Genomic DNA, 72,089 nt, shown 5'->3' on the forward strand with positions numbered 1-72,089 from the left:
AAAGCTAAAGCAAGAAACGAGAGAAATCAAAGAGTCCATTCTTAAAAGAAATACACCAACATCTCATTTCATCTATACAGAGAGATAAAGAGAGCTCACGCAAACCTGATAACCAACCTGCACGAAACGACTAACGGAAGAAAGAGACCTCGAGACACAGAAGTGGAGAAAGCTGGGCAGCGTTCAGATTAGCAATATTTGCGCGAAAATAAAAGAAATTCAGATTGAATAGAGTAAAAGCGATTTCTTGAAAGAAGCGACAAAGATCTAAAATTTTAAAAAAAGAAAAAAAGGAAATCCAACAGACGCAGAGATATAAATCTATCGGAGATACCAAAACCATCCTGTCTCCTAAAAACTTCTTGAAATTGGAAAAAAAAAAAAAAGGCCAAAAAATGCGGGAAAAATCAATCAAAATGAAAAAGCGACGCCAAGAACTATCCACGTCCACTCACGCAGAGAAATCTTACATGGAAAGAAAATGCAAGAAAAACCGATAAAAATTCCAGCGATTTCAGGAACCATCTAGCTATACAGAGCAGAAAATATCACCTCCTCTCGGACGAAAGCTGGAAAACCGCCGGAAACAGGAATTACCCGCCGGAAAATGCGTCACGGCCGACAGAAACCAACGCGCGGCGCCGATCGTCGGAATGCCGACCGATAAGACGAGAAAGCGCGGCCGAGTCTCAATGGAGAAAGAGAGAGATCTCCCCGCCGGATCCCCTCTCGCCGGGGAGCGCGTCGACGATGGGCAGTTGCTTCCACTGGAAGGAGAACAAGAAAAAGTGTCAAAATGGACCGACCGGGGGGTGGGGGCGGAGATCCGGGCGCTTTTAAATGCAAGAAAGATGAGTCCGGACTCCAAATAAATTAAACCGGGTTTATTCCAACGGACAAATCCGGGCGGATCGCTCGTACACCGTACCGGGGCCGAACTCCCATTTCCTAAACGATGTGAGTCCACGATTCGAAACGAGCTTGTATCGTTCATCTTGACCGTCCAATCGTTGGGTCACCCACCGATTCCACGGTCCAGATCTGGTGAACGTTGGAGGCGGAGAAGAACCCTCCGGTTTATCATATATCTACGCGTGTTTGGGATTTTCGCCGCCTTTTTCCCGGAAAAGGGAAGGAATTTGAAGTTGCGGTGAGAGGAGAGAGTGCGGGAGAGGAAACTTCCGTGCTGACCGGGTCAACCGAGTCAACACTAAAATCAACGGCTATGATTAGTGGACCCAGTGCGAGTAGATGGAGAGAGATTATGGGATGAATCAGAATTATTGGCTGATAATAAAAATAATCTGGAAATATACTACATCGTGTGTCGTGGCTGGGAGAGATGAACCAGGTCGTGTTTTCAAATGTATTCAATTATGTTTGAAGAAATTTTTGTTTGGATTTTCTAGGAGAACAACATCAAAGATAATGCATGATTTGAACAGAATAATTATTGCATTTTTATGATTCTTTATTTTTTGGTGTGTAAACTATCTCCCCCTCTCTTCTTGACCGTGCTTATTTAATTTTCACAAAAATTATCTATTATATTTAAGGATTTTACAAGTTATAATATTTATGGTGCCAATAAACGCAGATGTGGTGACATTCATGACTTTTCCATGATAATTAGCACTATAAAATTAAAATAATTTCTGATTTTTATGTTTATTAAAAGTCGTATAACTAAGTATTGCCATGTGTATAGATGCATGGATGTTAGAATCTCACTATGCATCTTAAAGAAATCTTTGCACCTTTTTTTCGAGCATTAAAAATTATTTCTAGCAAAATAAAAAAAAAATCCTGCTTTTTGTCAGTTTGACATTAAAATCTTATGCACTACAGCATATATAAAAATATTTTTTTTCAATGAATATATTTTTTTGTTATAAACTAATTAATTAGTTATTTCTATCTTATCAATTAATTATGTAACTCATTTTCTTGAAAATATTGTATTAAGCAAACATTTATAATTCCTTGGCTAACTCATTTTTAGTTTGTTCACATTTTTCTCCTTATGTTGTGATATTTGTGTGTGTGTGTGCAGGTTGTTTTCATAAAAATAAGAGAAAAATACCATATATTCAACTACATTATTTCATAAACAATTAGTATATAATCCATGTCATTTTTGCTTTTAAAAAAAATGATGTGGTTTGTAAGACTGTTATGACTATTATTAAGCTCCTTTTTATATATCAAATAATATGATGGGTTTCTAAGAATATTGCACAAGCAATTTTGCACGGAACACAATCCTTTTTACTCTCCAATTTTCAGATGAATTGTGGTAGTATAGTTTATTACCACCCCTTTGCAACAAGTATAATGTATCTAGAAAGCATCTAAAACTTTAAAAACATCCTATATAATATTAGGTAACTCACAAAAACTCTATTTTTATATAAAAAATGCAATAGATTTCTCGAGCACAATAAAAATAAATACCTTTGCCAAACTAAAGCTTTATATTCTACATGCAATAAAATAAATGTTTTTATAAAACTAAAACTTTATATTCTTTTTTATATCTTCACTATCTACAACATTCATTTATCCATACATATTTAAGAAAAGAATATATTTCTTTCATAAGGAATTCAGTTAGACTTTATCAATTGATTAGTATAAATCATACCATAAGACATACGTACTGTTCAAAAGAAAGCAAACCATCAATTTTCTAATAATTTATTCTATCATTAACATAGATCTTCCTAATTATTATCACACCTTTGTAATATATAATAGATACACTAAAAGCCTTCGCATAAGAGAAATAAATAAATAAATTTAAACCAAAATATTTTTTTGATTGCATGGATCTTTAGATAGGTACTTCATGGCTGCAAATATATTTTTTTATATAGGAAGGCTCACAAACATAGTTTAACATCATTATAGACATGCTCTTTTTACGTGCTTGGCTCTCAAGAAAAGAACGTAAGAATCCAAGCACGATTTTCTACCTGAAAATAATTGTTCATTTCTTTCTTTGGCAAGGTCCAAGTAATAGATTATGCATGATGCACATGGATGATAAACGTAGATATTTGAAGCGCCTCACGGTCACATTCTAGAATCCAAATTTTGTTAAATATAGGAATAAATTAGTATCTTTTAAATATCCACAACATAAAATCTAGGAATATTTTTTATTCTCAATAAATTAATATCATTTAAAATTCTAGAATTTAGAGCAATTAAACATATGCATGGATTTTTCATGATGCAAAATTTACACCATAGAGTACTATGCTATAATGGATTGGATCCAACAATTCTGATAATAACAATCACTTCCATGCCTCCGATGATATCAACTCAGCCCAATTTCATCCAGAATGCCTCTCCTCTTCCTCTTTTCATTACCAATAGTTTCAAAAACTAATTAGATCATATCCATCTCAATAAAATTCCGTATATTACTCTTCTTACCTCATCTCGCTGAGGTAGACATGATCCAATCAATTAACAAAATCATTGATAACAAAAAGAGGAAGAGAAGTACTGCTTGGACTCGAAAAGGAGGAGAGGAGAGGCATTGTGGATGAAACCATGTTAAGATGACATTGTTAGGAGCTTGGAAGTGATTGTTATTATCCGAGTTATTGGATTCAATTGGTTATATCTGGATCCAACCGGTTATAGCACAATACTCTATCTGCAGTGCACATTCTGCACTATAGAAGATCCACTCCTGTTAAGCACTGCTTATTTGCAAAATCTTATCCGGCAAAACCAATATCTGGATCACAAGCACCTATTGATTTTAGATTCTCTAAATCTCAAATTTAAGACAATGGCACATATAAATTGAATCGCATCCTTACTTGAAAATATATAATATCCGTTCTCTCTCCAAGATAGATAAATTCAGGTGGCTGTATATGCCTTTGCTAAACTTGAATAATTGCCTGATGCTTTCAAAAAAAAAATTCATAATTCATAAAGAAGAATATTTAGATCCACAGCTATCGTGTTCAATGAAGATCGTTTATGTGACAAAAGCACAGTCTTTTCAATGAAGATTGATTTAGATAACCATTGGTAATCATGAGACAAAAGGACAGTTTTTTCAGGTGCACAGGAGAGAAAAGGAGGAAAAATTGCAGACCCATGGTACAAATCTGTCAATAACCTTTTGTTTTCTCTTTCCTTTTCTTTCTTTCTTTCTTTCTTTCTTTCTTTAAAAAAAAACATGGTTTACTTTTTCAACAGTCCTTGCGTTTTTTTATATTCCTTAACATCTATGTCACCACGTTTTAAATTTGTAATAAAACAAATTTATATAGTTAGTGTCGTTCATTTCACCAAATATGAAGAATGTGAATGTTAGTCAATTGAAGACATGTTGGATCTAACTTATTGTATCTCTCTACAATCTTATATTTTTTTTTAAGAAAAACTAAGAAACTTGAACTGTCCTAATGCTTAATGAAGCTATATAGCTCCTCTAGAGAGAGAGAAAAAAAAGTTTGAACACTACTTAATTAACACATGTACTAACTGTACAAGTTGATGAATTAATTTTAGTTAACCTAGTCCATCTCGTCCTAGTTTCGAGATCAAGTAATTATTGCAGTTTGGAGTTAGGCTGATAATGTAAGGCTAAGTTCATGTTGGGTTGGAGCTCAAATCAAAGCCCAGTCTGAGGGACAGCGTTACTGCATTATGTACTGCACAACAAAATATGAGGTAATGGGTACAAGGCTACACTTACACTTGCGTAATTGTCTCTCTATTCTTACAGGATCTTTAGTGTGTTGTAGTCATCCACATAGCCTAGATAAGTGGGAACTAAGAGAACTACATGGAATAATTGGTCAACTCATTTATCAAACCAGGAGCTAAGATAGGGATAGGAAGAAGTACTTGCACTAAAGTTGGAGCTGCTGTGAGATACATGGTCATGTGTGATTAGGCATGATGATGCATCTAAAGGCACGATCAGATTATTACCATACCTAACCAAGTCCCATTAATTTATTTCATTGGTTAGATATCGATTAACATTGTAGGCCTGATGCCATGCTGCATGGATACATGAGGTAGCCATGTTACAAGCCAAAGTTAGTTTGTCTGGCCAAGCTGGGAGAAATTGTGCTATACACCGAATGCACAGTATGGGCGCCGTGTGTGTGTGTATATATATAATATTAGAGTGCTGTCAATTTAATTTTTTAAATAAATTTTATGGTACCATTTAGAAAGAACATTTCAATTTAATTTTTTAAATAAATTTTATTGTACCATTTAAAAAAATATTTCTTCACATCAAATTATGTTATTAATTTATAATATTATTATATTTTTATAATTAAAATATATTTATATAAGTAGTTGAGAATATGAAGTGATTCTAAAAATTTAAATAAATATTATTTTATTATTTATATATAATTTTTTTTAAAATTGATCATATTTAAAAGAAAAATTATTTCGTACATCAAATCCCGTGCAACGTGCAGATCTTTGGCTAGTTTATTCTTATATACTCCATTCATCAAAAACTTACCTTAATGCATCATTATAAAAATGAGCGGCTATGATTTTCAGTATGCATGATCATATTATGCATACTTGTTGATAGACTAGAGCTCAAATCTTCTATCTTGCACTGCATGATGCGATGCACAGTGCATATGACCATACATATAGTGAGCTGTATAATATATATTGTGTATAGCCATTCATCGTATGATGAATGATGTGCATGATGCACTATGCTGTATGGTGCATGCTCGTACACCAGCATCATATGGTACATCGTGTGTGCAGTAGAGGATACGCACCCAGTGGACAAAAGCTAAGTGGTGGAGTTGCCATTGTTTTACGAACGGCAAACAGGCTACTTGGCCAACTAGCACCCATCACGTATATGGTAAAAAGGCAAACCCCACAAGAAATTACAGGGAAACGTATGCTTTAACATGCAAGCAAAATAAAGACGATATCATGATATGGACGTGAAAGATTTTTTTTTTTTTTTTTTTTTAAAAAACTCGACCTACTTCAGTAACATTACTAAAGTTGTGATGACTTGGAACATAAAGGGATATCAGCTTGTCGCAAAGTAGCATGCCTAGTTATTACAATCCACTTCTGAGAAATTGCATAAAAAGTATCAAAAAGTCTCCCTGAAATTAAAGCAGCACATGAGAGAGAGAGAGAGAGAGAGAGACTCCTGGACCTAACCATGGTATTGGAGAAGGGTCAGAGGAGGTGGGACCCAAGAGACCAAAAATATCTCCCCAGGGTCCATTGGATTGGGAAAACTGAACTTTCCTAAGGGTGGAGGGAACGCCACAGCCATATGCGGAGTTCAGCCGAAGTTAGGGGCAGGAGGTAGAGCTACGTGCCAAAAACAAACACTAGCCCTCCTCAAAACCTGCCTTCGCTGGGGCCAAAACTCTCCTCAGAGCCTGGCCTCATGAATGTACGTACACACAAAACTATTAGCAAAGAAGAGTGTTGGTTAAGTCATCTTACCTTTCCCTAGGTAAGGTGAGTGGTTGGTTACACTTAATTTTAATATGATTGTTAGGTGAAGTTGGTGAAGTGACACACGGTGGGTGATAGCAACTCAGTAGAGTCATCAGGTTTCTGTTAGTTAGCCCATGCAAGGGCTAAGATTAGAACAAGGTGCAGGGCTTGCCTTTGCCCTTGGATTTGGCCAAATTACCTCTAAATGTGGAGGTACTTGGCAGAGGTTAAGGGAAGATATATATATATAAGCCAACCTAAGGCTAATACTAGAAGAGACTTGACCATCAGTTTTTAAAAATCACCATCTTGAAGTCCAAGTTAGGTTTGTTTTGGCTCAAGCCCGGCTTGGGCTATGGAGTTAGTGTGCTTGGCTCATGGGGAGCCAAGATTGGTTACCCTTTGTCCTTGAAGATGCCACCCCACCTTGGGGAGAAGATGCTTTAAGCTGAAGCCCATCCCAGGGCTAAAGCTTAATGAACTGCCCAAATAGCACCACATGTGTCTGTGGGACTTGGAGCATTCTTCCAAGCTTGAAATTTGTTTTTTTTTTTAGCCTCTGTGGACCAAAAAAACTTGGAGCCTTAAAGACGCAAACTTGGGCATGTGTTAGCAATGGAAAGATGGACAGAGACACATGAAAGGAGAACAACGAGAGAGAAAGATGGAAGGAAGAAAACCATGGTTAAGCCAAGGGTTGCTCCGGCGACATCGATGCAGTGAAAGGAGTAGGGATGAGTCTGTAGTGATGGGTTGTTGGAGTTGGCAGAGTTGGAGCTGTGAGAGCCATAGTCATGCCTGTTTCAGAGCAAAAGACACTGTTAAAGATATTAGTACCACAGTTAAGGATATAATCAGCTTCAAGAAAAATCAATAGAAGAAACTATATAAGTACAATATCTCTCTGACCCACATATAATTTTGAATAACAGCAAATTTTATGATGAATATCATGATATTCCTAGCATCAACAATCGCACAATTGGTCAATCCGGTACACGTCGAAGACCATTATTCTTCAAATAGTTATCTACCATTATATAGAACAAGTATGATTCAGTTTGGAATATCTTTGCATTGCTTCAGGTAATTTATATAGATAGTTGTGTTGGATGTGTGAAAAATTGTTCCATGAAGTGGGAAAAAGAATAAGAAACAGTGCTCTCAAGCAGCATGAAATTGTGACTAACCTGCTTGAGCTGGGGGACTTGGAGCAAGGGACAAGGGCCCTCCATAATGCTGTGCCAGGAATCCAGCTGTGGTCATTGCAGAGTACTGAAACATCTGAGGGTACTGCACACCATAGCCCTGGCCATGAGGATAAGGGGCGGCGCCTCCTCCCTGACCGAGCTGGAAGTAGGGATAGAATGCAGTGGTTCCAGTCACCAGCCCAGTTGTTGCCCCTCCATAAAATGGATACTGAGCAGCTCCCCCTCCATACACATTGTAATAGCTCTGGTAGCCACAGTAGAATATTGTTAGGATCGATAAGACCTTGTTATATTGCAATCATGAAGGTAGCATGGGACAAGTTACAGGGGTTTGGGGAACAAACCTTACATTGGGAACCTAACAAAGGTGGACAAGTTTGTAAGGGCATTCAATTATATTTGACATAATGACTGATCTAGAAGTAGTGCATTTAGGAGAACTGATCTGTGCACAGGAGCTCTATTCATGAGCAATAATGGAGGACAAAAAAAGACAGGTGAGCTACAAATGGTACGTAGATCATTACAACACACCAAATGTCCAACTAAAGTTGTTTCATATATAACTGAGGCATGTTCAACATGCTTGCAAGGTATGGAACAAGAAACATATCACATGGCAAAAGTTAAAAGCAACTTCTGTGGTACATACACCAAAATTCTACACAGTGACGTTTTTGTTTTTTTTTTTCAAAGTAGAGTCATTTCTTTGGGAGACATATATTTCTCTATGATTATTTGGTGGCGGGTTCCACTGCAGTGTGGAAAGAAAGGTTCCACCTAACGTGAACACAACTTGAGAATTAAGGTCCATAGAGGTTGCTAAGGTTATTAGATAACTTTTATTGTCTCTTGTTTTGTTATCATGGGTGTTTAGAAACGAAATACTAAAGAATAAATATATATTTGGAGCAGGAAGAGTGATCCAGCCAAATCCTCCATCTCCTTGGGTGGCCAACTCTTCCTTCTTATTAGAAAAAAAAAAAAAAATGTAGGATTTTTTTTTGAGAGAGAGAGAGAGGATATTAATTTTTTATTATAGATTTCCTAACAACTAGAAAAATTTTTGTTCCCAAAAGCTTTTTCCTCCTTCGATTAGTTAGATAAAAATAGTGCTAAATAAATATGTTCAACAGAAAGTGGCAGGCTAACGCCCTCCACTCACTGATACATATATATAAATATATTGTTTGAGTGTTTACTTATCCTACAAGAAAATGTTCAAAAGAACAGAAGCTTCATGAAGGGAAGAGGGGAAGAGACATTGCTTGGTCTCACATCTGAAAGTTACCTGGGAATTGGGTGTACGTGTTTCTTGCTGGGAGAGTAAAAAACAAAACCATAGCAGAGTCTAAAAAGGATATATATATATATATATATATATATATAATAGATGCGAAGCTTCTCTGTATCTATACATCTGATAATAAAGAATATTTATATGAGTGCAGAAATGAACAAGTGGAACACACCGTTGGATAAGTATACTCTGGGGAATACGAAGAGTACCTGAAATTTTGCAGGAAAAGAAAAGGGAGATCAGAAACACTTATCCTCGGCAGTTGATGATGTGCATGGCATCAACTGCATACATGCATATGCATATGAATGCGAGGGGACAAAATAAAGAGGATCCACATTCATGTACCATGGGCGTGAAATCGTATGCGTGCGAGAGTGTGTGTGCGTGTGTGTGAGAGAGAGAGAGAGAGAGAGGTAATGGATTGATAGGAGGATGGCAAAAAGAAGCATGTAGAGCGAACAATATTATTATCCATGCCATAACACCTTGTGTTTGACGCAGTGCATCCATCCATGCGTTATCAATGCCATGCTCGGTGTGTGCGCGCGTGCGTGCGTGCGCGCGTGAGTATGTGTGTGTGAGTGAGTGGGTGTGCGTGTGTGAGCGAGAGAGAGAGAGAGAGATGTAACGACGAAAGTGAGAAAAAAAGAGGCATAAGAGCCAATCGGATGCCCGAGTGTACATTCACGTGTCAGCTTCAGCAAGACAATGAAAAAGAGGAGCATGTGGAGTGAATTAGATGACACCTATAATCCCATGATGCATCCATCCCTTGACCTATATGGCATCAAATATATCATGCATGACCCATGTGTGTGTAGTATGAGAGAGAGAGAGAGAGAGAGAGAGAGAGAGAGAGATGCACCATGATCACATGTCATGGGGCTACATGTTAATGTGCATATTTAAGTGCTGGTGCACGTGCTTTGCATCTGACACCTACTATATATGTAACCTCCTTTACAGCTGCCCTTACCCATAGACATTATAAGGAATCCCTTGTTGGATGGCATAATGAGGGAAGGTGGCAGGCGACGGAAAAGCTGTTCCCAACCCACCTTGAAGCCCTGCTTGAAAAGATTTCATTACCCTAAAGTTTCTGCTTCCACCTGCAAAATGATATAATAATAGTTACGATTACCAACTCCCAATTTTCTAACACAAACATAGTAATTACCATGGTAACATAGTAAAAGACGACAAACAGTGTCATGGCGACAAGCCTGGTACCTCGACCAGCTAAAGAAGTGGTGCGAGTACACCATTAAGCAGAAAGAAAAATACGTTAAGTTATATTCTACTAACCAAAGTGAGCGACTTCCTAGGTTAACTAACATGCTTGTTTTCCCACCTTTTTTCTCAAAAGGAATGGTATTCTTTTGAGACCATTGTTCCATAATCATATTATCCTAGTCTTGTCTTCTGATGATGCTTCCTTAAGTTACTAACTTTTACACCCTGTATGTTTCAGAGAGAGAGAGAGAGAGAGAGAGATTTGTTAGATCAACATAAAATTTTATGAAAGCACATTATATCCTTAGAACCATGGGCGAAGGCTAGCATGGAGTAGTATGTGAAGAATGAAACAAAAGATGAGGCTTTCATGAATAGATGGCTTGACTTCATAGTAATTATCGAGGAAAAAGAAACATCTTTTTTCGGTTTTTTTTTTTTTTTTTTTTTTTCTTTTGATGAAATATGGGGGAAATGAGAAACTTCCCCGATGCTTTATTAAGAAAGATAACAGAAGTTACAAAAGAGATCTTTTCACTGTTGTTAAAGATGATAAATTCTGTTCCCAGCACCATGGGATTCCAACCAGGCTATAAACTATTCTTCGGAATCACCACTAAATATAGAAAATAACGTAGAATATACATGAATGCCACAGATGAGAACTTGACAGGTTGAATGACATGAAAAATGAGAGTAGAACAAAAATATAAAAAGAGAGCATCCGTCAATAGTAACTATTTACCATGAAGAGGTGTTGTTGGTCTAGATCTCTGAATCCCAAGAGAAGCAAGGTTACAATTAGCCCTTCTTCCGTCGATCACCGGTGAAGGATCTACACAAGCGCGCATCGCCGCCTCTGGCTCTCGAAATGTGACCTAATTTATAAGATGATTAAAATAGAGAAAGAAAGAGTAAGTTAAAGCGCTTCCTCTCTTAATAGCTCTAACCTAGGAATAAAAGGGAGAAATAATTATGTTTTACAGAAAAGTTAGGACTGTTGTTCATGGATAATCACAAATCCTGATTCCATGGTGCACAAACCCCACATAGATCTTGCTTTGATTCATATATATGTATGTATACACCTTGATCTTGTGTTAAAGACAAGAGGCCAGGTACATCAGCATAGTAGAATCATAACCCAATTAAGGCAATAAACCAAAGAAGAATGAAATATGCGCATAGAATGAAGCTAGACAAGAAACATACACCTAGGGGAAAATGAGAGGAAGATAAGAACTCACAAATCCATAGCCTTTGGATCTTCCAGTGTTCTTATCAGTGATGACCACCGCCTCTAGGATCTCTCCAAACTGCTCAAAGTATTTCCTCATGGTCTCCCTTTGGGTCTCCCAAGCCAAACCGCCTACAAACACCTTGGTGTAAGTGGTGTCTCCAAATTGGCCTGCCATGTTAGGTGGAGTCATCTTCCCCTCCCAAGATCCTTCTCTCCCTTCTCTTCCTCTATCTCCCCCACCACCCTCTCCCTTCTCCAATCCCAGCACCAAAGTTAACAGCTCTTTGGTCAGGAGGCCTAGGCAACAACTGATCTAGATGTGATGACAGGAAAAAAAGCCAACCAAATATTGAGAGAGTTTGTCAAAACTTTAGCTAGGGATTGAGAGAGAGAGAGAGAGGAGAAGAGAAGAGAGTAGAGAAGAGAGAGGAGAGAAGCAGATGGAGGGAAGAAAAGCTAAAGGTGGGAAAGGGAAAGACTACAGGTAGGAGGACCTATTGCATTATATACCACTCCCCACCCCCCTTTTTTTCCTTTGTAGAAATATACCACACTCTCCTTAAAACACTGCCGGTCTTAATGTGTTATTCATCATCTTTGTCCTATGGTCCGACCTTGTCGACAAAATATAATACAGCAATGGCTGTGGGTGAATCGACCAATATGCCCTCGTCACGTCAAAGAATTTACATTATTGCCGAAGGGCATGAGTTAAGGTTATCCATGGTGGGGTGCAAAAAACGGAACAGGAACTTTGAACTGGAATGTGGAGGCAAGAGGCACTTGTTTTAAGGCGAGACTTGAGAGGATGGTTGAATGTTATCTATATATCCAAGCTAAAGTTTTGAAACAAATCTAAGAAATGGACCTTAATTAATTCTTGTTAGGTAAAAGATGCACCAGTTTTTTTTTTTTTTTTCATCATGCGTTAACATCTTGTCATTGTTTGGTAAGTTTTCCAATAGATTGTATAGGATTCCAGCTGTGAGGTCTTGTCGATCACAATACTGTTGATCTACAATTTTATTATGAACGAATTTGGCCCTTCAATGGTTTTGCTTGATGGGGAGAGATAGGTGAAGACAGATAGGATCTCATATAATACACGAATAATGAAGAAACATGATGAAGATGATTCCTTTTATTCTACATGAAGTCATGTCATCATCTTAATTTCATACCAATATAGAAGTCTGATAGTCCATCTGATCATGCATGCAATAAATCAACACCAGAATTACTAGATTGGATCTAATTTTTACTTAAGTAAAACCATGGTAGAAAGTCACAAGCTAGATTCCAATAAAAGAGAAAACTATATATATATGCCTAACTTTGGTGCCTCTTAAATGTTTTAATTTGCATCCAGAGTATAATTTGAATGGTAGTTAATTTGTACTCTTCTGATACATCCTAATATGGTTATTTTGCTGGATAAGGGTGCAGCTCATAGTGTCACTCCTATACAACCATTGGTCTTATAGTTCACACGTTACAACTTATGCTTTTAGTGGGAGTAGCCGGCCATGGCTCGTCAGCCAAATCTTGAAAGTCGTATAAGCATGACTTAAGGACCTTCTTTATTGTTGTCTATTTCCAACACCTTTATCTTCACACTAAAAGGCCACGAAAACAACACCTTACAAAGCTTAATTAATCAAGTGAATGATACCAATATGTAATAACACTAGAAACTCTATAATATATTACTGTTCTTTACCCAATTAAGCTTTGAAACTCTATTTATTAACTCAGTAAAATAGAGTTTAATCTAATTTTTCCCTTCCGCAAAGACCTAAGTTGGATTACCATTTTCTTTTCTAACTAGCTCGCAAACATGGAAATGAGAGGACCTTAAAATTTATAAATGACAAACTTACATTCATATTTATTTTTTTAAGGTCTAAAGCAAAGGAGACTAGATTCTTATATTATACTATTCATACAGATAAGCTGAAAACATTCCTAAAAACAAAATGCTCTATTGCTCCAAAATACAGACTAGACACCTCCAATCCCAACCAAACTACGATGAGAGAGTCATACAAGGCAAACTGACCATTTGAGAACTCAAGACTTTTCTGAGCCGACAAGAAAGAAGAAATGGGTCGGCGAGCTCTGTCCATTAATTAATAAAATTCCAAATCCAACTACTAGAATCTAGAGTCACCTAACTTATGAGTTATCACCAAATTTAACTTATATTTGTACTCTATTATTCCTTAACCCATGAAGAATCGTACTTTTGGATAATTTAATATTCTCTAATTTTGTATTTTTATACCTAAGCTATTTATTTAATATTTAACATTAAATTGGTTTGGACATTGATTGGTTTGACGGCGGATTCTCCCGTTAGTTAGGTAAGGTCATGATGAGAAAATTGTCGTTTAGCGAAGTTAGCCGGCTTCAGGCTTTAGCCGCTCTTGGTCTCGATTGATGGGCGGATGGAGTTTAATCTGACGAGGAAAGTGACCTCCGAGCCAGCGGATCGGCTTGGCGTAGCCGTTAATGCTTGTGTCCCTCCACTCATCAAGACCGTCAAATTGGTGGAATCGCTCGAGATGGAGTGCAAACTTGATCCATAAGTCCGATTAGCCAAAGGATGGTAGTTTCAGCCAGATTTGGCCATTTGGGTCAAGAATTTTCCAATCTAAGTTTAGAGGACCTAAATTGTGGATAGGTTAAAGTCTTGATTTGGCTTGGATCATGTGGGAAGAGTTTTATTTGGATCTCGCTGGATCAACGACCATGAACGTGATATAAATTTTTTTAGTAATATAATTTTTCCCCCTTATTTGCTATAATGATTCACCATTAGGTCAGTTTAGAATGGATTGAGCTAGGTCAAGTTAAATTGAATTAAGCATGGAGAGCACTAGTGATTCAATTGGGTGGGGACATCTTAAGCCCTAACTAGGAATCATGTTGAGACCAATGTTGCATGTCATTGCTTAAGTTCGATGTCGCCAAAACTATACTAACCAATCTAACTGATTGCCAACTTAGTTGATTGATGTTGGTAAAGTTTGCCCATATTGATCACCACTCAATACACAACTTCTTTTTATCTTTTAGTAGCCAAGGACTGATGCCCCAAATATAGGTGGGGATTGATACCCACCAACTCTCATTTAGATCAGTAAATTGAGCAAGCTTAAAAGTCTATATATATATATATATATATAAATATAAAGGAGGGAGAAGGAGTTGCTTGGATTATTTTTACATGTTGATTTTTTTTATATTTAAAAAACTATAAAAACTACTTTTAGAAAATGGGAGTGGTAATGAGGGTCTTGAAATTTCTTTTTATTTTTTAAAAAATATTTTATAATTTAAAAAAAAAATTATTTTCAATATTTTTAAAAATAAAACTTTATATTTTTTACCGCTACTAATAATATCATCTCCACCATCACTATTGCCTCCATCATATTATCTTCACCACTATTGATGCACCATCACTAGTATCATCACCGTCCATCATATAGTCAGCACTCTACATTGCAGCCATTATCGTTATTATTTTCATCGTACCATCGCACTATTATATATCATTGTAGCTCCCATCACATCACTATAGCATTGTTGTCACCATTATCATCACCATCTATACCATATTACAACTGCTTCCGATACTTCCATTGTCTCGGTCTCTACATGCTACCATTACTTTCACAACCATTAATATATATATATATATATATAATAATTAACTATATCAATCATATTTATTTAAAAAAATAAAATAAAATAATTTTTTAAAAAATAAAAAAAATTTTTTTTTTTTGGGACGCAAATCTGATCTGGCCGCAACTCATCCTACAATGACTGATCCACAATGCACCCAACCTTTGTACTCTGGCTGACATGTGAAAGCCATGAAATTGGGACACGTTTTCAGTTAAAATTTATGGTCTTCAAATGTTTTGAAAGGTGGCACCTTCTACTCCTAAACGTTCAAAAGGAGGATAAAAATTTGACGTCTGATGATAAGGATATGTCTATGACTATCAGCCAGAAGATCGCATGGATTAGCCGCCAAAAGAACAACAAGCATGGTGCAGTGAGTACTTTTAACAGCAGCATTTGTGGACTCCTCCATTAGACGCCATCCTTGCTAAAGGAAATTAATTAATTAAGAACCGCAACCATGTATTTGGCATCAAAGTTCTCATTTATTATATGCATCTGAGCTCCAAATTTATTCTCAGTCATGCGGCTTCTCAAGTGGGAAGGTAGGTTGAACACCACATTAATCGACAACATAAAATATTGGTTGAAGGTTGTGTATAATTAAGGGCATTATAGGTGGTATTTTTGGCATCGACATGAAAAATTTTCATGTACAATGCTGCATGCAAGATGGGAGAATGCTTGTAGATTTGGGCACAAGTTCACTGACATGGAAATTTAATAGAGAGGATGGAGAATTTTGCTTGCCCAAAGGAAAAAGCCATCTTATATATGTTAAAACATTTAAAATATTGTGAAGTATACACTTCCTCAAAGAAATTATTGAAGTGTTTAAATTAATCATAGATCTCATAAGTATTGCACCAACAAAACTCTGGTCCTAAATTTACAATCTATTTAGATCCAGCTAAGGGAAAAAAAGAGATTTTTTTGTCATGTACATTACTGAACATTTCGTGTCACCTTTTAACTCTTTCTTGCAGAGTCTATTTAATCATTTTAGTTTGACAAAGCATTTCGAGAAGGTAAAATATTATATGATAACCATCATGTCTTATCAAAAAAATTATTGCAAACTATGTAAATCTTTCCTCCCTTTAACGTCTAATCCAAATTATTCTTGCAAACCATGTAATTAAATCACTACTTTTCACCATACACCATTCCTGGTGCAAGATTCTCTATCAGTGGTGCTTTTCTCAAGTGCTTAACTTGGAAGAATATAATCTTCAGAGGAGGAAGAAAAAAACTAAAAGTAATGCGTCACCCTCAGCAACCCTCTCGCTTTCATGCTCCTTTTGACTCGATTCCAAATCTTTATCCATTAATCCAAGGACTTTGCTATATCCTTGTGCGTCTGGTGCGACCTTTATTTGTCTCCCATTTTGCTGCACAACTGCTACGTTTACTTATCAGCTCTTCTATCCTCTTCTTTTTTTCCTTTCCATCCAGCTCAAGTGTCTTGAGCCCTTCTTTTCGCCCCACATATCCTAATTTATCAAGCTTTAATGTTGGTAAGCTTCTTGAGAAACTTGAGAAATTTTTATGATTTTTTTTTTCTTTTTCTTTTTCTTTTTTGTCTTTGAGTAAGAGGAGATGATTCCCATCTGTTCTACCATGTATATATCTGTCCCTTACTCCAAACTATAGTCGAATCCTTGCTCCCTTGCCTAAGGTGGCAAGAGCTGATCCATGTGAGCAACTAACCTTTGGATGGTATATGAAGTTAAGATGTCACTATATTGACAATATTAATCTATAACTAATATTTAAATCAATGATGATTTAAAAAGAATATCAGATTTGATATGGGCAATCTTGGTCACTATAAATAAAGTTGGACAAAATTTAGTAACAAGAACCACCACATCGAACTTGGCCATACACCATCCATTGAGATAATCTTTTTTTTTTACGAATTGATTATTTTTCAAACTCTACGATGTAACACACTGAGTAATCATGCCTCATCAATTTCAATATTTTGCCTAAAAAATGATCCATTAAATAATTTTTTTTTAAAAAAATATTTGACTAGATGTATTTTCTAATCTAGGAAGAATTAGATGGTATATTCAATAAAAAGTTGAAATAAAAGTCAATATCTATATCCATGATTTACTTCCTATGAGATTTTAGTTTTTCATATTTAATTTTACTTATAATGTCTATTTTGAAAAAATTATGTTCTATTTAAAGTGAAAAAAATTGAATCAAATTATGCAAAAGCAGACATCACTAGCATAAATAAAAATTATTTATTTCAAGTTATTATTCATCAATAAAAATTTATATTCTATTTTTATTAAATTATATATATATATATATATTTGAAAAAAAAATTGAGTAAGTTGAGAGAATTCTTGTTTCTCGAAGATAAGGTCTACGAAAATTATGCTAATTTTAGCAAAAGAGAATATAAAGAAACTCTGTAAATATCAAGTTATTTAATTATCTTAATTAATATATAAGAACAAGGTATTGCACTCTCGTTGATGCAGTATAATGAAAATAAAGCATTATTTTTAGGGTCTATATGATTGTTATTTCTTGTATAATTCATTTAAAGTAGGAGATGGAAAACTGAAAAATCCTTTCAGATGCATTGGCATCTTATTCACTGATATCTCCATAACTGATTTATGTTGGCATCCTAAGAAGGCTTAAAATTTTAAATATATCATATGAGTGGATCCCATATCAAGAGAATTGTATTTTAGCTGAGAAAATTTTTATTTTGAAAACTTGCACAAGCGAAAGCGAAAACGCATCAAATAAGAACAAAATCAAACTATCCGCATTGTGGAAAAGTTAAAATGATATCAAGTTATAATAACCAAGTAAAAAATATTACGCAAAGTTAACATAATTTTTGTATTATTTATGACATGCATCAACATCATTTATCCAAGCTTTTCACAATCAAATAATTTGGATTATTTGATTTAAACAACATATAAATCAGCGCTAATCAACTCTGTACATCGTGTTACTAGGAATACTTGCTTGTCCTTTATTTCATTTTTGTACCATATTTGAGATTAATAGCAATATTTATTTATTTATTTATTTTTTGAAAAATGATAGTTTTTTTTTAATATATATAATGAGGAATTCCCAAAAGTTTTATTGCTTCATAGAAAGGATGGAAACCACGAAAAGCTTGCTTATGTCAGTACAGCCACAAGGAATCAGAATCAAATCAATGCTCGGTAACCAAAAATCAAATCACGACCGTCCATTTATGGAATGCCAACACCTTTAGCAAAAACTAACCGTATGATTCACCCTCAACGGCGGATATCAGTGTTTCCGTGAGGCTATTGGAATCTGGGATCCCAAAAAGTACCGGAGTTCGTACTTTGAAAAAAAAAAAAAAAAGAAGCAAGTGGAGTACACGGACTCGCGCGCAACGGTGTACCCAAGGTGGGTTCCACTTGCGAACACTGGTCCCGCAGAACGTGGACTGTCCCCTCACATGTCTCCTCCTCGTAATTGCCGTCCGATCTCCATCCAACGCCGAAAATTGATTGGTCGTCCGCACTCTAGGTGTACGCGCACCAGCAGGATAAGTGGAGAATTATTTTTACTAATAATTCTTGTCGGTGATGGAGACGTGCACGGATCTCAAAGCAAGTGGGAAGATATGCTGCAGGGTCTTCTTTGAAGTGGCTGCCGATTTAGTCAAAGATCCCTGGACATTTAGACAGCGTACCGAGTCCGTACGCTTCTCACCCATCTCAATAAATAAATAAATAAATAAAATATTATTTTGAGATATAAATATAAAGAGGGATTATATCCGTGATACATCAAAATAAATATTTTATAAATAAAAAATATTTAAATAAATAGCTACGATTGATGATATACATAAATATATGATGCATGTTGTACATAATATAATTTTTTTAATTTTGAAGGCTAAAAAACATAAGCATCCTCACTTCTAAAGAATTTTTTTTTTCTACATTTCAAATCCATAATATCTGGATCATAATACGGCAATCCTGTAGTTATATAAAAAATTACTCTCTAAATAATAAAAAATAAATAAAAAAAATTGAATAATATTTTTTAACTAAAATTTTACCATATGCAATATATTTTACTTTAAGATTGAACTAAGTTAATCCAAAAGTTAACGAAGGATCATCCAAAAATTTTTTTTGAGATAAAAAAATCTTAATGCAGCCATCTATTCTATAAAATATATGTGATAAGTCCTAATAGATTATAAACTATTCTGTAATATATGAATAATTTGTTATTTATAAATTAGCCTTGCCAAATCAGTCGTAAATTAGAGAGGAGTTGGACACAGTATTTATCACTATAATTTTTTTTCTAATTAAAAATTTATCATATTATTTATATAAATTATAAAATATGTTATGATTTTTTTTTTTTTTTTGGATGGGGGTGGGGGGAGGGTTAAAAAATGAATGAAGCAGGAGGGGAGTAGATATAGAATGTGTGAATAATCTAGCTGCTAATGCTGCTATGATTTTTAAATTCATATCCTATCTATTCTAATAATGTACACATTTTATTTTAGTAAAGTTAAAATTTGGCAGCCTTGGGTGGCTACATGCAAAGATTATCATGTCACCTGGATGTTATAAGAGTCCTTCGAGTGGACTCAAACTTTGCAACCTTTCATGGAGAGCAAATACTTGATAGATCCATCTACAATATAATATAAATATTTTTTAAAATCATGTATAAAAAATATCTTCATTGTGTTTTGTAATCATTTTTTTTTTTTTTTTTTTTTATAGGCATGGCTGAAGCTGTTACGAATCCTAGGATGTCCAAAAATCGCCATTCAATGCGCAGATCCATCACATGTGCTCCAGCCAGCAATTCTTACATGAAAATGTATAACAGTGCAGCAAACATACAAAAATTATGAGTTCGTGTTGGACTAAAAACTCATAAATTTTGTGAATTCTGTTTCACAAAGATAGACAGCGCCGACATAGAAAAATTAAAAAAAATATTGAATGGTAAGAAATTTTTTTTTTTAAATAAAAAAACTTTGTGAGCATGAGAATAAAATGCTAGCGGCTACTCTGAGAAACTTGTCTCAGGGCCCTACATTACTCAATCTTTGACCATCATGCTTCATGGAGCCATTTTTGGTTCCAGCCTACTTTGTTAACATCCAATGTTGAACCTCCCGGCAGACAAGTGAGGCACACATGAAACATGATCAGTGGTAATTATTGCAACACGTACTTTTGTCATTTAAATTTCTTCACTCTTTCTAACATATGTCTGAGGATCAGTGGTAACTAAATTATTACTTTTTTTTTTTCTTTTTTTTGGCATCACACATAACCCTCCCCTTCCTCATTTCCAACCCATGACAGGAACAATTTAATATATCTCATTGCAAACAGCAAAAGTGGCAATGGCAAGGGAGGGCATACTTGGGATTCCACCCAAGACCTGAGTCCATTCTGGAAAAGAACATAGAAACCCTTAAGATAGGTTCGACCTAAAGATGATTTAAGGTCTCTTTTTTAATCTATTGGTAATCTCTTTTTTTCTGTAAAATCTTATTTTGCACAGCTGTCTCCAACCTCCATTTTGACCATAAAGCTGACAGCATCTGTGGAGTGCGAGAGCAACATGGGCTCTGAAACGATGGGCCCCACACCACTGCAGAGAGCCAGCTTAAAACTCCAACCAGGCTTGGCTCTCACCCTTCTCGGCTCAGCCGAAGAAAGAGTGCCAGCTTCTCTTTTTTGGGTGAAGCAGGACACTTTCATACCGTAGCTCTTGGAAGCTCCGGATTCTCTCACCATCCTCCTAAGCCTAGAGATCAACTAGAAATAGTAACTACCAGTGTCTGAACTGGAAGGCAATCTAAGGCCTTGTTTTGGTGCAGTGTTCAGGAAATGATAGCTCCAAATCATTGCCATATGCATGCACCATAGGTTTTCTCGTGACGCTTTGTTTATTTAAGTTTATTCCAATATATGCAGTAAGAGGTGTGAAAAAATGGCTAACCCAAGTGCTGTTGCCAACAGAATAAACTAGAGAATTTGGTGATAAAATAAATCAAGCTGCCCAAGGGTGGTATGAGATATGAACTTGGCTTGGTAGATGAATCTCTAGAGCTCATAATAGAAGTCTAAATCTAAACAGTCCTTGGAGACAAGATTACACCATGCTGGTATTTTAGTACACTCATGACTCACCAAACGTGTGAGGCTCAGATCTTGGTCGAATCAGTTGCTTGCAATGCACACCAAGGCTGATTGCTACACAAGCAACTAGAAGTACATGCAGAATATTTTGGCGAGGTAGAAACGGTGCAATGGATGGATAATATTTTGGCGAGGTAGAAACGGTGCAATGGATAGGCTGATCCATGGTGTGTTTATACTACTGCCCCTTCCGTGAAATAATGTGATTTGCGGAAACTTTTGGAACTCCATTCCATCGCCATCATGCGAAGTACGTCCTTGAGTACGTGCATGCCCCGCATGCCAAGATCTAGATCTTGAAATAGAAATTTTTAAGGTCCAAAATTCCTCTCACTGACAAGACTCAAAAGCCCTCTTTCTTTTTAATGCTTAATTTAGTATAGCAAATGAAAGAATTGAGTCCATTGCCAATCAAATTTGTCCGAAAAATTACAATGGAATGAGCAATATCAACAGAGTTGGAGGCATGGCTTCCTTTATATCTTTCTATGCATGTGGGGAGTTGAAACCACAACACAAGAAGCAGCTTTTTTTGGTTTTCTTTGATTAGACATCTAATATCAGACAACTAAATGCAAAGTTATTCCACGGACCCATCGGTCTCCGTCCTCGCATAAAACCAACCATACCGTCAGTTGGACAACACAGTATGTGTCAGAAAACATAATCTAACATAATTGTGACCATTTTGCATCACTCCAAAATATTAAGACTTAGGGAAAGATTTCCAGGGTAAAAAGTAAGGATGGAAAAACTAAGAAACAGAATCAAATTTCCAACCTGCCCATACCAAAAGAACAACCTAATCATCAGAGTTTATACATCGAAGCATGAGTAATTAAATGACCACTAAAACGGATAAATATTGTTATTTACATAGCAAGGCCACAAAGTGATGAGGGTGCATTCAGCATAAGGAATAAACAACTCACAATATATATATATATATATAGAGAAATGGAAAAACATCACCAACCCAACCACCTTTATGCAGTGTCATCCAAATAATAAACAACTGGAAACATAGACTTCGAGATCACGTTAATGTCTGACTCCAACCTGGACATGACGAATATGATTTGAACCATGAACGACATCTCCATAAGGCCAAGTTACAACACAACAAACCTGAGTTGCCTTGAAGGAATAAAACACCAGCATCTAACCATGCCAACATATTGGTTGAATTTTAAGCTACTGATTTGTTTAATTACATTCAAAGCAATGTTTATGAACTCTAGAGTATATCCAACCCATACGTCAAGATACTGTTCATAGTGCGCATAGGACTGCAACATCAAATGGTCGGTGTTGGCGGCCTTATCATTCATCCAGCTTGGCCATAAAATTTTGCCATGTGGCAGAGATGACCAACCCAAGATGGGGGGCTAACTTATATCCAACAGCGAAGGAACTGAAACCGTTTTTAAACTGGCCATGCCATGGCACCTACTGCGATATGAATCTTCAAGCTCAATTGGTCTTCTTGTTGTCATCAGTACTGGCATCACCATCCTGAGCTGCCGTCACATCATTGGCAACCAAGCTTTGATTGCTCTGGTCTTCATCTTCACCTCCAAAGCCGAACTCATTAACACGTTTCCTATCTACTGGATATATCCATCTCTGGTACAAATATATTAAGAAAATAACATCTGCAACCCACAGAATAAATTAAGAGAGTAAGAAAATTAAGTCGAATATATTTATCAGGAGAAAGAATTTTTAAAAATGGCATCTCAGAGATGCTTTAAGGCGACAGATCCCCCACTAAAAACCAAAGTTGGGAAACCTGCCCAAAAAGTCGAGGGTGGAGTAGGAAGAGATGCAAACTGGAACAGTAGATACTCTAGATCCAAAATTAGATGTTACAGTAACACTCTAAATCAGAGTTATCAGAAAATTGTAATTAAACAGTTCTTGTGCAGGATTAAATATACAATCTTATAGCACACATACCATCTCGGAAAACAGATAAACGATGCAGCATTGGCATTTTGATGACAAACGCGAAGAGGTCATCAATGATAGTGTTGAGAAATTTGTAGGTCATCTGTCTCCAGGGTAAATGAGTTACAGACTTAAGTTTGTAATTTATGAAGAGCTGTGGGCACATCATGATAAAACCTGCAGACAATACAGAAAAAAGGAATTAATTATACAAGAGACAAATTGCCAATCAACGAGCTCAATGGTAAATAATAGATCTCCAAAGAGAAAATTGTTTGAAGTACTCCAAATACTGAAAGTATTAAAAACATTGAAACTGAATTATAATTCAAGTATGCTCAAAATTTTTAGTTATGGATTAAAACAACTCCCCTTCCAGCATTGTTATCAAGTAAGGATCATATCTGAGTTGTAGTCACAGAGAACTTAACAAAGAAGATGAATAAGAGAACTATATTGAAAAGTTTACGGAGACAATAACTGGTTGAGACATAGAATGCCTGGGCTTAACAAGATTTCAAACATGGTTTAAACTAGGCTGATATATGACAAGTGATTAGAACTGTATATTGTGATCATTTAAATAAGAAAATCGACATGGTTTACATTTACAACCAATCACAGCTTATATGCTTGCTATAAGACCTCAATATTGTCCTAGAATGAGAGATCTTACTATGGTTCATTATCCCACTGTAAACATTTCCCCTTTCTAAACTTTGTTATTTCCTTTTGGTTTTTCAGTTTTTGACTATTTCCTCCCCCTTATTCTGCTATATCTTTCAAAAAATATATTTTCCATTTTCTTTTCATAGATATCTTCCATCAGATAAATTATATTTTTGATTTTCTTCTAATATCTCTAATTGGTCTTCCTTAATGGAAAATAAAATGGGAGGAAAATATCCTTGCTTTTAAAGCATTATTTCCATTATTATATTCAATATGTCCCTTAAATTTGTATGTCTTTTTTACATTTTAAGTCACAACAAGCTTATACCAAGGATTAGGAGTAAGCCTATACCTTTTTACGGTAATGACAAACAAAATACTCATATTAGAAAAGGCTTTATACACCAGATAGCTGATATGGGGTATTGTACCCATAGGGAACCAGTACCTGCCACAACCCCAAATACCAAGAATAGGTAACCAAAGATGTACCATACTGACAGGTCGTACAAGGTTGCACCAGCTGGTTACTGGTATAGTTACAAATCCAATAACTCAAAATTAATTCAGATAAATGTAACATGGCGTTTGTTATTTGTGGATAATATTGTGTTAATTGATGAGAAAGGACAAAACTAAATGAACAAGATCATAAATGAGAAGGCAAAGAGCAATGGTTTTAAGAATCATTCCTCAGAAAATATAGTAGATCTCTCTCAAGTACCAAGTAGCAAGCATAAGCATCAAGGCAAGCCCCTCTCTTCCCTAAATCGGCCTTGACCAGAAATTAAATATTAATTTTCTATAAGGTCGATTTTAATCAGATAGCTGGTCAGAATATTTGCCCAACCATTCCATGGAACCCTCACTTAGAGCCATGCAAGGGAGGTCTATCATGTAAGAGAGATAAGATAATTCTAGGTAAGAGCTTGTGTTGATGGAGAATTAGACTTTGATAGAAGTGGACGGAGAAGGATTAGTTGCGGCACTTTGAAGGGCTGGAAGCAGGTTTGTTGTATATAGTTACGGATCACGAGACATACCTATTTATCATCTCCGTTGCACTTATATAAAATACTTGTAATGCATTGAACAAGCTTTGGTTTATTCTCCTTCACTAGCTACAAACCAACCCTCTTAATATGTGAATCATAAAGATTTGTTTAACAAAGCAATGGCAATTTTACAATCAAAGAAATTATTCTCCAATTACATTAGATATGCTCATTGCTTTACATACTTCATTTTAAATAATAACAATTTTACTTGCATTATTTTTGTACTATATGTGCTGTATAATATCCTTTACCAATTCTAAAATAACACGTCTTTCACAGTTAAGCATATAGTACTATTTAATTGGCTTCTCCAACACTTGCAGACTCAATAATTTCTCTTTTCAATTTCTTTGATAGACTAAAACTAGCCTGGATCAAGACAGTGGCTTCTGTTTTCCTACAACCTCACTTTTTTTGAATGATAGCACATTCTCCAATCTCATACTTCATATGTTTATTGTGCCTCCAACTTACAACAAGAAAAATTCTTGATGAAATATCTGAAGGTGGTGTTAAAAATCAAAATATATATCCTAGAACATAATTATTTTTATGATCTTGATTTGCCTATACAAAAAAATGGGAAAGATGAGAACATGGCCAAAAAAATATTTGACATTCACATTTGCCACATATTTGGCACATGCTAGTAAGAAAAGATACTTGTGAATCAGGCATATACAAGTAAGAAAAGACCAAATGAGATACAAGTAAGGCCCCAAAATTTGATTGGTCAACATATTTGGCACATTCACATTGAAGTGGAAAAAAGTTCAAAATGTGACACAGATGACAAGAATGATGTAGATTTGTAATAGAATTACAACAGACAAAAGTTGGAAACATGTTAACTAACAGAGGACAAAATTTTATGAAGGATTTCATGGTTACAGATGGATCAATAAAAAGAAAACACAGGTGATGCTTAAGGTTCTGAAAAATGGAGTGGGCAACTCAAGAAATTATGGATAGTCATACATGAGCACAGGCATGCTCAGGTTCAAGAGATATAGAAAAGATGTAGCCAACCCAAAATAGATAGTACAACTTTCAAAAGTATATAATGCACTCCAAAATAATAAGCAAATATACAAGTTATATTAACATTATGAATTAATGTTTTTTTTTTTGATGGAAACATAATGAGTAATGTCAAAACTGGAAAGTAGAGACATTGACACACTACCAACTTAATGTCATTTTCATCTATATATTAACCAAGATGATAGGCCATATACGACAATGTGAAATAGAAATGGTGCTCTTAGGAAAATGATCTACATGTCTAATACTGACAAAACCAGGCCGCAAAGCAAAATGCTTTCTTTAGGAAATTCGTGTCTCATACCGATGATGGAAATTTATGTCATCATCAACAAACCGCCGTAACATAGGTGCTAGAACATTCTCATGCCATACATCCACTGCACTAGTTTCTTACTTGCATAGAAGGGAGAAAACACTTACCAAACATGTAGACGCAGCTGGTGAGAGAAGAGAGTATCCAAGAATACCAGCTTTTATGCTGCTCGTATATGAGAGAATAGACAGAGGAGCAAGCCACAAGAAAAAAAAGAACATATGATAGATACTTCATTGCAAGATCATCATACTCCTTAGTTTTGTTCTTTGTATATGATTCACGGTCTCGAAATTTCAACATTGGAATCCTTCTGCTTCTGTCAATCTGATGTAAAAGTTTAATGAAAATTAAAATGAAATCTCATGCACAAGCATTAGTCTTAGAAAAAGAGCTGAAAGTTTGGCTGAGTTGGATGTTAAGAAGGTCTGAAACCAGAAGGATCTAGAAACTAGTACATCAAACATTCAAAAAAGCTGACCAAAAAAATATCAAACTTTGAAGAAAAAGGCAGCAGCAATCAGTAAGATAAAGGACTGAGGAAAAATATCTAAAACTACTAGTCAAAAAATATCAAAGTAAATCAGAAAATAATGATGTTGACAAACTATATGAATAAGAAAAAAAATATTTAAAAAATATTTGCTATGTATCACTGACAGGCATCCTGATCAACAAATTCTTCCCCATGGTCCCAGAACAATATAGTGGATCAAATATCAAAAAAAATATTGGAGAACTGATAACTTGGCCAAGTTGTCTCAATTTGGCACTTTACTGAATATTTTGCACCAAGTACACATTTACTTAATCTTTAAAAGAATTGGAATTTTTATGTAATTCAACCAAATTGAACTTATAGACTGAATGAGTTTCAAAATGAAAATCGATTTTCAAGTTACTTGAATATTGATAAAGCCGAACAGAGAGTAAGGTTACAAAGTTCCTTTAAAATCTCAAAGTCAACTTTAGATTTGCCTTTCTTCAACATAACATATACAGAACTTACTTCAATATGCATCGCTTTCCCAATTTTCCAAAACTCGATGCAGACACCAATTCCAGAACTAGCCAGAATCATCCATGAGGTATCATTATCAAGGAGGTAAAGGAAAACAATCAGCTGGCAGATAAAGCTCACCACCACTGATTTTGCAGATAATCCTTCCATAGACTTGTTTTTATTCCAAAACTGAATATCTGCAAAGAACAAATATAATGAGCAATGCTGCATTCAAACATGCTAATATTTAAGGATAACTTAAGTCTAAACTGAATAGTTATCTTAATGTACCATTCTTGAAAGCCAAGAAATCAAACACAGAATGTAGTACAGATACAACCATCGTTACCACCAGCAGGTATGGATTTCCTTCCAAGAACACCCTCTATGGAAAAAGGTAAAAAAAAAACAAAAGAGTGAAGTTAACATCAGCAATCGAACACCTAAGTAGATGTACCCCACCAAAAAAAAGGAAAACGAGTAGATCATACAAAAATATATAGATATTAAAAGAGCCAACACAGAGTTCTAGAATTAAAAGAAAAACAGATAGTCAACAGGTATTAAAAGATCAGGATGGAATGTGCTGCAAAATAGTTGTGACTTCAGGAAAATGAACATACACTAATCAAATAAATAATTTTAATCAAATGGAATATTAAGAAAAGATATTAACAAACCTATGGCAATGAATATCAACCAATAAAATTTTCCAAATTCATATTTGCCTTATGTCTATACTTGCCTTATTACTCTGTACAAGCTAAACCTGCACCCTCTGTTTTTCCCACCCAGCTTAGACAGCAGTAGTTCTAGAATTTGTGCTAGGAACATAATCTGGGATATTATTTGAGCGATTCATGTACCATATTAGTCATCGATCATTTGCTATATAAGCCTCATAATCATCAACAACCAAGTGATCCAAGTAAACTATAGCTAGGAAGAAACTTGGTTAAGAATATACTGCAGTATGAGAACGGAGAAAAAAGGTGAAGGGACCTTAGTTTTACAGATGCATACAACAGAATTTGATAGTCTCAAAGATGATCTTGTTTCGTTTTGCAAGATAAAGCTCCTTATCAATGCAAATATGGGGTATCAGAAATTCTTACAGTCAATCAGTTTAGTGCATGGTACATCAATTGCTCAACCAACTACCAGGCAGGGAAAGTAAAATAGGAAAAAAGGCTATGAAGTCATTGCAATTTTGAATGACCAAACATTCTCCCAAAATAAACAATTGCAGGATCAATCTATCTTTAGATCCACATTTTAAAAATTTAAAATATCACAAAAGTTTGGCTTTTAAATTTGCAATTTCAATGTCATAAACTTTTACCTTGAGTTCATCAGCCTCGCCTTCAAGCATACTTCCATAATTACGGTGAATCTGGAATGACTGCTCAATCTGTAAAAACAACTGCCACTTGGTCATGCTAATTGGACCCAATTCCAGATTAACGGGCAACTCCTTCGCAGTATCATTGAGTGGTATCAGTTTATCCCTCAACAGCCAGAATTCATTGAAGAAGATTGTGGGGTAGTAGTTCCCAGTAGAAGGTTCTATATTCAGATCTGCGAAACCCATGTCAAGGAATAGAATTTTACCATTCATGATATATGTGCATCTGTTGGCCTCCATTTTAATTCATTTTATAACTTCTTTCAGTCAAAGGACATTTCCACAAATTCATCTTTCAGAAAACATAAGGAAATAACTTTATTTGGAAAAAAAAAAAGATATTAGAATTGCAGCAATTACCAGGGATTGAACTAATGGTGACATTCAAAATTGTTCTACTAGAAGGTTATTGCTTGATGATATGATTGTGAAATGATTGTGCTATGCAGACTTTCTAATTAACAACTGAGTAAAGCTTTAGACAGAGCGAGAAAACTTTAGGCTCATCTAATAATTTCAATTTCAAAAAGCACAAGTTAATTCATAACAAAAATGAAAATTGAAATAAGATTCACTTTTATGTGCATTTATTCAATTATGTACATTATACACCAGATTGTATGTACTAGAAACTAGAGAGGTTAGTAGTGGCAGATCTGTGACAGAACCTCAATCATGATGTGCACCTTCTAGTAAACAAAGGCAGCAGGAAAGGATTCTGTTTAAACCATGAAAAACTGCAGTTGGGATATGTTTGGAAACTATGTTGTTAGTGATGATAATAACTCTTGGAGTTTAATTTGAATAATACAAATAACTTTAATGTCCAGATAAACTGACAAACCGGATAATAAGAAAAAATTTCTCCATGCTATTACTACCAAACCATAGTCAACATAGTGTAGAGAAATGCTCAGAAGGTATCCAATTAATTAAACAAAATGTAAGTATCTGGATACAGCCAATAATGTTTGGAGGAATGTTGTTATGAGGGTATCTGCAATAGAAGGAGAGAAATAAAGAAATTAGCTGACCTCACAAATAAGGAAAGTCTCACAACAATGAGAGGAAAAAAAGAAATAGATTCAAGATATCAGATGTCCATCAAGAACATCAGAATTTAAGATAATGCAAGAGCAATGATTTATGCATCATGTTGCAAATCAAACACTCATGAATCAAAACCTTTTTAAGAAAAAGAAATATAAAAAAAACAGAACAAATGGTGTGCATTATTTTATGCTGTGACTTCAGATCAAATTAAATGTTTTTACATCACTCTTGAACAGATTCTTATTTGCTGATATGATTTATATAATATTTGCCACAAACTATGAACCCTAAACACATCTTAAACACAAAAGCTGCATGGCCTCGTCTCCTGATCACCTTACAAAGTTTTGCAAGCTAAAGAGAATTATACATCAGGCACTCAAGTCAGCATTTTTAAGGAAGCCAAACTGCCTGAGCTACAATACTGCTTGGTATATGCTAGAAATATTAGAAGTACCACAGTCTACAATGTATTTGCAAATCTATTAGACGACAAATATATAACTAACGAATAGAAATAGAATATTCCCATGGAATACAAAGAAATTGGTCGGACTGGAAATCACTAGCAGACAACTAGGTAGGCTCTTCAACTTTAAACTCGATTGACATCAAAAAGGAAAGTTGGAGTGAAATTCTTGAGATACAATAAAAGTCTATGCCATAATGTGAAACGGGAGTTCAGAATTTTGGAATATGCCCTAAAAGATTCCATCAGTCAGCTTTTATTTCCAGGACATCCTCACTTTTCTCAAAATACTTTAGCCTCCATAAGTAAATTACCCAATCCCAAATCTTACCACATTCTTTTCCTACTCTTAAATTTCATCATATATCCCATCCCTGCTCTCTCTCTCTCTCTCTCTACATACATACATACATCACACACACAGAATTTCCAATTCCTTCCTAATTGGGTAAACATTCATCAAAGAATCACAACATAATTGAAATCCTCTTTCAGAATCTTATATTTATGGAAAAAGAAAGAATTTGCCAGTTGGGTGAATTAGGAAACAGGAAATGTGGTCTAGGATAGAAAAAGGAAATTGGAAGGGTGGAAAAAGGATGTACAGGGACATCTAGAATGAACAAAAAAGAAAATCAAGCGAGCATTGCACCATCTTCTATAGTATGGTCTAATTTTTAACTAAATTTGAGCCAAATACACACGTGAGGGCTAGGATTTTGATGTTTAATGAGAATAATTTCTGATTCATCATAACATGCACCGGGATAATTCAAATGATCTTTAAGAATACTGCATGACTCTTTAAATTTTTTATGTATATTTTTAAATTTCTATTTTTTTTAAATTTACAATACAGTTTATCATATTTAAAAAGTAACAAAACAGAAGAATTAAAATAGTTTATACTCGCATTATCTTTGTTATATTTTTCTTCGGGATGTGCTGCAGGTGTCTGTTTCCTAGTAGCAGCAAAAACACATGAAACATGTTGACATGATTGTGTGCTATATCAGTCAATGCTGTCAAAGGCAGCCATCTAGGCACCTATCCTGCTTAGGTTTTTCGGCAGCCACATCCCTTAGGTATCTGCTACTCTCATGAGTCATAAGAGGGGTTATGTCACCTGAAATTTCGGGTCCACTTAGAAAAAATTGTGTTCAACAGATAACCACAAGTTGGATGCATGCAAGATTTCCAAGCATTTATCAAGTTCTTTGTTTGCAAAATTTAGAGAAAAATGAAGAACTAGCCTCCTAGCAATGAGTTGGGCCCACCAGAAAAGGTTGTGTAGGTCCTTATTGTTTCTAGAGTTAGGATAAGGATGCAGGCATTATCATACTTGTAAAAAATCATGTTTATTGTATCTTTGAGTTAATAATGGAGTTTGAATGAAACATCACATAAAATAATATGTCCCAATCTGTTCTTTATAAAGCATCTAAAACTGATTTCGATAAGTATAATATAGTTAATTTTTCCTCCCCTGTATCTCCTATATCCTTTTTCTTCTTTTACCAACTCAGGCACTTGGATGTTTCTCCAAATTCAATTCTTGTGTTCATGAAACACTGAAAACAGGTGGCTGCCCAAGGGTCCAGGTTCTGCACCTATACAAGTGCTTGACCATCTTAAAAGGTCACCTAGTGATAAAGCTGTCATTGTTTTGATGGCTCACTATTAGAGGTCAGCTAAATAATTTTGGATTTTCTCCAAATAACATTTTTGAAAGAGAAGCTAGTCAATTCATCCAGATGTATCATAGTCATCCATTCGATACATCTCCTATTTCTCCTAATCAGGAAGCTACTTGTTTGAATTCTAGATGTGAAACTATAAGTTACATAACCTATATAGTTTTAATAATTTTAACTTCTGATGACTGCTTCGTCACTTCCATGTTCCACTAGGTCATTATAAGAGTTGCTGCATAGCATTCTGCCTAGGCCTCTTTACAAGGGTCACCTAGATAGTAATAAATCAAGAAAATGTATAAATTTGTCAAAATTTCTAAAGGAATTCAACAAAAGTAATATACTTTGATAATTTTAGATCGTGAAAAGAATTTCAAATAATTGTTTAGCGCAGAGGCAGGTGCATGTAACAAGAGGAAAACATATAGGATATCACATAAACACCAAAAATGAACAGAAATGACAATTGCTGATATCATTCATTCAATATTTCACAAATAATTTATTAATACTAGGTGAAATTTACTATTACTAAAAGAATTGAGTTGTTCGGAAACAAATTGCTATTTTGGTTTATCACCCAACAAATGAAATTCGTAAACAGGGATTTTCCAATAATTTGGAAAAATTAGGATCCTTGTGTAGAGATTTCTACATTTGCATCATCATTATTAAGATGTGGTATGTAGCATGTAAGTTGTTACATGCTAACACATTCTTGCTGATTTACTAACTTTAAAGACAAAAAAATAAGATAAAGTTTGGAACAAACATACCGTGTAAAATCATCGACAAGATTAATGGTAATATTTGGTTTCCAATAGGAGACCCATTCTACCAGACCCTCATCCTTAGCTTCTGCCTGTGTATCATCCTTCGACTGTAACAAGCACATAGAAGAATTTAGGTGAAGCCACAGGTGCCTTAAAGGTAAGGAGATAAAGGCAACTATTATTCTTCCAAGAGCTAAAAACATAATCCTTTGGAGTGAAAGAGGTGGGAACTACCACAAGCATAACAATAATAGTACTAGGAAGAGAGTCAAAAGATCACAACACTTGAATGAATATTCACATTCATTTGGAGCCTACAGTTTGATCAAAAAAAGGAAAATAAAGAAGAGCAAACCTCAGGTGCTTGTTCTTCCTTTTCAGCCCCCTTGGAATTTCCCAGCAGACTCTTCCTTTTATCAGCTTTGGACTTGGGCAAGAATGTCACAACAGCTAAAAGAGTAACAAAATAAGAGAAGGTTTTGTTCACTGCCATGAAGTTTACAAAAATCTATATCACAAATATGTAAGCATAAAATCCTCACGATGTGTCCTCCCAAAGGCAGATTTTGGCTCATACTCAGGATCACTAGGATCTGGAGGGTATCCTGAGCGTGCAAAGAAAACATGAGCATACAGGCTCCCATTGTGCTTCACAGCCTACAAGTTACATGATGCCCATCATGCAAGAAGTCAGATAGGCTCAAAGGACAAGCGAATGGAAAAGTAGAAAATCATAATCCACGGTTATTAGTAAAACTAGGTCTTGGATCTGCATAATCTGTTCGGCAATACCTCTGATGGATAATACTTCAGGGAAGTAGACCTAGTACTACCCGGGACCCAAACTGCATATGGAATGTTTGCCTCATGCCAAACAAGAGCATCTTCGTTGCCGAAGTCATTAAACTTCTCCTGTTCAGAAAGATATAGCCACATGTCCTGGACAAGAAAAAGCAGCAACAAACATTTATTCATGCACAGAGAAATAATAGAGAGAACAAAAGCAGAACTGGTATAAAAACAGAAGCATATAACACATGTCAAACTCAAATTATGACAAGCGTATTCCTCAAAAGAAATAATGGTTGAACTCGAGTGTCTGCAGAGTGACAGATTTAGATGCAAAACTTGTTCTGCTGTTCCAATGTAATATACAAGGAAACGATGGCATACACTTGCTTTCTCAGTGAGCTTTAGAAACAGTAAAGTCAATTTAATTTAATAAAGGGCAGTGATACAGCGTGTAATGCAGTAAATATCCAATGTTTTCCATTTAATGCAAAATCAATGTCAATGAGTTCACAAGCAGAAAGCAAGCAATTTTAGGATGGGAAGTTCTAATGTTTTGGATTTACCATAAAGTTTGCTTGAGGTTGGAAGACCATAAGTTTAGATTGTATTTACGACCGGTTTATTGGTTTCTGAGAAGATTAAAAACCTTAATTGGGTTGCTTAAGTAGCTACCTTCTTTTCTGAACAACATAGGTACCTTAAAGTATCCTTTTCATGGCTTTGTGTAAGACAGAGAAAACAAATCCATGTTCCTATAAAATTTATATATTGATTTTATCTTTTTCACTATAAATACCTTGTTTTCCTATTTCTTTTCTTCCTAATTACTCAAGGACCAAAATCACCGGGCAGGCAATAAACCTTTTATAAAGGTTTATGGAGGTTAATGTTACATGGCACTCGAGATTCATGAAATGAACCCGCTGATGTTAGATGTAACAGGTAAAATGGAGGTGTCAAGGTAGATTCCTCTTGTTGCGACTGAAATCTATCCTGGGCCGGAGTGCTAGAGCAGGACGTCGTCCGGTGGATCGATGGCAGCCAGGCCTGCAAAAAAAGTCCCTACTAGAGATGGCTCTGGTGAGGATCCTCCGACGCTCAAATTAGATTTTCTGCAGCCCCCTGACGCTAAAGCAGATTTTCCGCAGCAGGTGGGAAAGAGCGAGCATTTGTGAAATAGAGAGGCGTACCTGGAGGATCCCCGTTTTACCATTTTATAGGTGAGATTGGAGCCTTGAAAAAAGGAGAGACCATAAAGAACCTTTTTGCCTCTCATCATGTTCTTGAGTATCACGCCTGATCCTTTGATTTTCTAAGTTGGTGAGTGATGTCACCTCATAGCCAGTGGGGACCATCTTTATTAATTGCATGGATTGACAACCAGGGCCCAGGAAATGACGTGGTTTTGTTCACAGTCACCCTTGTCATTAAATGGAATGACATGATTGGACCATGAAGAGGCCTCCTACAGTTATCATGACAAGCTGCTATCTTTAATTGTCTGACATAACAGTCGTTTTGGAGACTTTGGACTGAGGTCACTGAGTGCTTCGACCGAACCAAGAATCAGGGAAAGTAGGCCTCGGGCAGGTCACATGTCGGGATGCGGCCAGCTTAGTAAATGCTGGAGTTGGGGGTGACGGCCGAAGTCAGCCCATTGAGGGCTTGCTTGGGTCTCCAGATCAAATGCCAAAGTGGCTCAATCGCACGCAGGGTAACACGGCCTGATGGGACTGTGCGGAGACCGATCTCCCCAAAGTAATGAGTTGTAATAAGGAGTGGCTTCAGGGCCGATTAAGAGTAAGGATCGGCTAAAGATCTCCAGAAAAGATGCTAGAGCTGGGGCTTCCCTTGGCTCGATGTCCGATGTTCAGGTGTCACATCTGGGTCGGTAGCTAAGGACTCGACCGAGGTAAGTATCAGCCGTCCGAGCTAAGATCATCTGCCGAAGTCTCGATTGATGGACGAAGCTAGATGGCTAAAGTAGGAAGTTCGTGTGTTCGAAAACTGAGGTTAGCTGTTGAGGTGGGATCAGATGCATGTTGAAGGCGCAGGCATCCATGGGCCGAAGTTGGATGTGCGAATGCATCCTCTCGCTTTTCCTCTCCTACCATTTTTTCTCTGTCCTCCATCTCTTCCTCTCTTTCTTTTATCTTACTTTGATGCCCATTGGAGGATAGGATAAGAGGGAGAGAGGCAATTAATGCCTCTGTCAGGTTCAGATGACCCAGGACAATCCTCGTAGCATATGCACAATGAACGATGCATAATCAAGAATTAATGAAGTACACAGGACAGCATGGCTGGTGGAGACCTTTTAGCACTGACAATGGGCTGGTTAAATTGTCAACATGCTAGGCCTCTAGTCTCTTCTTATCTTCGGCCTAGACGAAATTTTTTCCAACACATTCCCCCTACTTCCGAGCCTAAGCCTTGGCTTAGGCGAAGGGAGTACTGCAGGCAGAATGAGCTGAAGATACAGGGACTTGTTGCCTTTTAATTGAGATGTGCATGCAACTTTCGACGAATGCGAAGAGTTGCAGAGGGACAATGATAAGCTGCATTTCAACAAGCGGTGCATATCGGGGAATGTGGATTTCCATGCAGTATTTGATCGGGATTTGCGCATCTCGTAGATGACACTTAGCCATTGCTGGAAAATACGGTCGAAATCGAGACAAACAAAGTCCGAATTTATGCATATTTGAACTGGGCGCTAGAGAATCCAAGGTAGGTTTCTTCGAAGGGGATGACGCCAGAGGCTTCGTTGCACGGCCTTTGGGAGGAAGGCCTCGATTCCATCGAAGATGCTAGTGAGCGTAAGGAGTTCTTCACCCCGATCTTTCTCCTCTATTCAAAGTAATCGTGGATGAAAGAATTCCAATTAGGCTAGCACATGGTCCGTACCTGAGGCTCGATGTAGGAACTGGATATTTGTGTGCTCGAGTATTACGATGTGTTGTTCGTGTTCATGCAATGGGAGCAATGATGGCCCGTAGAGGAGAGATCGATTATAGCGAGCATCTAGAAACTTCGAAGCTTCTTGCGAGTGGCTACGGTTTTGCCCGAAGCCAAATACAGAGGCCAGTGAAGCAGCATGCACAAGAGGGCCATGGAGCCATAGTCAGCTTCAGTACTGCCAAAATTATGCACGGGTATGTGAGGAGCCTTCAGACATGCAGACTTGGCATGGTTCGACGCCAACAGGGACTTAGTCGGCACATTGCCGGCAAGTGGAATGGCGTGGTAAGGTGATGTATCCTGACTCTGACATGATTAGACAGAAACTATAATTAGTATCTTCTGACCTGCATTTTAGATGGAAGGCCGTTGTTTAATGCCGGATCCTTCTCGTGATATTGAAGTCTGGGGGCCGACAGACACTCTTGTTGCTAAACGAAGGGCGTCAGCCAGGAGGAAGGATCGACCGGTTTGCTCGGGTCCGTCCGACAGTGGAGTCAGAGAAGTGAGGCTCGGCTTGTCCTAGAGATTAGTTCAGTCCGCCTCATGGGGTTCGAGATGGTGAAGGTTGATCTCCTCGAAGCGATAAGTTGTAATAGTGAATGACTCAGAGGTCGATTAGGAGTAAGGATCGACTCAAGACTTCCAAAGAAGATGCTGAAGTCGGGGTTTCCCTTGGCTCCATGCCCAATGCCCGGATGTCGCCTAGGGGCCGATGATCGAGGGGTCGGTCGAAGCTAGGATCAACTGTCAAACCCCTGTCTTCCGACGAAATAGGGTTCGCTGATCGATGCATGGATCGGTAAAAACTGGAGTCGGTGGTTGAGGCAGGGATCGATGTTGTGGCCTTCATCGGGACCTGACATCGATGGGGACATGCTTCAATCTAGGCGTAATACCCCATCCCAACATATACTCCTCTGTCTCTGAGTGTCAGGCAAAGAGAGTAATCCCGCATGCGCTGATCGAGAATGTAAGACGCCACCCTGACTGCAGGTCATGCGCGTGACTTTCGAGGCACGTCCGCACTTCTATACCCGAATTGAATGCACGTTGCCTCAAAGCCCGAGAGTGGGGAGGTGAAGCGACACGACCGCTCCACTCACGCTCGAATTAAGTGTGTCAACAAGGGCGGTGCCCGCGACCAACACCCAGTCGACACGTATCGTCGTTGATAGGGGTGGTTATGGGGCGCTTGAATTTGGCTCCTCTTTTTATAGGGAGGAGATCCCCCCATCCTCCATCTCGAAATGGAGGTTCACTTCTTGTGCGCCATGGTGCGATAGGGCGGTTCCTTTCGCCATGGACGTGCAGTGGACGTCTTCTTTGTGAACGGGGGAGCCCATCTTTTTGGTCGAAGTTGTCACCTATCGTCCAAGGGAGGGGAGTCACCTAGTAGATTGTAGCTTGGCCAGAAAGTATTGGAAATGGCTGTCTTGCCTAGGGGGATTGCGGATCCACGGCCTTGAGGGATTACTCCAGCGTCATGTTCGGAGCGAACATGGCTTCAATGATAGTCTCTCGTGATGTTTCTGCAGAGCACATGCTTCCAAGAGGGATGGCCACCGAACCGCACAGTTGCTCTCAATGGGGGCCGCGGTCCTCACCACCAAAAAACCTCTTCCCTCAGGCCCTCAGTGGCCTATTGATGCGATTCGAATGCGGCCTTCACCCGTCGCCACTGGCACCATGCCCGCTTCCCGACTAGATCGAGCTCCCATTTTGGGTAGGACGAGGATGATGGTCGCCATCGATCGTCGGGCGTAAGAGCGCCTCTTTCTCCTTCCCGCATGTTCTCTTCGAGGGTTAAGAATGCGGAGTTGAGGAGTTCAAGGCCTCTGCCATGCACGGAGAGGAGGTCATCGGCGTAGATACTTTCACTGCTTCGAGGACCATAGGGCTTGTGCGGGGAAGGTGATGGCGCACCCAAGTTTCAGTTCTCACATTTTTGGCGAAAGGAAAAGGGGCCTTTCTTCAGGCAAGGCGTAGAGTCGGTGTTAGCGTATGCTATTTCTTTTTTCTTTTTCTTTCTTTTTTATGTGATCGCATTTGCCACGATCCTTTTCCTGTAATTATTATAAATGAAATATTTCATTTAGAATTTAGCTTACTTTGTGTTCGCCTAATCCCTCGCAATTCTACCTCCAAATCGTATTTAGCAAACTCATGTTGGTTAGACCGAATTAGTAGGGACGCCGCCCTGAACCTTCCTATCGAAAGGAGAGACCTTCAGCCTTCCGAAAGATAGGTTCCCCAGGTCTTCAAAGTTCCTGCTAAAATGCGGAGTCATCGTCATTGACCCTGTACACATAAGGCGAGAGAGCTTGCCGACCTGGTTTAGATTAGACCACCCGTCGCTCGACTTGGGGGGGAATTGCATCTCGGAGACCGACTTTGTAGAGTTCAGCATCCTTAGTCTGGTCTTAAAGATCGCCTCATTTTAGGCTTCGGTTCAGCTTCAATCCAACTTCAGATGGGTCTTGACCCTTCAATTTGACACTGACCTTAGCTTTGCTCGCGAGAGTTTTGCGAGTCTTTTAGAGTCTATTCTCTCCAGCTTGGATTGCTTGCCCCCCATTTTTAGACTTATCAGGATGGTCCGAGGCGTCGTCTCCTGTTAGGAGATGCCGGGGCAGCTCGATCAAAGGTCCAGAGGTCTCTACAAGGCTCAAGCCTGCGGTAGGCGGCTCCGACAATGCTCGAGACCAGATCACCGACGCTGCTTGAGATCAGGCCGGCTACTAGTATCGGTGTCATTCGGGATCTGATCTACCAGTGGGTAGCTTCGGCCCTGCTTGTAGATAAACGCAAAGACGCGCATGCAAGGAGCTTCAGGGGGCTTGGATCACTTACTAGTAGTCTCGCAACTGTTGAGGACCGATTTTATCAACGAAAGCTTAGGCGTTGCTCAGACGCAAGTCATTCGACGAGGAGCTTCAGGACGGCTTAGAGCGAATGCTTCGACATCGCCTGGGAGTGGGTTGGCCGATGGGCTTCAATAGCGCTGGAGGCCAAATACACAAGAGAGCTTCGGGACTTAGAAAGAAAAGGCAACGTTGGTCGGGAAAGTCCAAGTCTGCAAACCCAACGAAGCACGTGGCCGCTAGGGCTGCGTGCGCGTGCAAGAGAGAAGGCCAGAGTCACTCGCAAATGGTTTCGGCGCCCATTATGGCTAGGCACGTGGGAAAGAGAGTTCGGAGTCACCGATGTTGGTGCGAGCAGAGGTGAAATACTGTGCGAGGACCTTAAGACCCCGGATCCGATGTTTGCCAGGTGAGGGGGAACCTCGGTACATCCCACGTGTGACTCCGATATCACTTGGGCTGGATGCCAGGGAAAAGATCAGCATCGTATACTCCGATACCATCCACAGGAGGCCACCATAGTAGGCCTCCGAACCACTTTCAGCCGAATTCTCCAATTTCATGAAGCCCTCTCTGGAAGCTCAGTCCCTATCCACCGCGTCACCCTCTTATCCATCCACTCATCTATGGACAATCACAACCCCACAAACACGTGAGCATCCAGACCGAGTTCTTTGGTGCCGCGGGAAATACGTGGGAAATAGATTGGCGCTGAGGCATGGATCGACGTCGTGAAACGTGGTCGACGCTGTCAGATGTACAGAAGATGCGCAGGAAGCTCCTTCAGTTGGAATCGCATGCCTTGGTTGGGTATATAAGGAGCAAAAGGTCTTCGACTTTGTGGGCATGCCGGAGGGGGTTCAGGCCTACAGAGATCGATCTCGAAGCTGCCCGAAGTACGACACGCATGCAGGAACTTTATTCACAGTGGGGCGTATGGAGGTAGGTGGGATTAGGCTATTGAGATGTTGGTTTAAATGAGCTTTAGCCCACCACTGCTTTATTGAAGCCCTCCAATCGAAGAGTGGCGTCTTCGGCTAGTGACCCAACTAGCAATCTTCGACCTCTCACTGAAAAGTGAGGCCTTCTGCTCCCCCATTGAAAAGTGGGATCTTCGGCCAGTGGGCTTCGACTTACACCTTCATGGGCGTACTCTGGCCTACTCCAACCCAGCTGGCGATCTTCGACCTCTCACTAAAGAGTGAGATCTTCTGCTCCCCCAATAAAAAGTAGGATCTTCGGCTAGTGGACTTCAACTTCCACCTTCATGGGAGTCCTCTGACCTATTCCGACCCAGCTGGCGATCTTCGACCTCTCACTGAAAAGTGAGATCTTCTGCTCCCCCACTGAAAAGTGGATCTTCAGCCAGTGGACTTCGGCTTCCGTCTTCATGGGCGTACTCTGACCTACTCCGACCCAGCTGACGATCTTCGACCTCTCACTGAAGAGTGAGATCTTCTGCTCTTTTGGGACTTGGCGGCATCTTTACTCTACAAAAGCTCAATGATATTTTTGCTCTGTTGAGACCCATCCTCAACCCGAGACTTGACAGCATCTTTGTTCTACCGAAATTCGATGGCATCTTTGCTCTATCGAGACTCGAAAAATTTTGTCCTGCTTTGGTCTGACCGATGTGGGTGGCTATTCCAGCCCCTCTCGGGACACTTCACCACTCTCAACATCGTAGGCCTCAAGGACACGGAACTCAACGATATTTTTGCTCTATTGAAGCTCGACGGTATCTTTGCTCTATCGAAATCCGCTTCGGCACCTTCGAGACTCGACGGTATCTTTGCTCTGTCGAAGCTCGACGACATATTTGCTCTATCAAGGTCTGAAGGATTTCATCCTGTTTCGACCAAACCGATGTGGGTGGCTACTTCGATCCCTCGCGAGAAGCTTCATCACTCTCAACGTCATAGGCCTCAGAGACACGAAATTCGATATTTTTGCTCTACCGAAGCTCGACAATATCTTTGCTCTATCGAGGTCAGTCTTGGGCACCTTCGAGACTCGACGGCATCTTTGCTTTGCCGAAACTCGACGGCATCTTTGCTCTATCGAGGCCTGCAGGATTTTGTCCTGTTTCGGCCTGACCGATATGGATGGCTACTCCGGCCCCTCTCGGGAGGCTTCACCACTCTCAACATCATAGGCCTTAGGGACAGAACTCGACGGCATTTTTGCTCCACCAAAGTCCGATGGTATCTTTGCTCTATTGAGGTCCACATTCGGCACCTTCGGGACTCGATGACATCTTTACTCTGCCAAAACTCGACGGCATCTTTGCTCTATCGAGGTTCGAAGGATTTCGTCCTGTTTCGGCTCGGCCGACGTGGGTGGCTACTCCGACCTCTCACGAGAGACTTCACCACTCAACATCGTAGGCCTCAAGGAGACGGAACTCGACGGCATCTTTGCTCTACCGAAGCTCGACGGCATCTTTATTCTATCGAGGTCCGCTTTCGGCACAATCAGGACTCAACGACATCTTTGCTCTATCGAAGCTCAACGGTATCTTTGCTTTATCGAGGCTCGAAGGGTTTTGCCCTACTTCGACTCCTCGCTAAAGATCGAGGTCTTGGCATCCCAGACAACTAATGTTTTCATGAGCGCTGACTCATTGCAAAGTAGAGTTCAACCTCTGAGGGTCCGGATCAATTACCTCCCACTACTTAGTCGCCAAGGGCTTCGGCTCCTTGCTGAAAAGCGAGGTCTTCAACCTTGATTTTAACTTCGGCCTCAGCCTTGATTTAGATGCTTATAGGCCTGCAGTCTTTTTCAGAAGGAAAGAAAATAAAGTAAAAAATGAGAACTTAAGAATCTCTTTCCAAAAAGTTGTCTTTTGAAGCTCGCTTCCTCTTCCGATCCGGATTGCGTGCAACCCATTTATTGGACCCAATCGGGAGTGCCTGGAGGGGCGTTAACCGATCCATTTGGTATGTAGCCATGGGTAAGCACTCGAACTATTGAGTTCGACACTTTTTACAAACTCACAGATCACCTATGGGACTTTCTTTAAGAAGTCCTCCCTGTCCTGATAAAAAAGAAGAGTATGTATTTATAGGAGTGACAATTAATAAATAATGAAATGGGTGCAAAGTCCCATTATAAGGGGGCATAGATAAAAGAGGGCATATCAGGATTAATTTGAAATCCCTTGCACATTTTTATTTTCCCTATGGCCTTGATCTCTGACAGATCTTTTCTCCTTTTCTCTGTCTCTCTCTTCTTTTAATGCATACTTAAAAAAAGAAGCCATGGGAAGAGAAAGAGGGTCCCTTGAGCGGGAAGAGACTTCTTCCGAAGATTGGATGTTCGGCCAATTTTATCTTTGGAGATGTGATGCCGTTGAGATGGCACGACGGAATTCTTTTGATAAAGCGGTCACTCCTTCCCACAAATAAGCTTGTATCCTTCCGACTTAAATTATTGCCCCCTATTCTTAAACCTTACCAAAAGAGCTTGAAAAGGGGGGACCTCTCATTTAACGAGGCCGAGCTTAATAGTTGTACGGCGTGGACCATCTTGTTTCTTCCAAGAGTCGGCAGAGGGGATTGTAACATCGCCTTCAGTGGCTAATGCAGAGCGTGGTTTCTGACTAGAGCTTCTGCGGAGGAGCATGCCTTGGGTTAGAGTACCTCAAGGATGCCCTTCACTCAATCATGACAATGGATTGCTCAATCTTTTTCAAAAACGAACAAAGCACGGCCCTTCCTCTAGCGCCAATCTGTTACGGCTGGAATCCATCCTAGGCCGAAGGTGCTAAAGCAGGACGTCGTCCGACGGATCGATAGCAGCTGGACCTGTAAGAAAAACCCCTACCAGAGGTGGCTCCGATGGGGACCCTCCGACACTCAAATTAGATTTTCCACAGCAGATGAAAAACAACGAGCGTTTGTGAGAGGGAGAAGAGACGTACCTAGAGGATCCCTGTTTTACTTTTTTATAGATGAGATTGGAGTCTTGAAAAAAAGAGAAGCCATAAAGAACCTTTTTGCCCCTCATCATGTTCTTGAGTACCACATCTAATCCTTTGATTTTCTGGATTGATGAGTGATGTCACCTTATAGCCAATGGGGGCCATCTTTATTAATTGCATGGATTGGCAACCAAGGCCCAGGGAATGGCGTGGCTTTTTTCATGGTCACCCTCATCATTAAATAAAATGACGTGACTGGATCATAGAAAGGCCTCTTACAATCATCATGACAAGCTGCTATCTTTAATTACCTGATGAGACCGTTGTTTTGGAAATCTTGGACCGAGGTCATTGAGTGCTTCAATCAAACCAAGAATTAGGGAGAGTAGGCCTCGAGCTGGTCATACATCAGGATGCGGCAAGCTTAATAAATGCTAGAGTTGGGGGTGACGGCCGAAGTCAGCCTATTGAGGGCTTGCCCGGGTCTCCAGATCAGATGCCCAAGTGGCTTAGTCGCATGCATGGTAATGCGACCTGATGGGACTGTGCGGGGACCGATCTTTCCAAAGTAATGAGCTATAATAGTGAGTGGCTTCGGGATCGATTAGGAGTAAAGATCAGCCAAAAATCTCCAGGGAAGACACCAGAGCTGGGGCTTCCCTTAGCTCGATGCCCAATGTCTGGGTGTCACATCTGGACTGGTAGCTAAGGACTTGGCCGAGATAAGTGTCAGTCGTCCAAGCTAAGATCATCTGCCGAAGTCCCGATTGATAGATGAAGCCAAGTGGCCAAAGTAGGAAGTCCGTTTGTCCGAAAACTAAGGCTAGCTGTCGAAGTGGGGTCGGACGCGCGTGAAGGGTGTGGACATCTGCAAGCCGAAGCCGGACATGCAAGTGCATCCTCTCACTTTTCCTCGCCTGCCACCTTTTCTCTGTCCTCCATCTCTTCCTTTTGTCTTCTTTTGACGCCCATTGGAGAATGGGACGAGAGAGGGAGAGGCAATTAATGCCTCTGCCAGATTCAAATGACCCAGAGCAATCCTCGCAACATATGCACAGTGAATGATGCATAATCGAAAATTAATGAAGTACATGGGGCAGCATGACCGATGGAGACCTTTTAGCACTGATAGTGGCTTGGTTAAATTGTCAACATGTTGGGCCTCCGATCTGTTCTTATCTTCGGCCCAGACGAAATTTCCCAAAACACCTCTGTTGCAATCTTTATAGAAACATCAAACTCTTTTCATAATATGAATTTGCTTTTTCTAAAGTCCAGGCATTAAGAAGCCTAAGACAAGCAAAAGAATAGCCATGCGTTGTGGAAGAAAATCATGGTTTATGTAATTTTGAGGTTCTTAATGCCCTTGATAACTGGTGCTCCAACTATTCAAATCATAATAATTGCAGACTTACAGTTAAGTAGTATTACTCAATCCAGAGTCCAAAGCCACAAATACAATAACTAAGTCCACAACTAGTCAACTACAAAAACAAGTCTCAATCAGTTACAATCAGATTTACGGGAAACAGAACCCATCAAAATGGCATCGAGAAGTCAGCATAGTAGTCATAAAACTAATAAGAAAAAAAAACAAATAGCTAAAAACCAAAACAAATCTTTAAAGAGTGGAAATCAGAAACTAAAAAAAAAAAAAGCTTCTAAAAAAATCTCAGAACCTTTTTCTATTAAGACGCAAAGTGATAGTGGGAAAAGCAATAACTTGAGCTTTCACAATAGGAAAATCCATAAAAAAAAAAAGTAACAAATTCCATAGAAAGTTGACATTTCAGTATCTGGATGTTGCCCTTGTGCAATATACGACTCTAAGATGAAAATCCGATCTTTAGAAGATCAGCGCGATACAAAACTGTGAGTTCCAAGGATTCACCTTTCAAGCAATTTCTAGTGAATACTGTGGAATTACTCAAAGGATCGCAATCGAAAAATATGCAAATCACTTCGAAAAATACACAAAAGCTCCGATCTAAATATCGAGACGTGCAGGAAAGGATTGAAGAAGCTAGGGTTTGTGTGGAGGGAACCAGAAAGGAACTGACCAAGGGCTCGCCCTTCTGGAAGAGATTGGAGATGAGATGGGAGGGCTCAGAGGGCTTCTTGGGGGAGAAGAACTTCATGGCGAAGTACCAGAACACTGCCATCCGGATGATCCCCGCCACCGTCTGCCCGAACCCCGCCTGCTGACGCTGCTGCTGCCGCCCCTGCGTCGCCGGCGCCACCTGTGCCGCTGGTTGCGCCATCGCCACCGGCCGCGGAGCACCCTATCCAAAGGCGGAGAGAGATGGAGGGGCGTGGGGCTTCAGAGGGGAGAGAGAGAGAGAGAGAGAGAGAGAATTAGTTACATTACGTATTAACGGGGGATTTATCTCTTAATAAATAGCTCCGCTTTCTCGGCTTTAACGGGGGAATGTTTTCGGGATAGTAACGCTACGGGGCCCAGAAAGGGTACCAAAACGATTTTTTATGCTGTACGGCATCAGATAATCGACCCAATTCGGTGGATCAGGTAGGAAGTAAGTGACATGTGGCGAGGGAGCTTGGGCCGCTAAGTATTTTTCGCTTTGGGTTATTTAGGGTTTTGCGGTTGTGCTCCCGATTAGTTCGTGATGGAGTCATTGCAACCGTCCGTCCACCATGAGATTAATTCACAACCATTGGATGAGTAAATAAATTGGACGTGGGCTGGCTTCGTAAGTATTGGGGTAAGGGCTTGTCAGCCTGGAACGGCCGTAATTGTGGGCCGGGCCTTTACAGAGTGTGTTTTTATTTTCCTTCATCTCCTTTTCTGATGGTGACCATGGACAATTGGTATTTCCATCAAAAGTTACAGTAATCCAATCCCGGAGCTCTCATACACCCTATCACCTTAATTGCAGGAAATTCTTATAAGCAGAGTGTTTCAAAATTTTTTATTGATTACAGGACATACTAAGTTCACCAGACAATTAGTCTCGAATGATAAGAGAATATATTCTCTCTCATCTTCTCAGACGAATGAACATAGTTTGTCGCACAAAAATCTATCATGCAAAATGTGAAGACTCGTGCAAACATGTATTTAGTCTTACATTCTTTGTACATGAAAAAAAATGGTCTTCATCGTTTCCAAATGATGATATCTTGGCTAGTTTTTTATGGTCAAGCAAAGCATAAAACATGTTAGGATTTGACGCCTCGAGATTCAGCCCACATTGAGCCCACAGTGAGGTTCGCGGTGAAAAACGGAGTCCAACGAGACCAAGATCACCTGAATCGGAGCTCAGATGGAGAAGATACGAGCTTTCGAAGATGGCACGAAAACCGAGGCGGTGGAGGACCGCCGGCGACCGGCGGCGGGCGGCAGCGGCGCGGCCGCAGGCGGCGGTGCGCGGGACGCGCGTCCCAGGCCCGCTGGCCCGCGTGGGACGCGGGACCCAGGCCCGGGCGGGACGCGGGACCCAGGCCCGCGCGGGACGCGCGTCCCAGGCCCAGGCCCGCGCGGGACGCGCGACCCAGGCCCAGGCCCGTGCGGGACGCGCGACCCAGCAGCCTGCTGGCCCATCCCCGGTCCACCGTGGACCGGGTGGTCCACGGCGCGGCCTGTGGACCGCGTGGACGTTTCCCACTCGATTCTCGTGGTCCACGGCCCTATTCCGTGGACCGGAGCGCGATCGAAGGGCTGAGGAGGCTTCCGGTCTTGATCGGACGGTTTGGGACGTGATTTGGCTTGATTAAGGATTCCTAATCACTCTCTAACTTATGTTTAAGGCTTTAAAAAGCCTGAGAACGTAACAGAGGTGGGGATGGGTTTTCGGTTTCTCGCCGCCGTACGAACCGTGGAGAGAGAGAGAGGCGAGGGCGCTGTGAGAGAAGGAGCAGGAGGCTCCTGGACAGCGGTCGCCAGGCTCTTCAGGGGTTCAGGGGGGTCTCCAAGAGAGAGAGAGCTTTGTGAGGGGAACTTCATGTGAGAGAGAATTGGGTGTACAAGGGTTGAGGGTGAGGTCTCCTCTTGTAAAATTTTCTTTTCATAGTGAAGTTTGCATGCCCCGTGGAGGCGAGCCCTTTTGTGGCTGATCCACGTATTTTGATTGTTTTTCCTTCTGTTTTGTTTCTTCTTTCTTCCTGCTGCATCGCGTGGTACTGAAAGGGTCTTGGGAGGTGGTGTCCTGGCCAGACATCCACTCAACAAGTGGTATCAGAGCAAGGCGGTACAAGGACGCAGATTGCAGTGGTGGTGAGCAAGACTGAAGATGGAGAAAACAGGAACAATCAGGATGGAGATCAACAAGTTTGATGGTAAGAGCAATTTCTCCTTGTGGCAGGCAAGGGTGAAGGACGTGCTCATCCAACAGGGGTTGATCGAAGCTCTCTTGTGCGATGAGAAACCGACCACCATGGAGGTGCGGGATTGGAAACGGCTACAGATGCAGGCGGTGAGTACCATCCGCATGTACCTGGCGGATGAGGTGGTGATCCATGTGCTGAGCGAGACTTCCCCGACGGTGCTGTGGTCGAAGCTCGAGGAGTTGTACATGGCAAAGTCTCTCACCAACACACTTTTCCTCTGGAGGCAGTTTTACCAACTGCGGATGACTGAGGGACAGAGCGTGCAGGAGCATCTGAGCCACTTCCAGAAGATCCTCACCGACCTTCTCAGCGTTGGCGAGAACGTTGAGGAGAAGACCAGGGCGCTGGTTTTGCTGGCGTCGCTTCCTTCTTCGTACGAGTCCTTGGTGACTGCTCTTCTAGTGGGGAAGAGCACTATCAAGATGGACGAGGTCACCGCGGCGATACTCCAGAACGAGGTTCTCAGGAGGGAGAACCCAGCTTCGAGCTCAGGTGGCGATAGCTCAGCTTTGGTGGCTTCTGGAGGTGCAGGAGGCGGTAGACGGAGCGACAGGAGATCGCATCGAGGGCGGTCTAAGTCCAGGAGGGACTTGAGCAAAACCAGGTGTTACCGGTGTGAGGAGTTGGGGCATCTAGCCAGAGATTGCCCCCAACTGAAAAATCGGACGGTGGCTGCTGTAGCGACGGCCGGCAGTGATTCAGATGGAGATGTCCTAGAGATATCTGACGAGGTATCTACTTCTTCCCAGCAGTGGATATTAGATTCTGCATGCCCCTATCATGTGTGTTGCAGAGAGGAGCAGTTTGACTCCCTGGAGAACAGTGAGAGCACTGTATATCTGCCGAATGGATCGAGCTGTGCGATCAGAGGCATTGGGACGGTCAGCTGGAGGACACATGACGGTGCAGTGAGGAGATTGGGGGAGGTCCGATACATACCCGATTTCAGGCGGAATCTTATCTCACTTAGCAGACTGGATTCGAGAGGCTACAGGACGGTAGCTGGTGGAGGAATCCTGAGGGTGCTCCGCGGCGATAGGATTGTGCTGGAGGGGAAGAAGGGGAGCAGAGGACATTATTACCTGGCAGGGAGCCCAGTGCGAGGTGGAGCATCGGGAGCCAGGTGGAGCCCAGAGCGAGGTGGAGCTCCAGGAGGCGGATCGGGCACGAGACAGGAGACTCGGGAGGACGAGAGGCGACGTCGCAAGGTAAGATTCCTATTGCCGCAGGATGATGCCCCGAGCAGGTCTCAGGTCAGGAGGAGCACAGCATACGACGGAGATGGGATCGAGCAGCCTGGCTCGACTCCCATGTTTGCCCATCCATGATCAGCAGGCGATTGCCCCAGGGCATGGGGGCGAGGAGATCCAGAAGCTCTCGGAGTTTGGAGGAGGCCGAATATCGAGTCGAGGTGGAGATTGTTAGGATTTGACGCCTCGAGATTCAGCCCACATTGAGCCCACAGTGAGGTTCGCGGCGAAAAACGGAGTCCAACGAGACCAAGATCACCTGAATCGGAGCTCAGATGGAGAAGATACGAGCTTTCGAAGATGGCACGAAAACCGAGGCGGTGGAGGACCGCCGGCGACCGGCGGCGGGCGGCAGCGGCGCGGCCGCAGGCGGCGGTGCGCGGGACGCGCGTCCCAGGCCCGCTGGCCCGCGTGGGACGCGGGACCCAGGCCCGGGCGGGACGCGGGACCCAGGCCCGCGCGGGACGCGCGTCCCAGGCCCAGGCCCGCGCGGGACGCGCGACCCAGGCCCAGGCCCGTGCGGGACGCGCGACCCAGCAGCCTGCTGGCCCATCCCCGGTCCACCGTGGACCGGGTGGTCCACGGCGCGGCCTGTGGACCGCGTGGACGTTTCCCACTCGATTCTCGTGGTCCACGGCCCTATTCCGTGGACCGGAGCGCGATCGAAGGGCTGAGGAGGCTTCCGGTCTTGATCGGACGGTTTGGGACGTGATTTGGCTTGATTAAGGATTCCTAATCACTCTCTAACTTATGTTTAAGGCTTTAAAAAGCCTGAGAACGTAACAGAGGTGGGGATGGGTTTTCGGTTTCTCGCCGCCGTACGAACCGTGGAGAGAGAGAGAGGCGAGGGCGCTGTGAGAGAAGGAGCAGGAGGCTCCTGGACAGCGGTCGCCAGGCTCTTCAGGGGTTCAGGGGGGTCTCCAAGAGAGAGAGAGCTTTGTGAGGGGAACTTCATGTGAGAGAGAATTGGGTGTACAAGGGTTGAGGGTGAGGTCTCCTCTTGTAAAATTTTCTTTTCATAGTGAAGTTTGCATGCCCCGTGGAGGCGAGCCCTTTTGTGGCTGATCCACGTATTTTGATTGTTTTTCCTTCTGTTTTGTTTCTTCTTTCTTCCTGCTGCATCGCGTGGTACTGAAAGGGTCTTGGGAGGTGGTGTCCTGGCCAGACATCCACTCAACAAAACAACTTCTATAATTCATGTTACTCTTTGAGAACTTTTTCCTCTTAGTTGGATGACAAAAGTTGCATATCATGGATGTTCATGACTACAAAATGTTTCCAATACCCACATCATGCATGATTTATATTAGCCCATGCTTGTTCACAAGGACCAATACTCCAGTCATATTTTATTGTAATAAATTTTATGGATCACATAATGAAAGCTCAAGCATAAAGCTATGGTTGTCTATAATTCCCTGAAGTTGGATTCCTCCTCTCTAATTTTTCTCATGTTTGCATGCAATGTGCCTTTCCTATCCAGCTGCTCCCACTTGGCCACAAGATCAAGCATCAATTCTAGATCATGTTGGAATCAATTTCTGCATTATCTCCATCATGGTGTCATTATTATCATCCTAAACTTGTTAAAAAGAGGGCAGGAAGTGAATCTAACTATGAGCCAAGCTGACTCCATGGACTGGTGGAGTAAATTGTTGTGTCTTCTGTCAATATAATGACAATCCTTATGATAATGTGGTGAATTTTTACAGTATGGAACTTTAGGCAAAAAGGACTCATCACAAAACAAGGCAGGCTTGTTGGTGCACACTCAAATTTATCTTAGTTTTTCAAAAGAATCAAGTACATTAGGCATTGGAACAACTGACCCAGCAAGCACATATTTCCAGCCATTCATAGCTAAAAATGATGTCCAATTTCAAATTTTTAGCCAAAAATAAATATTAAAATTGATAGTCATATATCTATGGCTTTATAGCAAATAAAAATATAGGAGTCAAGTATCGATCTTTTTTCTTTTTTTTTTTTGATAAAGCAGAGAAATCTCCAAAAAAAAAATTGAAAATAAAATATCATGCAAACCACATGGCACAACCTCTAGTTCCATCCACAAGACCTTCAAGAAGGTTATGATACACGAGAGAAAAATATATATGTTTTTAGATGCTTTCATATAGAAGTAGGTCGGGTTGAGCTAAGTGACCTCAAGGATTATGAATCCTCCAGCTAAGATACTCCTATTTAAGGGCCAAACTAAGTCAATAATATCAACTTCAAACAGAGTCATGGGTTCATAATTATGAGAATCCACATTCAAGGATCTTAACTATGACAAAGTAATTCTGAAGACTTCAAAAGTATGTCAGAACAAAGCAGAGTTTTATGCATGGACAAAAGCTTGAGTCACGTTGCTCCCATCTCAGGAGGCTAAGACAAATGTCACCATGTTGAACAGTGTTCATGGGCATCCATCCATTAAATAGGAAACATATGCATCATGTCTCATGCAGTGTTATAATTGTTAAATAGGAAACATCACCTGTTGCCAAGGACAGCGTATATTGAGTCCTTTGTATATACTTATATTTCTTATTTTAACCACTCAATTATTGAAGCCTTTAAAAGTCCAGATATTTATTGGGCCTTTTCTTTTTCCGAACAGCAACTTGGCCCAGGAAAGCCCATAAGGATCCATGAACGATCTCATTCAAAAGATCCACAAATTAAAATACGTTTAGCAACTATCACTCAGGTTACAAGCCCAACAAAACTTGACATGTTAAACATAGTCTTAAAACTCGGCGATCGAACTCGAGAACCATTAAATTTGGATGAACTAGTTGAATTTTTTGTGGGATTGCTTATTCGATCACTCGATTCCAAGTGAATAGGATATGCGAGAACTTGGCAATCCAAGTTAACAGCTCTGCAACTTTATGCACTTAAATTGATAGAGTTAATGTTTAGTTATTTACATTTATATTTTATGAATTATTTTATTTTTATTTATCATTGTACTGTATTTCTGATTTTCTATATAATCATGCTGTTGCCATGGACTCCTGATCGGACTGCAATCGATTTGGCGGCAGAGATTAACGCCAATTTGTGGAGCAAGAGCTCTAATCAGTGCCTACAAATAAGTCCACTTGCTGGGAGGTCCGACGGAAGATCTTTTGATGGGATCAGAAACAGAATAAGAAAGAGAGAAATAGAATGATTAACCCTCAAGAGTATTTAAGAGATTTGTTTGGGGATACTTTTCTTTCCCTTTGGTAAACAAAAGGCTGATGACTGTTTTTTAGTTAACCATAGTTAAAACATAGTATGTGGTGCTTATTTTATTATTCTAACGATAACGTAGTAGAGTGTCCGCCAGCAATCTCTCGATGATATAGCTCCGATACTAGATTAAAGGTTCCATAACCATACGAGCCATGTGACCTCTATGATAGTTAGCTCGATCCATCATCTGATGTCAATCCGAATACATATAGTTGTTAAAATATTTTTATATTAAATTGCAAGTTGACATGCTCCAATCGGTAATCTATCTTGGGTCATTAGAACGTTAAAAATGTCAAATTTCTATGTTTAAACATTGGGAGCAAGAATACAAGTTTTGAAACGGTCTATAAATAAGTTATTGGCCTCATTGCCTACGCATGCATGCTTTTTAAGGAAAACGTTCCCTTGCATGCATTGAATGGATTCGCATCCATCAATCAAATGGGAGTGACAAAGTAATGGGAATTCTCAATTGTGAAAGCGTCGTGTGGCTATTGGCTGCATACGTCGTTCGACACACATCATTCATCATGACTTATTTTGAACATAAAGAAATTATATTTTACACCTTTTTTTTACTGCATGATGATACATCAAATCAACTATAAATTTTTAATTTTATAATAATATATTAAAATAAATATTTGATGGATATAACCTATAAAAAAAAACGGTTGTGATTGATGCAGTTGAACGACGTATAATATACGTGGTGTAGAATATAATTTTTTTTATATTAATTTTTTTTATTTATTAATAATATAATTTTATAATTAAAAATATGTAGAGTTTAAAAATAAATTTGAAAAAAAAAATTAAAAATAAATGATCATGATTGATACAATATACCGTCGTATAGTACACGTGATATGAGATATAAATTTTTTTTATATTAAAATTTTTTATTTGTGAATGGTATACCTATAAACGACATTTTATGGTTGAAACTATGTGGATTTTTTTTTTTTTTTAAGAGTAGGAGGAGAGGGAAAAGCTTACATTTCCCAAATGGTTCATGTCATCTTGGAAAAATGAGGTTAGGAAGGAATCAATGCATACATTGAACCTACTGACTTGTTCCATCTGTCTCTTTCTCAATGGAGACTTGTATCACTGCTCGTAAGTCATCAGTTTTTATCACTTGGGACGACAAGAAACAACAAGGCCACAAGGGCCATCAAGTGAAGAACAGGTCATCTATAGACAATGGGAACGGGCAAGACTATTGACCTAGCTCAGCCTATGTACACATATTGTACTGCCCCAACGTGACCCTAGCTGTGAGTGTGTAATGGTCTCGGTACACAAATGTGCAGGAATACTTTCAAATGGACTTTAGGCATGGTTAAGTTGAAGATAGGGATACAAATAGATCAAATAATATTCATTGGGAGTTTATTTTTATACTCCGAATCTATCTGGCTGTGAATGTAACCATCTAACTAATATTTATTCGTCAAAAAAAAAAAATATATCAAACAATGAATCACATATGATCCACTTCATGTACATCACTTATGTAATATTGTATTTTTCTGATTCTCGTGAATGTAATTTTTTTCTTGTTTAATTTAATTTATCCTAATCTCACAAGAAAGAAAAAAAAAAAAAAAGATACTATACCCATCTCTGGATGTATGAGTTTGATTTATATTTCTATTTAATTTGATATAGCACTCTTGAATTTTTTAGAGCAATAAATAACCATGTTAAATATCTTGCTGGCTTATTTTACATTCTATTTAGTGATATATTTAATTTTGTGATTATGAAGTTTAACTCACTAACTTATATCCATATTTTTCAGTATTCAATATATATTCATATCCATTTAAAATAAATATAGACATAAATTTATGCATCTCCATACCAATATATATATATATATATATATATATATATATATATATATATATATATATATATATATATATATATATTTAGTATGAAAAACGAGAGTTGGAGGGAGGCGATTCGGTGTATCTACCTCCTCCGACATGACCATAGGGCCCCAACTTTTACCGAAGAATGTTTGATTCAAAACTGAGTTTGGATGAATAAATAGCTTTCTCTCCACCGTATGGATGAATCCGATGGATGAGTACGTCATCTCAATACCATCGAAGGCCAACGAACTAGATATCGCTTCCAGACGTCATGTTCGGGCCACTAAAATATGCTCCATTCACAGTCATTCACGTCCTAATATTTAATCGCAGTCCGATATCTGTCGAGATGGATCCATATATTGGTATCCACCGGATACCAATATTTGTATTTGTCAAATATAAACAAATCCATACGTGGATAGACCGATATCCAATGGAGTCAACCCATATTTTAATTGCTCCGACACGATGCTTTGGAAATGAATCTAACCATAAGCTAGCCCATTCATCAGTTGACGTATGTTTGCAAAGGACTGAGACTTTGAATCAAAAGGGCGAGCAAGTCCCATAGCTTTCTTGAATTGATCTCTTGAAAAAGGACGTGTCAAACCAGTGGACCTTCAACACGTTTTTCCCCCATGGGCGGACCAACCACGCTAATAGCTCTGGAATGTTATGGTCATTGGAAAAAGGATCACTCTCAAGGTTGAAAAGATTGAGCCCCCAGTATTGTTGAGTCCCTTCCAATGGCCCTACAATAAATCATCTCTTTATATTTCATACGTGACTGAAACTGCTCCGTATTGCATTGTCTCTGTTTGTCCCCACGCTGCCCGAATCCCACTGTACTGAAGATATTCTTTGAAGAATATATAATTGCTTCCCATCACAAGCCATTTGTCTTCAAAAGTTGGGAAAATTACTTTTCTTTTTGTCCTCAAAATGAGATGTAATGCTAAACACCCATACTCTTTCATAGATCATCACATGCATTACATATACCAAATTTTAGAGATATGACAAGAGAATATCTAAATAAGATTTGTTATTTATATGGGAGGCTGCGAGCTTAATCTACTGATGAAAACAAGTTCCGATTAACTAAAAATGAGATAAGTGCATTTTCCTATGAAGGAACTATATCCCTATGCCCAAATAGCAAAGGGAGATACCAGTTAAGCAAGTGCTCCTTGTGAAGGACAGGCGAAGATCATGTTGTATAGATCAATAGCATCCCATACAGTGATATGCCCCAATTAGTGACAGAAATTATTCTCCCATTCCCCCAGCAAGCCTCCTAAAAGGTAAAGGCACAAAGACTAGCTCATGCAAAAAGGATGGCCTTAGACCTTGGTCGCTTTATCTAAACCTTGCCCATCAAGTAACCTGGAATGTGGATGTCTGTGGTCCTTGGAGATTTATCCTACATCAGATTTCGTCACCTTGGTATTGAATTTTAGGCCGGTATCATCTTATTACAGTTTCAATAATACCAAATATGAAGGCCAATCCGATATATCAAATATCAGTACGGTTTTTATATTGCATATCGGATTAGTACAATATAGTCGGTATACAGCACTACCGATCGATACGGTAAATCATACTCTACATAGGGTTGTAAGATTAAATCTAAATAATACCAAGCCCAACAGCTTATCAACTCAACCTTTACAACCTAGCAGTGCCATGGGCTCATTAAACAATCGGATGAAAAAGGGAGATAGGCCAATTAGACATGTCTCGTCCGTTGGATGGACCAACCACACTACACAAAATGGCTTGAGAATCTTACCATCATCCAAGGCAATATAATTTTGAAGGTTAAGCATATCCTCTGCAGTGGCCCCAGCTAAAACTATCAACCACCTCTATTATTCACAACACTGCCTCGACATTTGCATGTGTGGCTATATCTATGGCTCTCATCTTCTTAAAAAAAAAAAGGGGGTTCTTCTTGGACACAATGCATCTCTGTAAAGACTCTTTCTTAAGGGAGGAAAAAGTGGGTATTCATTCACAAGCAAAAAAGGTGAGATTTTTTTTTTAAGTGAGATTTCATCAACTAGTGTACAAGGTAAAGAGAATTTTATGAAAGGAAATTTGATGGAACCACAGCCCCTCATCAAGTACTCTAAGTCACAGCTCTTGGATTACTAGAGGCCACAAAAACAAAAACACCGTATAATGCGCAACTTGGTCCATAGATGGTTACTCCATTGAACGCTGGAATTCTGGTGGCTTCCAATGGGGACTGATGGAGTAAAGAGTGGACCAAGTAAGCAAGACCCATGCGCTACTTGGTCCAATCTCACACAAGTTTCAAAACAGAATATTTCATATTCCACCACAGTCATTCTGCATGGAATTCCATTGTCCAAAGTTATTCAGAATATCAGTCAAATAAGGTAGGTAAAAGTACTATCCATAGTTCATATTCCACAAGAATCATTGGTTGTGGAATTCCTTAGTTCAAACTTGATCAGAATATCAGTCAAATAAAGTAGGTAAAATTATTCTCAAGTTTTATTGTGGAATTTAATCAGGTTAATTTCCTCCATCCACGTGCATGGACGGTTGAGAGAAAGAAAGGAGGAGACTTATTCTCGAGTTGGTGAGTTGTCCAAGAATCAAATTAAATCAACTCATATGGGCCCTCGCCCTGTTTCGCCCGTCTGGGGGTTGCAATCATGGTCCCTATCAGGGTTTGGACAGTGATATCCAGCTCCATTGCTACCATCTCGTCAGGTAGTCCAAGAAGAAGAAGAATCAACTTCTCTTCTTCTGGGACCATTTGAGAGAATGATTGATAAATTTGGAAGTCAAAAAAAAAAAAATAATTCCTTATAAATTATTCAACATCCTATTATTTGGAATTAGATTTTTTTTTCTTTTTCTTTTTTGATTTTGTTTTTGATATACGTGTGTGCGCACTTATGCTTGTGGGGCGCCAGCATGTGGAAGTAGATATCGAACCATTGATCCCTTTTTTCTAAAAGTTTACCTAACATAGAACATAAATCGAGCATGTATATATAGAAAAAAAGGTAAGCATCATCGAACCATTCAAACTATGAGCCCAAGCATTGTAATATGATTTGTAATTGGTTCCAACTGTTTCTTGCCCATTTTCTCAAAAAACACACACATAGCACATATGCAAAATACTAGTTTCACTATTAGATGAACATCTAAAGCATCATCGAGCATGATAGTTTTTTTTTAGATTATTTATTAATTACTTTTCAGGAAGAGAAATAAGAAAAAGTGGATATCTCGAGCATAGATGTCAAATTATATAAACAATAATTATAAAATTTAATTAGATTTGGAGATCATAAGCAACCATATTTCTTGTCTCATGCATTGCATTAAGGATCACATACAATTATAGTATACTTCCAGCACAAGGCATCAGCTAGACTAACAATAGGAGTAGAGGATTTGACTACGCGACATTTTATGCCAAATGCAATGAATTCCTCAACACACAATACATAATAATGGGGTCTTTGATTATGAAGGCTGGGCTTCATTAATGTAATGGAGCTTGACCATATTAATCCAATTTAGTATTTTATATAGCTTATTCATCACATAATAAGTGAGCTAGGTCCACTTAATTTTTTTTTAAAGTCACTTCCCCATTTCTTCGTAAAGCCTTCTTTTCTAACTGCTACAAGGGTTTGACCAGAGTAGATATTGAAGAAATAAATTATTCAGCAAAACTTATTTCAGGGTTATTTACTATGCTTTCTTTAATTTACTTAATGTTTTACAAAGATATTTTAATCAAATGTTCCCACATGTGCAGGTTACTAAAGTCCAGTGTTGGTTTACAATTTTTTCACCTCCATGATCTCTTCTAGGTGACATATCATGGAAGAACAATGGCACCACTTGTCTTTTCCCTGAAATTTCTTCCTCATCCAAAGGTGAAGATAATAAAGTAAGCTTTTCATTGTTGGTATATATGCCCCTGAAAAAATGTCCAATTACATCTTTACTCCTAAAAGTTAAATCTAGCATTTTGACTTTTATTTTTTACTATTGTTTTTGACTTTTCTACCCAAAGCTGCTTGGATCAATGATAAAACTACCATTTTGCACAATTGTCCCTGACAAATTGATGATTAAAAATCCATAAAAGGAGCCAAATCTATCTCCAATTGCCACAAACCCAATGCTCTGGATGTGTGACCACAAAACAGTGGCATTGGAGCAGTAACAGAGAGGAAGCATCACCATGGTAGCAGACAACAATCTTGGTGGTGGGGTAGACCAAGAGAGAAATGGGTAAGGGAGAAGGCTGTGTGTGGTGGATTGGCCATGGTGGTAGAGAGAGGGAAAACAGAGTGGGGAAGGAGGTGGTGGTGTTCTTTGGTGGGAGCAGAGGTGGAAGGGAAGGTGGGATCATTCGACATTAATGAAACATAATTCCCATGTCACTTGAATGCAGTCATTTACCTGGTGCAATGTAGAAACTTGAGGAAAAAAAAGTGATATATTAACACGATGACATTAAGGATCTGCGTCTGGACTCTAATCTACAATTGGGTCAACCATTAGGGTATGCTTCTAATCAGCGGGGTTGAATGGTCACAAAACGTACCAGAAATTCTTTGTACGCGACAGATGGTGTTGAAAATTCGACATAGAATATACCACTTTATCCGATTGATTCACGTAGTTATCATTTTTCAATGTATATTTAATATTTACAAATCGATTTTTTTGTTTAAAAATTTTATACGATAAAAATATCTTTATTTTTTGAAAAAAATTATGATATCTTGTGACATAATATAGTCCAGAATGTCATAATATGGCCTAAGATATCATAATATAAAAGGAGCATTTTTGTCCAATCACTTTTTAATACACATTTAATGCCTGTACATCGATTTTTTCATTTGAAAATTTTGAATGACGAAAATATCTCTATTTTTTAGAAAAAATTTATGACATCTTATGCATATTATGGATGCAGGATGTCATAATATGGACATAGAATGTCATAATTTATCCAAAAAGCAAGAATAATTTTATCATATAAAATTTTTAAATAAAAAAAATCGACATACAGGCATTAAATATGTATTAAAAAATAGTGACCGGTGGACCAATCGGACAAGGCGATGCACTCTACGTTAGATTTTCTACACCATCCACGGTGCACAAAGAATTTCGCCAAAGGGTATAAGTGCTACGACAGTTTGATCAAAACATGTAGTAATAGAACATTAATGATTGCAGGTAAGATCTACAACTAATAGAGGAGAAAACCACAAGAATTTCATTTGAATTCAGTTTCAAGCTAAATTGTACAAGAGCTATGGTGCATATTTACACCAGCCGCTAAACAGCTAACTATTGATGTCAAGTTGGATGCTAGTATTTTGTTACGATGGATTGATTAAAGATAGGAGTGGCAATTAGGTCAGGTCGGATCATATATGGATCGGATCAATATGGGTTAGGTCAGAAAATTATCAATCCAAATCCGATCTGTTTATTAAATTGATCAAAAATTTAAATCTAAACCTAATCTGTTTATTAAACAGGTAATCTGATCCAACCCATTTAATCTATTTATTATAGGTCAAATTAGGTTAAATAGATTAAATGGGTTAAATGGATTAAACAGGTCAAATAGATCGAGTTAAATGGGTCAGAAACAGATTAAGTATATTTTAAACAGGTTAAACTGATCTTAAACGGATTAAATAGGTTAAATAAATTATCTAACTTAATCCGATTTGAATATTAAATAGGTTAAATGAGTTAAATGGATCATATATCTAAAATTCAAATTCGATATAAATATTAAATAGATTAAATGGGTTGATCTGTTTATGATCCAAATTCATTTAGCCTAAACTTAAATCTGTTTATGCCGATGGTCTTCAGTCGAAGGTTGATTAAATTATTTATTGTTTGTCGATAATAACCGACTATTAGTCGGTCAACCGATTACGAGTCGGAGTAATATATTCATTCGGATAATGTAAAGTCAGATTCGGGGGTTGGTTGATTTGCTCCAACATTTTAGATTAACAGATCGAGTCATATTTTGTCGGCCTGTAATGAATGGATCTATCGGCATTATATTATTTAGATTAGATTTCTACTTTACTTCTGTATATGCTTGTCTATCTCAAAAAATTCTGGATTTTATGTTCCCGGGAGACAGCCATCGTATCGAGGAGACAACATCAAGATAGAGAAAGAAAGGAAGATTCATGTATTCTTATGTTTTCTTCTTCCTTAAGGCTCAACGATCCTCAGTAGCTTCTCAGGAATCTCATAATACATCTAGATATTTTCTAAATTATTTTTATATAATTATTTATATTTTAATCTCCTGCATGATGTCATGAAATCCTACAACTCATCGATATCAACTTGGCCGCCAAGGCCACGATGTATTTTGTTGACACAAAATACCTTCTCCCACCTTCATGACTGAGCTAACGAGGGAAACAAAAAGCTACCCACGTTTTGCATGCAATAAGCAAAAAAGATGAAATTTTTTGTGAAACAGGTTCCATCTTTTTCATCAAACCACGTCAAACAAGCGAGGAAAGAAACAACATGAACATCACCTACTTATGGGCTCCACCACTCAAACATCCAATTCCAAGTTTGTAGTTTAATTTGCGGACCTGAAGCCTGAAGGTGCCAAAGCCATAGAAAAAAGATCGAAAAAAAAAAGAGTCATCCTAGCCCATAGGAAAAAGTGATGCAAAGTATAGGAAATTCAAAAGGGACATGCATTCTAATTACAAACAAATGAAACCACCTCCACACCCAACCTTGTGCATGCTGATAACTCCAACACAAGTTCTTTCCTCCCCAATTTTTTTTTCCCAGCTATTGGCCCAAGACAAGGAAGCCATTACAGCAAGAGGGGTCCACCCCACCCAATGGCCAGCCATCATAGAATCCCCAACACGCAAGCCATCAAACTTCTCCTCAGTTTATTGCATTTTAATAGCCTTTCTTTGTTTTGATTTAAAATGTACAAGGAAAGAGGAATCTAAGAATCTTGTTCCTTGGCAATTGACGCCAGACTGTGACATCTTTTAATCTTTTAATAATATCATGAATCCCTTGGTTACACCACCACATGCCAACAAAGAGTTGCACTTGCATAATACTGCCCCCTCTCTTTCAAGCCTGCTTCTCAGTTTCACACCAATATAAACTAATGCTAGTTTGTTTCCCCCACCTGACTTCTGACCTGGAGATCATGAGCCCTGACTTTTTAAAAATATTTCCCTTTTTTTGGGGTGAAGAGTACACCTTATCTTCTCCAACAAGAAAAAAAAATAAATTAAAATGAGATGCCAATAATTACCAACTAAGTCCCATATTCCCACTATAAAAAGACTAACAAAAGTTTGAAACAACTCATTTGTTAGACTCCATTCCTCCACCATACAAATACATAACAGGGTGCAGATTGAATAGGCCTAGTTTCTTAATTCTATATGACAACTACTCATACATTGCATGGTAACCAAGATTGAGTAGCCATTATATAGTTGAACATTACTTTAATTATATACAGCTGAATGGTACCATTGTGCCCCTATAGATTTAAGAAATTTACACATTTGAGTCATGCAATGGAGGGCATCCGTCTGAGAAAATTTCAAATAAGCTTGTCTCCTAGATGCTTTTGCAAATTAAGAATTTATGTAGTTCTTAAATTAGGGGTTAACCTGGTAAGAAAAATGGTGATAAAATTGTATTGGAGAAATTGATATTAGGTGATGAGATGATTCTACTTGAGAAGTATAATTGGCAGAATCAAAATTTATGTGTCGGTTAGTGGTACACTTTTGATGATAAGTAAAATAAAAGACATCAATTTGTTTTGTCTTTAATAATGGGGGACGAAGAGTTAACAAGAGCTCACACAGGGAATTATTTTAGATCAAGTATTTATACAAAACTATGCAAACAAGGAGGCTCTTTATGCATATAATAGATAAAGGAAAAGGTTATATATACATATGCAAAGAAAGAAAATTTTTACACTCTTCAAAACTAATTAGTTGGCATAATAACTGTTCCTATTATCTTTTATTGATTATATTACATTGAAAACATAATAATGATTAAAAAAGAATAATTTTTATTTTTTTTAATAATTTTATATTACTATTTATAAAATATTTATTTATAGCTTAGAATAGATAATAAATGATAGAAATATAGTTAAACAATGACAAGCGATGCATGGTGTCCTGTCTTCACCGGCTACAAAAAAACTGTGACTTATTGACTGCTTGTTCAACCAAAGAAAAGAGGTGAGGAAGAGAAGTTCACGAAGACCTCCAGCAACATATCATTATTATACATCATAAAAATATTTATTCAATAAAATTAAATATAAAAATTATTTGACTAATAGTTCGCAACCTCTTTTTATAAGAATTGTATGAGCACCTAGTTTAAATCCATGGGACTCTATTTTTGAGGATAAATGATCAATTTATCTATATTCTTCTATTCTGATAAAAAAAAGAGTTTACTAAGTTAATCTTCTTGGAAGATGAATAATTTGGTTTCCATCGCTAGCTAAAATGCCTCTATTTTTATTCTTAAAATGCCCATACTTACGTTGATGCATTAAAAAAATCTTAGTGCCTTATTTTACTAATAGCAACTTTTGTTTCTTACACATGTATTACTAAATGTATCTTTGATTGGACCCCTCCTTATGACGATACACTAATAAAATCTAAACCTGATATTTTAGTTTGTTGGTTGGTGATGAATCCAAGTAAATGTTTTCTTTTTCCTTACCCATATTTCACTGAATGCATTTTTGACTGTTCTGTCGTGTTCTTGTATAATCTAGCTCCTCCAATTTTATATGAATTAAAACCTGATTTGAAATAAGAAATCTATGAAAGAGAAATACATAGTAAATATGCAAATGGGGTCTAAAAGTATACAAGATATTATGAAAATGATGGATAGATTTTAGTAATTTATTTGAAAAGTTGTAATGTAAAGAGCATGTATAATATATTTTTGAGTCATGCTTAAAAGATCATGAATACATTTTTTTTTCATTCAAGTATTATTTGGACAACACTTATCTAGAGAATTACAAATTGCTGAGCAAGTTTTATTCTGCCTAAATATCATGTCCTAAAGATAAACCAACCAGTTCCCTTGGTTCAGATATCCATGATCTGATCATAGCCGTTGGATCTTCTGGTCCCATCCCCAGACAGTGTAGGTGCAACGTGCCCATCAACCCACCCCTCTGATGGCGACGTCCAGCAGCATCCTCATCCGATCAATCAGGGCACAACATCTCTATTTTTTAGCGTACAAACTTCGACACACCGATGGTCCCCCACTCGCGACCGTCCGATCCGTTCTTCTCTTCGAGCCCAAACAGCCTCCAACCCCCACCGACGTGGTCGTCTCCCATTGGTCCCCCGAGAATATTTCGAAAAGTCGCCGTTCCAACGGCGTAGAAAACTTATCCACCTTGTCCGTTGGTGCTTGGTATATTCGCCCTCGCAATGGAGGGGAATCCCGGTCAGTAGTGGCATTCCCGTAATTAACCCATAAGTCAAGGCTAATTTATAGTCTCGAGCTAAAAGGAGTGATAGTGGCATCATCGTAATACTGGATATTTACAGTGGGTGGGAGGATTAAAATAACTTTATCGTGGGGTGGGGAGCTTGCAGGGAATGCGGGGCACGCTTCGGATCCGTGAACCCATCTTCCTGTAGTAATCCTACGCTTCCCATCAACATTACTCAAAACTATCTATGCCAAATGGCACTATCTGACTGGGGAAGAAGGGTGAGGTTGTCGATAAACCACCAATTCCATCGTTCCACGTGCACTTGGATTGGCCTCGAAGCGTTCGTTGTCTTGGTGCGTCAATTTTGGTTGCATAATCTCTCACTAGCAGTATAATAAACCAATGACCGAGGTTCGTGACCGCAACGCATCAGAAATCAACAAAATCAAGGCCGTCCGATTTGTCGGTTTCAGGGTAACTAAGCTTCACCGAGGGGCAGGAGAAGTGGAGGGTGGGTGATTCGTTTCGGTACTCCTCAGGAGCAGTGTAATAAAGTGAAGTTCAACATTGAGATTAGCACGTGGTAGAAGTTGACGGTATCGGGACGGTCGAAAGGGAAGGGGGCGGTATTGATGACTTGTGGCGAGGGGAGGATGGAGAGGGGGCGTGGAAAAAGGCGGGAGGGGGGAAGGGGTCGTTTGGTAGGGAGAGCGGGAAAAGAAGCATAGCGGGGAAGCGGCAGCTGCGGCAGCGAGACAGCGATTTCGGAGGGTCCGTGTAGGGTCCGGAAGCGGCAACCCTAATTTCTCTCTCTCTCTGTAGACCTAGAGAGAGAAAATAATTGAAGTATTCTAAAAATTAAGATAATAAATACTCCCCCCCCACCCCCTCTCTCTCTCTCTCTCTCTCTCTCTCTCTCTGTGTTAAAAGGGCGAGCGGCTCTTCCTGCTGTTCTTGTCGCCTCTCCTCACACCTTTTACGTGATTCCTTCGATCTCTCTCTCTCTCTCTCATCCCCCATCCTGTGGCGTCCTTGTCTTTCGTCTCCGGGAGGGATTGGGTTCTCGATCGCGTTGGAGCTGGGTATGTAGAGGAAGCGCAGGGGAAGGAGCTCGATGGTGTAGAAAATGGTGTTTTTATGAGGTTTGTTGAGGATTTTGAGGGACTTGAGCTTGGTTTGAAGCGGAGTTCGAGGTTGGGGTGGTGGTGCGGGGATCGAGGGAGATCTGTTTTTGGGGCTGTGATTTGGGGATTGTTAGTGGTCTGGTTACTGGATTCGGGACATTCCGTGTCTGGAGGTCGGAAATCAAGGGGTATGGCGAGAGATACGGAATCTCTTGACGGGAAACCGTGGGATTTGGTGTTTGGAGAGGGAAAGGAGGGAACTTGGAGGTAAAAAGGTCGGTTTTTAGCATCATCTGGGTGATTCCAGCGGGCTAATTGTCCTGGAATCGGAGAGTTGCGAGGTCTGAGGTCGGAGTTGGTGGAGTTTTGGGAGGAATTCTGCGATTTGTCTTCGTCGGCGTCGCCTTTCTGGTACTCCGCTTTCGGTAAATCCGGAGGACTTTGCCGGATTTCTAGCGGGAAGGAGGGCAAGTGGATTCTTTTCCAGCTGAGGAGGGGTGCCTTTACGCTCCCTTTAGCCGTTAAAGATCTAAAATTCCGTTTCGAAAAGGGGAGGAAGTGAAGTCGGTGCCCCGGGGAGGGAGGCGTTTCTAGGGCCAGCTTTCGAGGATGTAAAAGCGGCAACTGGCAGCGAAGAGCAGCGATAGCCCTCAGATGCCATTTTAGGCCTTCTTTGACCTCGTCTTAGGTTCATAGCGTGTGTGATTTGGAGCTCATTCGCAGTTAGTACGTGGATCATTGGGTCTTTTCTGAGCATTTATGCTTGTTTGAAGGCGAAACCGAAGGGATCTTATCCTCTCTTTTTTTTTTTTCTTTTGACCCTTTAGTCTTATCTCTTCCTTCTGGTGGAGAAATGTCTGGGGAGACGGGGTAGGAAAGGTGGAAGCTTTGGGTGATTTTGTTGTTGTTTTCCTAGCTAAAATTTGGTTCTTGTTGATCCAAGCGTTGGAAGGGATCTAGCAAAATTTCATGGCGCTCCTACCGCCTCACAGTTCATCTGAAGGACTCCACGGTTCAGGTTGTTTTTCACCTTATCGTTTTCTCTTTTCTATTTATCTCTTTGGCTTTTTGTGTTGGATGTCAATTATTATTGCTGCTTGTTCTCCATGTGGATATAGATTTCATCATGAATATGGTTTTCCCAATCTTCATGAATTTGTCTAGTATGTGGTCTGCTTCAGTTAGAGATGTATCTTCTGATATTGTAGGATTTAAAATGGTTAAGGTGGTGACATCGGAAATGTTGGGTTGATTTCATGTTTGTGCCTTTTGTTTATAGATTTCTTTTTTTTTTTTTCACCCTTTTTCTGTGTGATTTTGGTGTATGGGTGATGTGCTTGTGGATAGATGTATAAATTTTCATTGCCAGATAATGATTCATGGGTTCCGGATCATATAATGGTTCAGTGGGTTTTTCCCATTTTCCCTCGTAGTTATCTGTTTGTCGATTGTTTTGTATTGATTTTTTTGTTCTGTGCCGGTTCTTGTTCATGTTTGTGCTGACCTCAGTTTAGCCCGCTGTTTTTCATTTGTCATTTGTTTTAAATTTTTTTCTCCCAATTGGCCGTAATATGTTTCTGATATCGCTTTGTCTTATGTGGTTTCAAATCTCATTGCTCCTGACAAGTCAATATTGCGGTCAGACCAAAATTTTCTTCTGGTTCTTGGTAGATTTTGGTGGGGCTTTGGTTCTTAATTTAATCTGAGTGCAGTGTTCTACCTAATCCCCTTTCTTTCGTAGTACCTTGGCTTTCATCTTAACAAAACTACATAAAAGGATTGTCATTTTTTTTTTGTGTGGAATATTTCAATAGTATGGCTTCTTGGTTCTAAATTGGAGGACGGGGCTAAGCAATTTGGTTCCTGATGTATTTTTTTTAAAAATGTTTTCCAGCACCCTCTGGAGATGTATTATACAGAGAACTTTGGCATGCATGTGCTGGACCTCTTGTTACTGTGCCTCGCGATGGGGAGCGAGTCTATTACTTTCCTCAAGGTCATATGGAACAGGTATCTTGAGTTTCCACATATTAGATCTATATTATGACTCCGAGACGCATTTTTCGTGGTTTTACTATCAAATGTCAGATCTCTTTTGATTAGATACTTGACTTATCTTGGGGTTGTCTTAGATAAGTGCCTATTATGAGTACCATAATCCTTGATACTGCTTTTAGAATCTAAGACATTTATTATAAGTCTAATATTACTGTTTTGTCACACTGTGACATGCTAGTTTTGCATCATGAATTATAAGCTAATCATATTTGCATGACTTATGTATGGCTAAGATGAGCTGATCTCTATATTGATCTCTGTTTCTGTTTTCTTTTCTTTTTTCTTGCGCGCGTGTTTTGCAGCTCGAGGCATCGACAAATCAAGGGCTGGACCAGCATATGCCTTTGTTCAATCTACCATCAAAGATTCTTTGCAGGGTGGTCCATGTTCAACTTCGAGTAAGCTCTTGTTGGTCACTGTATAATATGTTGTTCATCATGTTAGATGTGGTATGTGGAAGCGTTAGCTTTATTTCTCACTACCTGTGTTATTCATCACCTTTCTTTTTAGGCTGAACCAGACACTGATGAAGTTTATGCACAGATTACTCTGCTGCCTGAACCAGATGTGAGTCTTTTACTTCTTTCTGCTGTTTATGGTCTGAAAATTGCATTTTTTTTCCTTTCTTTTGATACAGTGTTCTAGTACTAGCACTTTGCTTCGACATTAAAGTTTGAATACTTATATGCGCCTCTTTGATGGCTACTTTGGGTAACTGGATGAGCCTTTTGTTTTAACTTATACTCTGCATTCTGCAATCACTTCTTCTATAACTGGATTTTTTTTTTTTTTTTAATTGAAGTGGATAGGTTTTGTTGACTATAGCACATGCTATGTCTGAATTTCTTTTCTGTATGCTACTTTTGATGTTTGTACTGACGTCTTTTATCCTTCAATTCCTTGATCAGCAAAGTGAGGTCAAAAGCCCAGATCCTCCGCTACCTGAACCTGAAACGTGCATAGTCCATTCCTTTTGTAAGACACTAACCGCTTCAGATACAAGCACCCATGGAGGTTTCTCCGTACTTAGGAGGCATGCGGATGAATGCTTGCCTCCACTGGTTAGTCATTGTTCTAAAAATTGTTGTGATACTCAATCTTCATTTAAGCTAAATTGAGCGGCTGCTTTTCTGATTATTCCCATTTCAATTCTTTAATTGCTTCTGGATCCCTTTGTGCAGGATATGTCCCAGCATCCACCTTGGCAAGAATTGGTTGCCAAAGATCTTCATGGAAATGAATGGCATTTCCGTCACATTTTTCGAGGTTTGTATATATTACTACATCATTGCTATATAATGTTGCCTCGTTGTTGTTCGATATGGGTTTTGAAACTGGATCGCAATTCTTTGATTTGATGTGGATGCAAGAATTATTTAGTTTATATTTTGCATGTCAGTTTTGTAGATACTTCTTATTATCAAAGTTATTTTTAAGTTCTCTATCAAAAAATATCACCAATATGAGTTTCAGATGTTGATCACCATTTTTTAGAATATCGAATGCAAATGGAAAAATATAAATAAGAAAATATAGATGTTTGAACACATAGAAGTGGAATGTTTGGCCTAAAACCCTGCAAATACATATTCTTAACGCAAATACAAATAGTTTACTGAATCGTAATTTTCATTATGTAATGCCTCTCAGAGTAATCAAACAAGGTGATCAAAGGATGCTAACTTTTTCTTCTGCATTTCCATCAGGGCAACCTAGGCGTCATCTGCTTACTACTGGATGGAGTGTCTTTGTCAGTTCGAAGAGATTGGTAGCAGGTGATGCATTTATCTTTTTAAGGTTAGTAAATATATTCTTCCCAGGCAGTTGTTGAATTTTTCCATTTATCTTCTCAAAATAAAATGCTATTTTTTTGGATAGTCTATTTGATGCACTTCTTGTGTGACCATTATAATGATATTTATCTATCCATGCATGAAATGTGGCAGAGGAGAGAATGGTGAGTTGCGGGTTGGAGTAAGGAGGCTTATGAGACAACTCAATAACATGCCATCATCAGTCATATCCAGTCACAGCATGCATCTTGGAGTTCTGGCCACTGCGTCTCATGCTGTCTCTACAGGGACTCTGTTTTCTGTCTTTTACAAACCAAGGTTTGGTGTTTCTCTGAATATTTTGTCCTTTAAACGTACATCTTTGACAGAGTTCCTAAAGCGAGAAAAGGGAAAACATTTGATGCGGAATCTGAGTTTTGTCTGCTCTTAGTATATCCGCCAATTTTAATATGTTTCTAAGTCTTGCTTAATGATGGGGACTCTCTGCCTTCATCTGAAAGAAATTAAGTATATTCTGAAATTAAGTGGTGGAATTTATTCCATTGTTTCAGAACAAGTCGGTCTGAGTTTATCATCAGTGTCAACAAGTATCTTGAAGCCAAGAATCATAAATTGTCTGTTGGTATGAGGTTCAAGATGAGATTTGAAGGTGATGAAGCTCCTGAAAGAAGGTATGCTTGGTGGCTTGTAGTGATAATCAAGGATTCAGTTAAAGTGTGTTAGCAGGGTCTCATTTACAATTTTTACAGGTTCAGCGGTACTATAATTGGTGTGGGAGACACAACACCATCTAGATGGGCAGATTCAGAATGGAGATCCTTAAAGGTAATATTATATCTGTTACTTTTCTAACATTGAAACCAAGAATTGTCATCTGGGTACTGGACTCCATACTGTACTATTCTATTACATTGTCGGTATGTAGTGTGGTATGGTAAGGTTCGGCATACTGAATGTTGGTATGGTACAGCACCATGTACTGGTATGGTACTGGATGCCTGGTACAGTATGGCACGATCGGTATGGCAAATCTTGCTTGAAACTATTGTGCTAATAGATTGATAGAACTCCTTGCTATCTTGAATATTGGTCTCAAAAAATTGCATATTTTTTACCAGCTGAATTTCAGATTAGCTTGTGTTCATCAATATAATGATTAAACCTAAGCCTTTTATTATGCCTGTAATTCTTGGCATGGTTTTATTCCCTCGTTCAGTTTGTTCTTTAATTTCAAGCTATATGGTGGATTAATTTGTAGGTCCAATGGGATGAACCTTCATCTATTCCACGCCCAGATAGAGTCTCACCATGGGAATTGGAGCCACTTGTTGCAGCTGCTCCTCCAACATCTCAACCAGCACAGAGAAATAAACGTGCACGACCGCCGCCTTCCATTATGCCTGATATTTCTCCGGTGCTTGGTATGGAACTTGCCTACTGCTAATCCTTTTAATACCTATGTAATGATAGGATATCTTGTATGATTTTGGCTTTGTTTATCCTTTCAAAAAAATATTATTTTTTTATTATATCTTTTCCTGTTAGAAACATGCCATGAAGCCTGTGGAATTGAATACATCCATTTCTAGTAACGACTTCCTTTGGAATGCTGTTCTGTAGTTTTATTTCTGTAGTTATATCGAACAACCACACTTAAGCAGTAATCTGTGCTGCATAAATACATTAAATACATTAAAGTATTGTTAGCTATTTTCGTATGCAACAAAAGTTATGTTTGGCTTTGTTACACACACACAAAAAAAAAAGTTATGTTTGGCTTGGTCTTAGATTTGGTGGGGGGTTGTTCAAATAATTTGGCATATAATGAAATTGCCTGCTTAAAACATTCACCTTTGCATAAAGTAGAAATTCATTTTCTTATAGCCTTGGCTATATTCTTGTTGAATCAAATATATGTGACATATCACGTAAATTAGTCTTGATGATTGTTTCTTAACTAACGAAATGAATAACAAAAACTGGCATCACCATAAAAAGGGTCTAGGGGTATTAATGGCTTGTTTGAGACAAAATCATAATTATCTAATTGTAGGAAGAAAGTCTGTTTATAAGATGTTATTTATTCGTTGTGCTACTTAGACATTCCTTCTTGTTCTCTTCAACCATCTTAGCTGCTCTGATGTACTCATCTGTTTCTCCTTGTAGGTTTGTGGAAATCCCCGGTTGAGTCGACCCAAACTTTGTCATTTTCAGGTTTACAACGAGGTCGAGAACTTTATCCATCATCAAGCCCCACCTCATTGTTCTCATTAACGTCAAAGCCTGCCTCCATTGGATTAAATGCAAACAATGGGCCATCGGCAGTTATGAACAGGCCTGCATACTGGCCAGTCGGAGCAGATGCACAAACCGAGTCTTTCTCAGCACGCATCAACAGGGAGCCATGTGAAAAGAAGCAGGATACTGGCACTGGATACAGATTATTTGGGATCGAATTAATAGAAAGTCATGCTGTAGAGGAAGCTTCACTGGCAGCAAATGTTGCTACTGCTGTCGGTGAGGTTCAGCCGGTAAAATCTTTGGGGGAGGATTCTGATCGGCAATCTCAGCCATCAAACATTTACAGGTCTGATGCTCCTGCAGTCAGCAGTGAGCCAGAGAAGTCATGCCTCAGATCACCCCAAGAGACTCAAAGTCGGCAACTGAGGAGCTGCACCAAGGTGATGACAGACTCTTTTCTTTATCCATTTGCTGGCTGCCTCTGTCAGTAGCATGCTTGGTAATCTAGATAGACAGAGTTGTGGGTGGATATTATAAGCTTCTGAAGAAGCTGAAATGTGTTGCTAAGTCTCCTGTTTCCAAAACAGGTTCACATGCAAGGTATGGCAGTTGGGCGGGCAGTGGATTTGACAAGAGTAGATGGATATGATGAGCTTCTCCAAAAGCTGGAAGAGATGTTCCATATCAAGGGAGAGCTCACTGGTGCAGTCAAAAAATGGCAGGTTGTCTACACCGATGATGAAGATGACATGATGCTGGTTGGCGATGATCCTTGGCAGTAATGCTCTGTAGCCCTCAGCTATGGCATTTCATATTATGGCTTGATCTGTTGATTGTTTAAATTCCAATTTAAAGTAGTAGTTTTTCTTCATCAGGAAATAGGCGCTTTTGGTAATTTAGAGTTGTACCAACCCTGAGTATCTACATACAATTTGCAGTGAATTTTGCAGCATGGTGAGGAAAATTTATATTTACACATGCGAGGAGGCGAAGAGGCTGTCACCCAAGGTGAAATTACCGGTCGTCAGTGAGGCCATCAAGCCTGGGTTGAAGAAATCTTCATCAGATGCTGATTCCACACGGAACAGACCTGAAGACCAGGATGCTGCTGACGAGGAGTGCTGACCATTTTAGGAGTATGGTATTGCCCACAAAGCTTTTGTTTGTTTCTTTACTTGGAGCTCAGTCATTAGCTTGTGGCCCAGCA

The 72,089-nt window shown here is 39.1% G+C and overlaps 4 protein-coding genes and 1 pseudogene across 8 annotated transcripts in view; 1 reads left to right on the plus strand and 4 right to left on the minus strand.

Annotated features, from left to right (window-relative positions):
- Positions 1–803, minus strand: part of LOC105036902 (protein SUPPRESSOR OF GENE SILENCING 3 homolog) — a 12,981-nt gene extending 12,178 nt beyond the window's left edge. The window contains exon 1 of the mRNA XM_073243705.1: positions 553–803. The gene's annotated coding sequence lies outside the window, so the exon portion shown is untranslated. The remainder of the gene's footprint in view (positions 1–552) is intronic.
- A 5,242-nt stretch (positions 804–6,045) lies between these two features.
- LOC105051692 (uncharacterized) lies at positions 6,046–12,009 on the minus strand. Of its 2 annotated transcripts, none has more exons than XM_010932246.4 (6): positions 11,487–12,009; positions 10,985–11,117; positions 9,983–10,115; positions 9,176–9,212; positions 7,683–7,947; positions 6,046–7,290 (listed from the first exon to the last, which is right to left on the minus strand). In XM_010932246.4, the coding sequence occupies exons 1-6, from the start codon at positions 11,667–11,669 to the stop codon at positions 7,178–7,180; spliced, it is 864 nt and encodes a 287-aa protein (XP_010930548.1). In that variant the 5' UTR covers positions 11,670–12,009; the 3' UTR covers positions 6,046–7,177. The 2 variants fall into 2 exon arrangements, with proteins under 2 accessions (XP_010930548.1, XP_010930549.1); XM_010932247.4 differs by having other exon boundaries at positions 6,046–7,310; positions 11,487–12,006.
- A 10,355-nt stretch (positions 12,010–22,364) lies between these two features.
- On the minus strand, positions 22,365–45,726 carry LOC105051691 (uncharacterized). The gene is made up of 12 exons (XM_010932244.4): positions 45,433–45,726; positions 33,626–33,772; positions 33,376–33,490; positions 33,189–33,283; positions 32,837–32,940; positions 29,804–29,841; positions 28,782–29,017; positions 27,731–27,824; positions 27,446–27,636; positions 26,544–26,763; positions 23,356–23,523; positions 22,365–23,051 (listed from the first exon to the last, which is right to left on the minus strand). Exons 1-12 carry the CDS (start codon positions 45,631–45,633, stop codon positions 22,870–22,872), a joined length of 1,791 nt encoding a protein of 596 aa, XP_010930546.1. The 5' UTR covers positions 45,634–45,726; the 3' UTR covers positions 22,365–22,869.
- Positions 45,727–64,524: 18,798 nt separating this feature from the next.
- Positions 64,525–65,562, minus strand: LOC140851460 (uncharacterized; annotated as a pseudogene).
- Positions 65,560–72,089, plus strand: part of LOC105051690 (auxin response factor 7) — a 6,850-nt gene continuing 320 nt past the window's right edge. For 2 of the 4 annotated variants that reach the window (XM_010932242.4, XM_019852837.3), the window contains exons 1-14: positions 65,560–65,808; positions 66,685–66,800; positions 67,151–67,246; positions 67,359–67,415; positions 67,757–67,909; positions 68,030–68,114; positions 68,555–68,645; positions 68,795–68,959; positions 69,193–69,312; positions 69,391–69,466; positions 69,900–70,062; positions 70,808–71,322; positions 71,470–71,660; positions 71,821–72,023. In XM_010932242.4, the coding sequence (XP_010930544.2) occupies positions 65,760–65,808; positions 66,685–66,800; positions 67,151–67,246; positions 67,359–67,415; positions 67,757–67,909; positions 68,030–68,114; positions 68,555–68,645; positions 68,795–68,959; positions 69,193–69,312; positions 69,391–69,466; positions 69,900–70,062; positions 70,808–71,322; positions 71,470–71,660; positions 71,821–72,007 (2,064 nt within the window). In that variant the 5' untranslated portion in view covers positions 65,560–65,759 and the 3' untranslated portion in view covers positions 72,008–72,023. The remainder of the gene's footprint in view (positions 65,809–66,684; positions 66,801–67,150; positions 67,247–67,358; positions 67,416–67,756; positions 67,910–68,029; positions 68,115–68,554; positions 68,646–68,794; positions 68,960–69,192; positions 69,313–69,390; positions 69,467–69,899; positions 70,063–70,807; positions 71,323–71,469; positions 71,661–71,820; positions 72,024–72,089) is intronic. The other 2 variants (XM_019852836.3, XM_010932243.4) reach the window with 1 other exon arrangement.

This window comes from Elaeis guineensis, chromosome 9, assembly GCF_000442705.2.
Source record: "Elaeis guineensis isolate ETL-2024a chromosome 9, EG11, whole genome shotgun sequence".
NCBI classification, from domain to species: Eukaryota; Viridiplantae; Streptophyta; class Magnoliopsida; order Arecales; family Arecaceae; genus Elaeis; species Elaeis guineensis.

Bases quoted from the DNA above. Each gene is read 5' to 3' on its own strand.
- LOC105051692 (XM_010932246.4), bottom strand. From the start codon at position 11,669: ATGACTCCACCTAACATGGCAGGCCAATTTGGAGACACCACTTACACC. The intron at 9,213-9,982 runs GTAAGGGCAGCT...GCAAAATTTCAG, and splicing joins ATTCCTTATAATGTCTATGG to GTACTCTTCGTATTCCCCAG. The intron at 7,291-7,682 runs GTTAGTCACAAT...GCTCTGAAACAG, and splicing joins AAGTCCCCCAGCTCAAGCAG to GCATGACTATGGCTCTCACA.
- LOC105051691 (XM_010932244.4), bottom strand. From the start codon at position 45,633: ATGGCGCAACCAGCGGCACAGGTGGCGCCGGCGACGCAGGGGCGGCAG. The intron at 33,491-33,625 runs GTATTGCCGAAC...TGTAACTTGTAG, and splicing joins TGAAGTATTATCCATCAGAG to GCTGTGAAGCACAATGGGAG. The intron at 26,764-27,445 runs GTAAGTTCTGTA...CTTTTACATCAG, and splicing joins GGAAAGCGATGCATATTGAA to ATTGACAGAAGCAGAAGGAT.